This window comes from Phaseolus vulgaris, chromosome 10 (assembly GCF_051622355.1).
Source record: "Phaseolus vulgaris cultivar YP4 chromosome 10, ASM5162235v1, whole genome shotgun sequence".
In the NCBI taxonomy this organism is placed as follows: domain Eukaryota; kingdom Viridiplantae; phylum Streptophyta; class Magnoliopsida; order Fabales; family Fabaceae; genus Phaseolus; species Phaseolus vulgaris.
In genome coordinates, this window is record NC_143507.1 from 31654139 (window position 1) to 31726227 (window position 72089).

General features: G+C 33.1%; 5 protein-coding genes and 2 pseudogenes across 24 annotated transcripts; 4 read left to right on the plus strand and 3 right to left on the minus strand.

The window, feature by feature from the left end:
* The first annotated feature begins 8722 nt into the window (after positions 1-8722).
* Positions 8723-13029, plus strand: LOC137819410 (Plant invertase/pectin methylesterase inhibitor superfamily). Its single transcript, XM_068623257.1, has 3 exons — positions 8723-9579; positions 11513-11833; positions 12233-13029. The coding sequence occupies exons 1-3, from the start codon at positions 9132-9134 to the stop codon at positions 12922-12924; spliced, it is 1461 nt and encodes a 486-aa protein (XP_068479358.1). The 5' UTR covers positions 8723-9131; the 3' UTR covers positions 12925-13029.
* Positions 13030-14559: 1530 nt separating this feature from the next.
* On the plus strand, positions 14560-34344 carry LOC137818097 (methionine aminopeptidase 1A). 19 transcript variants are annotated; one of them, XM_068621317.2, is made up of 17 exons: positions 15314-15424; positions 15524-15652; positions 16068-16118; positions 17967-18137; positions 18364-18439; positions 18594-18641; positions 18717-18761; positions 19126-19225; positions 25920-25971; positions 26044-26085; positions 26265-26326; positions 26411-26509; positions 26998-27071; positions 27182-27251; positions 32058-32123; positions 33102-33190; positions 33649-34344. In XM_068621317.2, the coding sequence occupies exons 2-17, from the start codon at positions 15582-15584 to the stop codon at positions 33724-33726; spliced, it is 1194 nt and encodes a 397-aa protein (XP_068477418.1). In that variant the 5' UTR covers positions 15314-15424; positions 15524-15581; the 3' UTR covers positions 33727-34344. The 19 variants fall into 19 exon arrangements, 12 of the variants coding, with proteins under 12 accessions (XP_090152158.1, XP_068477425.1, XP_090152154.1 ...); XR_011082031.2 differs by having other exon boundaries at positions 15329-15424; positions 33080-33190; XM_090296032.1 differs by lacking the exons at positions 15314-15424; positions 15524-15652 and adding an exon at positions 14560-14652 and having other exon boundaries at positions 25920-25975.
* LOC150024724 (uncharacterized) lies at positions 27564-29995 on the minus strand (annotated as a pseudogene).
* Positions 34345-36930: 2586 nt separating the features above from the next.
* Positions 36931-38626, plus strand: LOC137819379 (uncharacterized). The gene is made up of 5 exons (XM_090296126.1): positions 36931-37179; positions 37409-37472; positions 37553-37710; positions 37804-38379; positions 38453-38626. The coding sequence occupies exons 1-5, from the start codon at positions 36931-36933 to the stop codon at positions 38624-38626; spliced, it is 1221 nt and encodes a 406-aa protein (XP_090152252.1).
* A 232-nt stretch (positions 38627-38858) lies between these two features.
* LOC137815176 (uncharacterized) lies at positions 38859-41254 on the minus strand (annotated as a pseudogene).
* Positions 41255-55163: 13909 nt separating this feature from the next.
* On the plus strand, positions 55164-62168 carry LOC137818098 (methionine aminopeptidase 1A). 2 transcript variants are annotated; one of them, XM_068621326.2, is made up of 16 exons: positions 55164-55306; positions 55711-55761; positions 56526-56696; positions 56910-56985; positions 57141-57188; positions 57299-57343; positions 57746-57845; positions 59419-59470; positions 59554-59595; positions 59812-59873; positions 59959-60057; positions 60535-60608; positions 60720-60789; positions 61130-61195; positions 61277-61365; positions 61897-62168. In XM_068621326.2, the coding sequence occupies exons 1-16, from the start codon at positions 55236-55238 to the stop codon at positions 61972-61974; spliced, it is 1194 nt and encodes a 397-aa protein (XP_068477427.1). In that variant the 5' UTR covers positions 55164-55235; the 3' UTR covers positions 61975-62168. The 2 variants fall into 2 exon arrangements, with proteins under 2 accessions (XP_068477427.1, XP_090152160.1); XM_090296034.1 differs by having other exon boundaries at positions 55182-55306; positions 59419-59474.
* A 2371-nt stretch (positions 62169-64539) lies between these two features.
* LOC137818848 (pectinesterase inhibitor 9) lies at positions 64540-65429 on the minus strand. Its single transcript, XM_068622477.2, has one exon. The coding sequence runs from the start codon at positions 65331-65333 to the stop codon at positions 64677-64679; it is 657 nt and encodes a 218-aa protein (XP_068478578.1). The 5' UTR covers positions 65334-65429; the 3' UTR covers positions 64540-64676.
* Between the last annotated feature and the right edge of the window lie 6660 nt (positions 65430-72089).

Genomic DNA, 72089 nt, shown 5'->3' on the forward strand with positions numbered 1-72089 from the left:
CGGTCATGCCACACTGTTATCCACCTCTAGTGATATTATGGCCAATACCTATATGTTCTCCCACGCATGTCTTCTTTGTGCATTCATCGAGGTTGCATGGGTCGTGTGGAACATGTTGTTGATACTCGAATTATCACATCATTCGATTTGCTTGGTGAAATTCAACAATTGCAAAACAAATTAAAGGTACGTACAATTGCCCGACTTACAACTGCCACATCAATTGTAATTAGACCACTTATTTGAGGTTGCTTATATGGAGTCCACAAAAATTGTCAACAACGGGAAATAACATTATTAATTTGTTGGATTACTCGGAAAGAATTTAGTTATTAGAGGATAAAAGGATAACCTGTTTTGGTTGCAGCTGATCTAGCATTTTCTGGATTTCACCCACACTTATTACACTCGTGTTTGATCGATGGAAATTCCAAATCTACCTACGATCAACTTTTGACATGTCATAATGAATATGAATTTTTCTACTATACAATATTAAAAAGGAAGAAAATAAATAGTAACTTCCTTGCAAGCAGAAATCTAACCCCGACATCGATGTCCTTAGCACTCAATGGGTCAATGATTGGTGAAAAACATGTCATTCGGTCCCACACCCAACATTGTAATAGCAACATGCACCATCTGATATTGTCTGGATTATAATTATTATCGTGATTCATTGCACGATACAAACACGCCAACAAAGTTGACCCTCAACTAAAATTTGATACATTATTCAAGCCAACCAGTAACAACTGATACATCAAATGAACCTGATTGCCTAATGTGTGGGGCATCAATAAACTTCCAATTAATGTTAGTATGTGCGCTCATGCGTGTTGTGTAATAATAATATTTGTTACATCGTATGGCAAGTCCTAAAAAAGAACTATTCAACTAAGATATGTTGATTGTGTTTCCTTGAACCACAATTTATGGTGCCACGGATCCCAACAATGTCTCACAGAGAGATACCAAGTCGCCACTATTAACACTCGTAACAGGTTCCCCATGAATTGGCAGTCCAAGTTGAAAAACAACATCTTCTAAGGTGATTGTCGTCTCTCTGAGTGGCAAATGAAAGGTGTGCATTTCAGTTCTCCACCTTTCGACTAATGTCATAAGTAGTAGATGATGATTTATGTCAATGTTATTCAAAGTCGGTATGTGTCCGAACCTAACATGTTAAATTAAATTTTGGACTCGGTGATCAAGTTGTTTGGAATGTTTGAGAACCTAAATGGAATATCGTCTAGGCCTTATCAGTCTTTCCTTCCCCTCCCATAAAGCTTTCGTCACATGTTTATGTTGCAGCCACAAAAGTGGCATATCAGATGGTAGTCTTGCATTGGCTGCCATTGGTATATAAAAGAATAAAAATTATGAAAGTTCTAAATTTATTAAATATCGAGACTTCTAAGTTGAAAAAATAAATTTAAGAGTTACTTGATGATATGGACGCCCATACAGTAGTATAAGGCACAAGCTAAACTTGATCTCTAGAATCACAAGGAGGAGACAACAATGAAGGAAATGGTGGTATGCTTCTATGAACTAACACATCAATTTATATGCATTTGAATGCAAACTAACACATTTAAGCATCACATTCATAGTGTCTGGCTTTCACGAGTGAATAGGAAATATTCTTGAGAATCTTTACCAAAGAACAAAATTTTCAAATGAAGCATGATGAAGTGTTGGACTCACCTATGATATGGAAAGATTTCTTGTAAATTCAGCCTTGAAGATTCCCACGTGAACCAACCTTGGAGATTCCATGTCGTGAAGGAAAGCATAATGAAGCAAAAAGCCAAAATTGGAGAAAGGGAACTCGTCCTCCACATTGGCAAGTTCAAGTGAAACATGTCCTCCACATTGGCGAGTTTAAGGTGAACTCGTGGTCCCCATTGGCGAGTTCAAGTTAATGGCACAAATGAGTTGGTGAAAGCACACTTCACTAAAAGCATAGATCAGTTGAGTGAAAGCATGGATAATAGGTTTTGTGCTTTGGTCAAGACTAAATGACTACACTATGTTAAGCAAATTGAATGTCACAGTAAAACTTATTGGGTTGGTTTTAATAATTTAAAAGTTAAAGTAACTATGATATATGCCGCAACCAATCAATGAAAGCAACTCTTCGTGAAACCACAAAATCATCAAACTTATTTCATAGTTTAGGAAAAAAATCTTAGTAGGAAGTTTTCGATTGGAGCATAACTTGTCTTATATATTCATATTCACAAGGTAAAACTTTAAAGTTTGTATTGAAATATTTTCTAAGTATTCACACTCATTGCATGCACTTTATGCACTTTATAATAACAATATTAATTACATGTTGCATATGGTAGATGAATCCCTTTTACATTAAAGACAGTTCTAATGGCCCCAAGAAGAACCCGTAATCAGAGATATTATTAATGATTTTAGTGAAGATGACGATGTTAATGATTTACCCGAAGATGGTGGTTTTGCAACGTATCACTCCATCAAAGTGATTCCAATAATCAATCCAACCAAATAGTTCAATATGACCTTTCTTAGCGAATGAGTTTTCCTAATATAGAGGCTACTTTGGTTGTCATCAAACAATATCACATAGTTGAAGGCTACAAATTTGTTGTCGTGAAGTCAAAGACGAATCGATATGTAGTTTGGTGCATTAACTACAATAATGGATGTCAATGGTAGCTTAGAGCATCCTTTAGTAAAATTTGTGATACATGGGAGATCAAAAATATTGAAGCGCCCCACACATGTTTGTCGACCACTCTTTCTAATGATCACGTAAATTTGGACTCTAACCAAATTGCAACTATAGTGGTCAATTCCATTAAAACAAACTCATTCATCCCTGTGAAAAGTTTAATTGCAAAAATTAAAATTCGTTATGGTTATTTTGTAACATATAAAAAAAAATATGGATGGCAAAACAAAAGGCGTTTTCCATGAAATTCGACAATTGGGAAAAATTCTATAATCATCTTCCAAGATGGTTGTAAGCGATTCTAGAAAGTGTTCATAGGACAATTGTTGAATATGTAACTCAACCTTTTGTTATAGAAGGTGTTCAAGACAACTTGTGTTACATCTTCGAACGTGTATTTTGGGCTTTCAAGTCTTGCATTGATGGCTTCAATTACGGCAAGCCAATAGTCCAAGTTGACGGAACATTTTTTGACCGAAAAATACACAAGACTTTGCTAACTGTAATTGGTTAAGATGAAAATAAGAACATATTCCCTTTAACTTTTGCCATAGTTGAAGGTGAAACAAAATAAGCATTGATCTAGTTCTTCTGCCTGTTGCAATCACATGTCATACCACAACAAAATATCTTCATGGTAACTGATAGAGGAAAGGACATTTTATCAGTATTAAAATCTCCAAAAGTTGTTTGAGAATGACATGGTCTCCTATCAGTATATTGCATATGTTGCATTGCATCTAACTTCAATAAGAAGTTCAAGAATGTCGAGGCAAAGAGACAATTGATAAACATGAGTATTTATCTTAATTTAATTGACTTATATTTATTATTCTTGTTGCAACCCAATGACTTTAAATGATTTCATTTTTTACATTCTCACAGATAATGAAATGAAACAACCAACTTTTTAGGCAAAGTTGTTAGGTCTAAGATCACAATTTCAGCAAACTTTTGCCAAGATAGATCAAGTACCTTTAGAGAAATGGACACAAGCATATGACAGAGGCAGGAGGTATGACCACATGACAACAAATTTAGTTGAGTGCATGTTACGAGTTGGACATCAATATCCAAAAGATATTACTGTCTTGTTATGTAAAATGAACAATAGTCTTGTTATGTAAAATGAACAATAGTTTGTTATGTGTCATGTCCAAAGCTACAATAGAAAAAATTCAGAGTTTGATGTTCAAGAGCTACCTACTACCCAACTACGACGCCTACCTATGTCATACACAGTAAGACTTAATGACTAGTGGTGTGATTGTGGGGAGTTTAAAGCTCTTCGGCTTCCTTGTGCTCATGTTATCGATGCTTGTTTGGCATGTCATTTGCAACTAACAACATTTGTTGATCCTATCTATAGTTTGTAGTATATTTTGAAGGCCTATGAAGTTGAATTTCATCCAGTTCAAAATCAAGATTATTGATTTACTTACATGGGATCGGATTTCACTTTGAACCACACATGTGCTTAAGGAATCAGGCAGACCAACACCTAATTATGTACATATGAATCACTTCCAAATAAGTCAAACAAATGTTTTCCCTGTAGGAATGAAGGTCACAATAGATCAAATTGTTCATATCGACAATAATAGAATGTAGACTCTTCTACTATTGTATGCTTTATGACAATTAAAATTTTCGGTGTTCTTCATTTTAACTTAAGTTTCTGATTTATTTTTAATATTTTAAATTTAGAGTTTTACCAACTTTATATTTTATTATGGATTAAATTTACTTCAATTATTTTTTTAAATAATTAACTTATATTGTTTTATATTATTAAAGTGTTATATAATTAATTTTATTAAGAATTTAAAATAATTTTAATGTATTTAATTTATATAATAAAAAATTATTTTCTAAAAATTCAACAATTCTTTAATTATATATAATAAAAAATATTTTATAAAATTTTATTTAATTAAAAAATAATTTTTTTAATTATATAAAATATTATAAATAATAAATTAAACTTATCTTATTTCCTATTATTTTTAATTTTAAATATTATAAAATATATATTAAAAAATTATAAATGTATATTTTATATAAATTTAAAGTAGAAATCGTATATGAAATATACGAATTCTAGATTTTGAAATTTAGTTTTTTTTTTAATTTTATATATTATATATTATAAAATTAGAAAATGTATATAGTTGAAATCGTGTATTATATATACATTTTTTTTTTAAATTATAAGTGTCGTCGACGATTTTAGTAATATCTCACATTGAAGATTTATTTATTTTTGGAAAAAAAAATTATCAATTTTAGAAAATTAAAAAAAAGGTTATACTACTTAAAGAAAAAAAACTTCAAAAGTTCCTATTATCTGACCCATATGAAAAAAAGGAAGTAAAAGGAGATATTAAACCATACAAAATAAAGAAAATTCAACTAGAATATAAATCTATTTTATTTTATTCCTCGTCACTTTTACTAGACATAATTTAATCGTAAAAATGATAAACAGTTTGACTGAAAAACTAGAGAGAAAAATGAATATTCTAAGTTTTAGAAAGAAAGTTATTTAATAAATGAAGATAAAATTGATTTTAAAATGGTTTATAATCCACTTTAAAAATAATTTTCATCATCATTTAATTTAAATTCTTTCTCATAAACCTAATAAAAGGGGGTCTTGGAGAGTATCTATAAACACATTTCTAAGCTTTCTCAAAAACTCTTTTTGTTCTCTTATATAATATACAGATTAAAACAATTTTTTATTGCCAATAAAAATAATTTCTCAAAACTTTAAAATCATCTAAAAGTTTTATTAAAAAAATATATATACTCCATAAATATGACATGTATTTAAGAAATAACATGCATAGATACACGATGTACCCCTTTTGCCAATTGTCAAATGTTGAACATTACTGCTTCTTCACTTTCAAACACGTTTCCTCATAAAGCCATTTTCAATGACTTCACCCACCGAATGCCTAATATATGCATTGCATCATCTTTTCATTTTAGCTTTCTAATAACTTATTTGTTTTCTATTTGCTAAACTTTTAAATTTCTTTCTTTAATTTTTATAAAATAGTAAGTGTTTAGGGTTTAGGGAGATGAGCTTTAAAGAACTATTGAGAAGCTTCTTTTTTCATCTTTAAAGAACTATTGAGAAGCTTCTTTTTTCATCTTATCGGGTGGTTGACCTACACTTTAACTTACTCCTTCAGTCTTCCTGCTACTCCTTTGAATATCGGTCGTTTGATCACTCAATCTTCTGGGGGATGCCGAATGAGAGTAGAAGGCACTCCGACACTCAAGTCAACAAAAGGTGTTTGACACTCGGTTATATAGTAATTAATGACGTATCTACTTCTTAGAATGTGCGTTATTTATATTATTTTAATGAATTTATCTTATTGGATCACTGAGGTAGGTCTTACTTAAAGGTGTATTATCTAATTTACAATGATAATTTAACTTTACTGACCTTAATTGAACGTTAATGGACCGATGATATCGATCATTCTGCACAGACATGCATCATTCTATTTGTCTGGCTATGGGAGTCGAGCCTTGTATTGAGACCAGTAAGTTTGGATTTTCTTCTACAATCAGATACACTGTATTTATTTCTTAGCATATATGTTAACATAGATAAAAAATTATTTATTTTTAAAATATTTTAAATATTAAGATTTCTCGCAGATTGAATTGTTTTTGGAAAAAAATTATCATTTAATTGAACACTGATCAATTTTCTCAATTCACTGTCTCAATTATTTTGGTTCAAAGTTAATCTGATTTAATTTAAAGAAGTTTAAATTTTTTATTTCATTTTTAATCTTACTTTTATTTTCTTATAAAATATTAAATAAATGATACCATAAATAATAAATAACTAAATCAAACATTTCGTTATATGTCATTATATAAATAATAAAAATATATTTTAAGTATGTATACTCTATCAAAAATAAATTTTACACAGCTTCATAATTATATCATACGTCTCAACTTAATAATAGTAAAGTTATTTTAATATATTTTTCATATATATTACGTCATAATTTGTCAAATACGTAAGAAAAAAAATATAAATACGACTGATATGATAAATTTATGTATTGAATGCGTACATATGTACAAAATCGGTTTGGATAGTATTTGCTTTTAAAATCGCATCCCAAATTCGATTCAATCCACACACACACACAAAAAGTTCTTAAAATTTATGATTGTCGATTCTTAGTCTTTAAATTTGTCAAATTCTCCTCCCCTTCATACATTAAATAACTTTTCATTCTCATATTTTTTTTCAACTACAACACTTTCAATTTTTTTTGTTTAAGTATAATATTTGATAAAAATAATTCCATCATTTAGAAACAACTTATTTGTTCTTTCAGTTCTTGAGTTTTAACTCTCTTTAAGTCATTTTTGGCACAGCTGATTCATGTAGGCAGTGCAGAAGCATCCCATCCAGCTTTGGGTGATTTGGTTAATTTTTGAAAATATCCGTTAATTTAGTTTTTAAATTGATATCTAATTAGTTATTAAAGATTTTGTTATTAAATATATAATCTAAATAATTGGTGGTTAAAACTTTAGTAACTAATTAGATATCAATTTAAAAATTATTTATCAACAATAGAAATTAATTTAGAAATTAATAATTTTTTTAGTCTTTAAAATGATCTCTAATTTAGTTATTATATCAACTAATTATTTTTTGTCTCTAAAATTTGTTTTTATTTAATAATTTTTTTTGTAGTGTGTAAGTGGAAGGACTCATATTTTGTTATGAAGAGCTTATTGCATATCATCTTCTCTTTTCTATCACGAAGTCAAAGCTAATGCCTTTTTTATGAGGAAGTTTAAGTTTTTTTTATGTAAGTTAGAATGATACGTTTTTATTTTGTGTTTGTATAAAGGTTGTAATATCTTTGAAATGTTTTTTTAATTTAATTATTTTTTATTAATAAAAAATATATTGATCATTTAAGTATGGGTGAGCGAGAATTTCTTTTCATTTTACATTTTTTTGCATAAATATATATATTTTTTTAGTTTTATATTTATTTTGAAAAATCATCATCACTTAAAAATAAAAACTATATTCTCAATCAATATTATTAAAATAAAATAAAATGAGATGCAACTTAAAGATATGAGTTACAGAGAGAATTTCCCATAAATTTTTGGATCAGTTTTTTCAGTTCTTATTATTAGATCGATTTACTGACATTTCCAAAAAGCATGCATCTGTAATTGTCGCATGAACATAATCGGTTCATTTTGTATTAAATACATAAGCACTTAATACGTGTGCAATATTTTATAATATAGAAATAAAAAAACATTTAAAATTGATTAAAAATATATTTATTTTTTTCATAAAAATATATTTAGTTTAAAAAGAAATATCCTTATCCTTAGAATGCCATTTAAGCCTCTTGTCTGCATTGCACCGCACCGCGTGAGCACCCAACACACACGCATTTCTTTATTTACACTCAATATTAGCTATAACTTAGTACTTAATAAATTTTTAAAAAATGTTAGTGCAAAAGCTAAATTTTAAATTATTTAAAAGTTTAAATTTAATAAGATCTAACTTTATCTTCCCTGTCAGTATTATTCTGACTAAAAAAATAGTAACTTAATATATATAGATTAAAGGACTTGATTAAATAATAGGTACATAATGATAATAACATTTTCAAAATTAACCTTAAACTGTGAAATAAACCTATATATAATTAAGTTTTGAATTAAATCACTAGCTTTTAAATTAGACTTGCATAAAACAAACCTTCAATTTGATAAAATAAATAACATAAAATAGTGAAGTTTAATGAATTGTTTGGCACTTTGTTTGCATGAATCGAGGAAGTGGATTTGAAGCGGTGGTGAATGATGTTACAGATGGAAATATAATGGATAAGATTTGTTAACACTATAGTTTGTGCCCTCCAACTCATGCATGAGATAGCCATGGACAATGTTTATAAGAACTTCAAATTATGAAACTATAATTTAAGGTTTGAAAATTTCTATACAAAAGAAATGAGTGAGAATCTTTACCATTAGGGATTGAAAAGTTCTATAACTGCATAATGCTGTGTTAAACTATTTCATGTTTATGTGCACAACTTTTTTTGGTATTTCATGTTCATAGCATTTTTCAGAATACACTTTGCTGTTAAGTTAAGGATAATGTAGTTCGTGAGACTTGAATTGCACCCACCCACATGTAAAATCTTACTCTTAAATTTAAGAAAAAAATAGTATAAACTATGAAAAAATTTGCATCCACAAAGTCCCAGTGCCACGTGGCTAGCATCCATGTGTGTGCTTCCTTAAGGTGGCTATAAATTATCATCCCACAACACCAACTCATGCAACTCATCACAATAGTCATTGCTCTCTCTAGTAAAAAAACATGGCCACTTATGCCACCACCACCACCACCACCTTGTTCCTCCTCCTTGGCATGGCCACCACCACCCTTTGCCTCCAAGAAAAGGGTGTCCTCCAAATGGCCCAAAATCATGTTTCTCTAGCCAAGAACTGGGTGGCAAACGCTTTGAGATTGCATGGCTTTGAAAGCCTAAGCCTTTCTGACAAAACAAGTGTTGTAGCCCTTAGAGACTGTGCGAAGCTGTACGAGGAGAGCGAGTGTAGGCTCTCTCACATGATGTCCCAAAACAGCAGTTACACCAAAGAAGATGCACTCACATGGATAAGTGCTTTGATGACAAATCACAGGACCTGTTTGGATGGTCTGCAAGAAAAAGGGTATGTTCAAGCTCAGATTCTGGATACAAACTTGACCATGTCGCTTAAGCAAGCTCTTATTTTGTATTCAAAGAATAAAGGCATAGCCAAAGGTAAATATAATGTTACTTAGTATATATATATATATATATATATATATATATATGAAAATTTCCCTTTATATATATGAAGATTCCTTACACATACTGATACATATGACATGTATTATATATATTATATATATGTGTGTATGCATGTAACTGAGTATGTATTCAACTCTGACATAAACTAAGGATTATTCATATTCTGGCAATTGCACTAAATTACATAAATGAGAATGGTGGTGGCCTCCATGCACACCATTAAACCTATTTTAAAATATGAGTTAACACTGCCTTTCAACAACTATCATACACGTGCACGTATCTTTTGTATATATAATTTTTATGTTATATATATATATAGAGAGAGAGAGAGAGATTTAATGTCAGATAAAAATTTATCAGGACAGTCAAAATTAATCATATGTATTGGGAAAAAAATTAACAGAATCACATTTCGGACTGACAGAGACATTTAGAAATTAAGGTGGGATTTTGTACTTGTGACATCAATTTGACACAAAAACATTGATAAAAACAAAAATCCATAAAATGTTTTTCTTAGTAGAATTTTCTTAGTCTTTTCATGTTTTTAGGCATAAATTTCATCTGATTTTTGCAGTTTTATAGAAACTACATGTGTGTGAGCTTATCTCCACCTATATTTCCTAAAGGATATATACAATTTGAATCTTTGGGGCAAAAGAACATAGAAGAATGTGTTTGTTACGGAAGGTCAGAATATTGTCCTTTAGTAGATGAAACAAACAAAAGAATTCAAAGAACGGTGACTGGGATATGCAATAAACTCATTCATTTACTCTCCCTAAGTAGATGTAAACAAAAGTCATTATTAACTGTTACCTAAGATGTTTTGTTCCATTGTCACTAACTATTTGCTTTCTTCTCCCTTTAAGATAAAAAGCTAATATTCTCTGTCATCTCATACACCAACCACCCATTTGACCATGCACTTATGTAATAAATACCATTTCACACTATTTAAACAATATAATTAACATTTTAAATTTAATACCAAATATTTTATATTTTTATTATCAAGAAAATCATAAAATAAAAATTAAGTTTAGAGACTAGAAATAATTAATTGTTATAGTGACTAAATTAGAGATCATTTTATAAAAAAAAATAATTTTAAATTAGTTTCTATTATTATTAAATAATTTCTAAATTGATATCTAATTTTGGTTTTTCTACCAAATTTAGAATTTAAATAAATAATTGGTAGTTAAAACATTGATAGGTAATTAGATACAAATCAATAAATTATTTAATAATAATAAAAACTAATTTAAAAGTCATTTTTTTTATAAAATAGTCTTTAATTTAGTCATTATATCAATTAATTATTTTTTTTCTAAAATTAGTTTCTATTATTTTATATTATATATTAAATTTCTGAAATATTGATCAAGGTAATTTAAAAAAAAGTAGTTTACTTTAGATTCTTAAGGTTTATACACCCATATTTATTAGTATTAATGAATGTCTGAGTGCTTCAGATTCTAATCATATAAATTAATAAATTGTGTTGGAAGAGAAATATTGATAAGGAATAAACAATATCATTTATTTATGAAATAAATTGTTTACGGAACAAATAATGTATTTATGAAATAAATTATATATTGAAAGAGAAATATAAAATGTTGGTTCAATAAAATAAATGTTAAAAAATAAGTATCTTTTGTGTCAGTGGTTTTGGAATAAATTATTAATTTATTTTTAGCATTACAAAATATCTTGAATATTGAGTAAGGGTAGTTCTAGAAAACATATTAAAAAAGAATCATTGGTTTTTAAAATGAAACAATACTCTTAAAGAAGAAGATGATAGATATCATTCTATAGTAGAATGGAGAGAGTAATTAATACTAGTATCTTACTTCTTTTGTTTTACTGATATTTGAATTGTTTGTTTCAGGACCACCACCACAGGGAACAATATCCAAAGCTTCTGGCATTTTAGAATCATGGAGTGAAGCAAGCTATGAGCCAGACTTCACAGTGGCACAGGATGGTTCAGGAACCCACAGAACAATCCAAGCAGCAGTGAATGCAATTGGACATGATCGTCCTGCAAGAGTAATCATACATGTAAAATCAGGGATCTATACTGAGAAGGTGCAAATTGGACAGAAACTGCATAATGTAATGCTTGTAGGAGATGGCATAGACAAAACTATTGTTACTGCCAACAGAAATGTTGCTCAAGGTTCTACCACTATGAACTCAGCCACGTTTGGTAAGACTCAAAATCTTTGCTAAATAGAACAGTTGTATGAGTACAATGTCTATATACTGACACCAAAAATAAAAAACTGAAGATAATGTTAAAGGGGTTACTATTTTAATATATCTTAAGCTTTTAATTGATTGTACTTGTACAATAATAACTTGTTAATTGGAATCTGCTTAAAGTTATTAGAATGCATTGGAGGTGTTTTACACAGCAATTATAGATCCCACACCAAATTCCAATACCATGAAACTAAGACTATATTATCATATGGAGTAAATTATCCGTACACTGAATCATGTGATGATCGTGATGGTATAAGAAGTCTCTCTTAATGCATGAAAACTAAACTGTGGTGAAATAAGTATGAAACATTTTGCTAACTGAGTTTGGTACATGAAGCAGATGTATCAGGTGATGGATTTTGGGCAAGAGACATGACATTTGAGAACAGTGCAGGCCCAGAAAAGCACCAAGCAGTGGCACTAAAGGTTAGTTCAGACTTATCAGTGTTCTATAGGTGCAGCTTCAAAGGCTATCAAGACACTCTTTACGTTCATTCAAATCGCCAATTCTACCGTGACTGTCACATATATGGCACCATAGATTTCATATTCGGGGATGCTGCAGTGGTGCTACAGAACTGTGACATCTTAGTGAGGAAGCCAATGAGCCAGCAAGCCAACTTCATCACAGCACAAGGAAGAGATGACCCTAACGAGAACACTGGGATTGCAATCCAGAGTTGCAGGGTTAGAGCAGCATCAGAGTTTGTGGCCCTGAAGGACTCCTACAAGACATTCCTTGGAAGGCCCTGGAAGAGGTACTCAAGGACTCTGTTCCTCAAGAGTGAGTTGGATGGACTAATTGATCCAAAAGGGTGGGGTGAATGGAGTGGAAACTTTGCAGTCTCAACTTTGTTCTATGGAGAGTATATGAACACAGGAAGTGGTGCCTCTACAGAAAATAGGGTGACTTGGCCTGGTTTTCATGTGCTGAGAAGTGCTAGTGAGGCCTCACCCTTCACAGTGAACCAGTTTCTGCAAGGAGAAAGGTGGATTCCTGCTACAGGGGTGCCATTCTCTTCTGGAATATGACTACATACATCATCTCTCATATGTGCCTAGCTTCACCTTTGCCACAGTTTGCAATGTATATCATCATATATGCAATAAAATTATCCATGGATTGGTCTCACCGTATACTACTGTTGTTATAAATTCTGTATAAATATTTTTAAGAAAAATATAAAGAAATGAAATTTTGAACTTATTTATGAATTAATTTTAAAACTTAATATGATTTTTTAACTTAATCATAAGTTTTACTTCAATCATCGAGTAGGAGTTTAATTTCTTATGAAAAGTTTATTACTCAAAGTAAAACTAAGTTTTTTTTTCTTTGTAAAGACTTTTACTCTAGGAAAAATAATTAAGGAATAACTTATCTTCCAATATTGATTATATTACTTAAGTTAGTATAGGATCTATAAACTTTTACATTATGAAACATAAAATTGTTAGATTTATTTTTGGAGTTATTGTCCTAATTAAAGTATTATTTATTATATCTAATACGTTATAGCTCAATATAACCAAAGCACATGAATGTGACGCTTCAGTGTATGAGTGAATGTTAAAATCCTGAAACCAACACCCATTTCAAGCTCAATTAATACAAAACCTATATAAGTTGGTATGAGAAAAGCCATGTTACTCGATTTCGATTATTGATCGATCAATAAATTAAAATAATAATAATTGTGAAAACTACGAATTATGATTATATCTTACTAAATCTAAATAATATTATAAAAAATAAGTTAATATTGATTTAGTGAAATATAATATTCTCTAAATATACTAATATACCAACGTACCAATATACTAATATATCTTCCTTATACTAATATATCTTCCTATAAAGGTTCTAAAGGTAGTGGGAGCTGGTCTCATGAACCTTATGCAGGTGCAGGTTTCGGGGGTTTTTAGGTGTGTGATATAACTCACATGGAAAACACGTTGGGCTGACTAAAATCTATGGTTCTAGGAGAAGGATCTATTGCATCTCCGAAATCCAAATGATGAGCTTATCATGCCTATATGAGATTTCAGTTGATGGGAGTCCTGGACATAGGATTGGTTTAATGTGTAGAATAGGAGAGATGCTTGTGGAATATGGATCTTGCTCTTAAATTTTGGGTTGGTAGGCTGCTGCCATAATATCAATCTGTTCTGCATCTGTTTTTTTGAGATTCGAGAGATCAGAATATCAATCTCTCTGGTTTTACATATGTGGGTTTGGTATGCTGGTTTTTGCTGGATGTGGGTTTAGTGTGTTGGAAAGGGCATTTTTCATCTTAGTAGCTTTTTAGGTTATGCTCATGCTTTGATCAGTAGGTCTTGGGTGCTCTGAAAGTGCTAGCCGGTATTTAAGATTTATCTTAGTTAGGAGTACCTATCTTATGTATACGGGTTGTGACACCTCTGAAGTGTCCCATTTTAATTTTATTCATTCTTTGCTGTTAAAAAAGAAAAAAATCTTCCTATAAATAGGAGATCAATAAATCAGTTAACAACTGATATTTGATTGATTCGGTCCATGACAATTAGGGCCCATGACTAAACACTATAAATAAATCTTTTACGTAGGTGTAAGATATGCTTTAATCAGCTTTCATTATACGCTCTTAACACAAATTACTTACTTAAACGTCAAAGTACATTTTTCAGGTCAACTCCAACAGAACACCAACAATTAAAGAAGGATTGAAGTGAAGAGCGAAAAGACAACCGACATATAAGTAATTATACAACCAATTTCAGGTATTATTTAAACCTATTTTATGTAAAAATGTTTTGTTTTAAAATAAATAGTTAATATAGATTAGGTCAACACTGAAAATAATAGTGTGCGCTGGATTGCCGCTTAAGGAGACGAATTAAAAAGAAAAAAAGGTAACGTATGATAAGTCCACAATTAAGAAGAAGCTAAAAATAAAAATGACACATTGCATATATGTGCGTTAGATAGACGAATTAAAAAGAAAAATGAAAAAGTAACGTGTGACCATGCTATAAAAAATTGGAAGGATTTATCAAGTTCTAGTGTTCTCACCTTCTGATTAACCTGTCCAACATAATCTAAATCCTATACTAATCATTCTAAATTCATTCAACTGCTATTCCAGTCAGATATTGAAATCTTTTGCAATGATAAAATACGTCTGAAATGAGTACCAAAAATCATCGGAAAACATCGTGAATCACCACACACAAGTGCAAATAATCAATCAAAGTGAGTCCAAAAAACAGACAAAACAGAAGAAAATGAGAATCTCAACCACAAGAAGAGTACACAGAAATGGAGAAGAAAAAAAGCCAAAACCTACTTAAAATTTTAAAACCCATAAGGATAATTTCGTCTTTTTCCTTATAGTGATTGGATGCAAGTTCCAATTCGTATGGTACAAGAAGCCATAGCCCCAAGATTTATAATTTCGTCTTTTCCTTATAGTGGGGTGCAAGTCCCAATTCGTATGTTGCAAGAAGCCATAGCCCCAATGTTTTCAGAAAGTTTGAAATGTCTTTGAGACAGGTGTTGTTATTTGAAAAATTTGTTCCATGACCTTAACGTAAGATTCCTTGACCAACACGAAGTTATAAAATGTCTCCTCACTCTCTCTCTCTCCCGCAGGTTGGTCTAACTTGTTTTCCTTTGTTTGCCACTCCCTAATTTTACCTTTTTGCAATCAATGGCGGGTGAATCTGATGTGTCCGAAAACAACATCTCTTGTGCTAACTGTGCCAAACCCGCCAATCTTCAGTACTCTTTCTTCTCTCTCTGTGTTCTATAGATGCTCACAACAAGTCACAATCACTGTGATTCCACTTTTTTTTTTTAATTTATTTTGTTTGGGGGTTGCAAGTTTCTGTTTTTTGTTTTGATATGTGGTAAGGACTAAGCTATTGCTTTGGTAAAATGGGGTTGTCATGGTTTCAGCTCAAGTAGATTTTGCTGCTGCTTGCAAGTTGCAATTTTGATGTTTTCAATTTTACGGTACACAAAATGTGTTGCATTTAAATGCTGGTGGTTTTGGTCAACTGGGTGCTGAAAGTTTGAATTTACAAGTTTGTTATGATGGTCTTGCAATTGGGTGATTGTGGTTTGGTACGTATGATAATGTTGTAGAAACAATCCATTGATAAGTTTAATTTACTTTTCCTCCTTTTTTCTTCAGGTGCCCAAAGTGCATGGAACTGAAGCTTCCTCGTGCAGGTTCTGCCTTCTGGTTTGTGACTATTCCTATTTGTCTGTTATTTGCATTGTGAGACCTTTTTTTTCTGTTAGTTATATTAGCCTATAACTCAATATTGTGACATTTCTATGAGTTATATTGGTTTATAACTCAATATTGTGACATTTCTACAAGTTTTTGCCTAGTGGTAAGCGCTCAATTCAATAATTGGTACTAGAGCCAAGGTCATGAGTCTAGTGAGACAATTGTTCAGGGAAAGATTGTTGCAGTTGCACGATTATCTTGTGATGTAAGCTAGGTGGGCTAACTCATAATCGAAAAGTTCAATTTCTAGTACAACAATTACTAAGGAAGAGTTTGTTATAGGTTACATCAACCCTCCTAACATAGGGTAGGTGAGTCAAGTCAAAATCGAATATTGGCGCTTCAGTTGTACTTGACTATCAATTATTCCTTCTCATATTTGGATTCCCGGATCTCCTCTAAAAGATTTTGATCCTTGCTGTCTCTAGCCACATATCCATTGTGAATTGGCAGCTTCATTAAGACGAATACCAAATAAAGTCAAATACAAGTTTGTAGATGGGAATTATCAATCATCATAATCTTCTAAATCCAAGCCGTCTTCATCATTTTCATCACTACTGAGCTGTAGATTTCATTTTTAGAAATTGAAATCCCAAGAGTTTACCCCCAGAGAGCCCTAACCTATCTGTTCAAAGGATGTCTTTGGAATCAATGACTTGCTTCTACTGTAGTTGCTATTCGGCCAACCATTTGGTCTACTACATCTGCTATGCTAAACAAACCGCAATGCTGAAGTGTGTAAGGAAATAACGGATTTCCTATTAATGGGTTATATATATAATATACAATTATATTTCCTATTTACCTTATTAATGTGGATTAAATGAGTAGATACCAATATTGCTTAATTAAGGGGATTATGAGAACCCTAATTAGCAATATAAATATAGGCTATTGGTTATGGTCCCCAACACACCAAATAAAAACAAACGTTATTCTTCCCATTAAGAAGAGAGACTAAGGTCCCATAGAGGAATTAGGTTATTTGGTTGAGGAAGACCACAAACCTCCTGTTCTTGATTGTCGTAGAGATTCCGCAACAATCGGCGATCATCACCATGGATCCAGCTATTTTAATTCATATTCTTGATAATTAGCATGAAAGATCTTGACTATTTTCGAATTATAGAATTCAAATGGCAATATTGAGAGATATAAACCCTCCCTTGTTATAATTTCTAATTATATAATCCGAAAATAGCCAAGATCTTTCATGCCAATTATATGAATTAAAATACTTGGATCCATGGTGATAATCGCCGATTGTTGCGGAATCTCTACGGCAATAAAGAACAGGAGGTTTGTGGTCTTCCTCAACCTAATTCCTCCCCTATGGGACCTTAGTCTCTCTTCTTGATGGGGAGAAGAAAGTGTGTTTTTATTTGGTGTGTTGGGGACCATAACCAATAGCCTATATTTATATTGCTAATTAGGATTCCCTTAATTAGGCAATATTGGTATCTACTCAATTAATCCACATTAAGGTAAATAGGAAATATAATGGTATATTATATATATAACCCATTAATAGGAAATCTGTTATTTCCTTACAAAGTGAACACTAAAGTTGCTAGGGCCCGCTACACTACTATATCGTGCTATCTAAAATCCTGAATGCTACTATTAATATATCGGTGCAACATAATGTATGAATTAGTGCTGACTAGTAATACTTATCGACCATTATAATAAAAAAAAGAGTAAGTTCTGATTGATCTAATTTAATACCCATAGCAGACAAATTTACTTCTTCATATCCTTCATACTTGAGCCAATTTTGATATCTTTTGACAGCTCTCAGGAATGTTTCAAATCTTCATGGAGCTCTCACAAATCAGTGCATCTGAAGGCAAAACTATCCTCACCAGACACCCAAAATTCAGGCTCAGTCAGTGAAGGTTGGTTATATTGTTTAAAGAGCGGGCAGGCTCGAACACCAAAGCTTCCTTACTTTGACTGGACTGGGTAGGGCTTTGCATATCTTCATACTCTAACCTTTCAAATCCCCACAATTTACTTATTACAAGATGTTGTGTTCATTATTAGTAAAGCTATTTCACGATTTTTCATTTTAATGGCCTTTTGTGATTGTTCATTGTTCTCCTTCTTTTCATTGATTCTTCTTTTTCGAGTTTACTTCTAATTACTTGTTCATTTGTTGAAACCAAAATTTAATTTTTGCTCTTGCAAGATCACTGCGACCATATCCCATTTCCAGTAAACGGGTTGTCCCAGATCAAATTGATAAGCCTGATTGGGCTGATGATGTAAGTTATCCGAGTTCTTCCTGTTTAAATGCTTTGTGTCTTCTCTGATTTAGCGTATTTTGCTTAAATACCATCGGATGTTACTTTTTGATTACTTAGAGGAGGGTCCATTGGTTGCTGACTTGTTTTTATTTCTTCTGTGTTTAACTTCCAGGGAATTCCAAAAATTGAGCCCAGTAGTGGTCTGCAGTATACTGTTGAGGTGGGTAATTTTAAGATACATGAGTAGGTCCAAAAATTGTCTTTATTCTACTTCCTAACTTATACTAATCTGTAGGTCAAAACTCCAGATCAAATCCAGAGAATGAGGGAAACTTGTCATGTAAGTTCCTTGCCACTCTGTCTCTGTAGTTTCCCTTGTTTATAAGAAGAGGATCTTATTCCTCTGCCATCTCAATCATAGTTATGAATCCAGGATAATGGTGCAGAGCTGCTGGCCCAAAAATTGGGATAGCAGGATAGTGGATATATACTTTAAATAACTAATAGTATGCATACATAAATGCTAAAAATAGAAAAATTACTTAAAATCATGAGTTTTGAATTGAATGACAAATTCAGAAACTGTTCAATGTGAGTAAACTTTTAGTTCTGATCTGAAAGGTCTTTTAAATAGTTGTTTCTTTTCTATTTTGTGTTGGTGTATTTAGCCTCTAATTATGGGTGAATTGATTTATACTTTGTAGATTGCAAGGGAGGTGTTGGATGCAGCTGCTAGGATTATTCAGCCTGGTGTGATGACTGATGAGATTGATAGAGTTGTTCATGAGGCAACTATTGCTGCAGGTACTAAATTTTTATTGTGTTTCCTTTTGAAACACTTCAAGTCTTAACAATTTTAAATTTATTGAGTTTTAGTAATTTTATCAATCAATGTAACTCGGATACTTCAACTTAGTAGCCTTCTCTGTGATGTACTCATTTTTTATGTTAAACTCTTCACAATCAAATATTCCTATTGCTATTTTACATTTTATTTTTAAAACCTTTATACAAATAGGTATATCATGATACCTATAATAAATAAAAAGTTTGAGATGGATTATTTTTGGGAAAATAATATTTTTCTTTTTCAAAAACTATTATTTGTCCAAAATATAGTGTTGATTTTTCTCGGCAAATGTACCGAATCAACTGTAATATAGTACTCTTTAAAGTACGAATGTCGAACCCACAGGGAACAATTCTAATTAAGATGTTCTGTTATAAAACTCATTAAGTATAGGAAATAATGTTCAGAACTTTGTTCATAACCAAATTAAAGATTTCACAAATAACTCGGAGAGTTAGGGTTTGATTCAACCAAAACCAAAACTAACTTATCAAATATAAAGAAAGATACTTGGGATTGAATTGCGTCTATCTCAATCATCTGTATTTTGAATAATACAATATATAATACTCAAAACTACTTATTCTTGATGCTTAATTTAAAATCATTCACCTTGATTCCTCACTGATGAAATTCATAGGATAATTTCTCAAACACTGATTCCTCAGATATTTAACAAATCATCCAGCTTTAGGAACAGAATTATAATGCAATCAATAACCTGAAATCTATTCCTAGCATTACAAGTTATCAAGTATTTTCGTCTATTTCAGATCCTTAAAGGTACTTTCCAGTTAAATTTAAGGATCAAAATCAAGCAATAAGCATAAAACGAAAATACCAAGAACAAGTAGAAAAGAGAATATTATATATATAGTGGAAAGAAATAGATGAAATATATTTATGAGATATCTTACAAATGTGATTACAGTCTCTATTTATAGACTGTTTTACAACCTAATTAAAGAAAGAAATAATAGGCAATGAAAGCCAGAAATAATGAGTGTTTAAAGTTGTACAAATCAAATAAAATCAAATCACTAACAAATCTGTCCTAATAAATATAAAATAGAATCTGCACTTAATTATAACATAATTCTCCTGATTATGCAACACTCCTCCTCAAGTTGGTGAATGTATATCTATCATTCCCAACTTGCAAGTAAGATCTTCGAATTGTTTTGTGGGAAGTCCCTTAGTAAACATATCTGCCAATTGGAGTCTTCAAGGGATGTACTCAGTGGCTATAAGACCATCATCCAACTTCTCTTTAATAAAGTGTCGGTCTATCTCTACGTGCTTTGTTCGATCATGTTGAACCGGATTGTGTGCAATACTGATAGCGGACTTATTATGACATGCCAAACCCATAGGAGCTTCATATTTTATTTTTAGGTCATCAAGTATGATCTTCATCCATAATAGTTCACACACCCCTTGAGCCATGGCTCTAAATTCTGCCTCTGCACTTGATCTTGCAACTACATTTTGCTTCTTGCTTCTCCATGTCACCAGATTTCCACCCAAGAACATGCAGTAGCCTGTGGTGGATCTCCTATCAACAATCGATCCTGCATAGTCAACATCAGTATATACTTTCATGGATAAGTTTTCCCCCTTTTTGAATAGCAATCCTTTTCCTGGAGAGGCTTTTAAGTACTGAATAATTTTATCTACTGCCTGCAAGTGTCTTTCTCTTGGATCATGCATAAATTGACTAACCACACTAACTGCATAGGCTATATCTGGCCTAGTGTGTGAAAGATAAATGAGTTTTCCCACAAGTTTTTGATATTGTGTCTTCTCCACTTTTGGGTTTTTCTCATCATTCCCAATCCTATGATTTTGCTCTATTAGCACTCCAGTGGGCTTACAACCCAACTTACCAATCTCTTTGAGAAGATCAAGGATGTATTTCCTTTGAGAAATAAAGATGCCCTGTCTCGAGTAAGCAACCTCTATCCCAAGGAAGTACTTCAGCTTCCCAAGATCCTTCATTTCAAATTGAGCAGCTAGTCTCTCCCTCAAATTTTGTTTTTCAATCTCATCATCACCTGTAATAATCATATCATCTACATAGACCAAAAGTAGAGTGAGTTTACCATTCTGAGAATGTTTTATAAACAGAGTATGGTCACCTTGGCTTTGTCGGTACCCCAAAGATACCATAGCTTGAGTAAACCTTCCAAACCAAGCACGAGGTGATTGTTTAAGACCACATAGGGCCTTCTTAAGTCTGCACGCCTTATTCCCTTCATTAACAATACCATAACCAGGTGGAATCTCCATGTATACTTCTTCCTCCAAGCTTCCATGAAAGAAGGCATTTTTAACATCAAATTGATGCATTGCCCAACCAAAGTGTGCTGCCAGGGAGAGAATAATCCTGACGGTATTCATTTTTGCCACTGGAGCAAAAGTCTCCTCATAATCGATCCCATAGGTTTGAGTGTACCCTTTTGCAACCAACCTTGCTTTATACCGATCCAGTGTGCCATCAGACTTATACTTAACTGTGTATATCCACCTACAACCCACTGCTTTCTTATCTTTTGGTCTCTCTACAATCTCCCAAGTGTCATTCCTTTCTAACGCGCTCATTTCTTCATTCATGGCTCGAATCCAGTTCTCATCTTTTAAGGCTTCTTGTACCGATGTAGGGATTTTGATAAAATCAATAGCTGAAAGAAAACTCTGATGCTGCATAGAAAGTTTTTCTGTAGACACAAATTGGGATATAGGATATTTGGCACAAGATCTTTTTTCTTTTCTCAAGGAAATAGGTAAATCATTTAGGTTAGGTTCAAAACCAGTATTTAAGGTGTCCTCAAGAGTCTCACTGGTATGAGTTCTTACCTCCGGTTCAGACAATTGAAGTTGTTGTTCAACCAGGACGGGTTCTTGTTGCCTTCGCTGATATTGTTTTTCAAAATATTTGTCTTCATTATTCTTCTCTGGTAATGATGTTGGTGCAGGGTCTTTGTCATCCTCCCTAAGAACGAAATCCTGCAACAAAGGAAAAAGTGGCAACTCAAGGTCCTCAGCTTCTTGAATACTCTCCCCCTGAAGCTGAGAACTAGGAAAGAAAGACTCTGTTTCATGGAAGGTGACATCTTTGGAAATATAAACTTTACGACTTTGAGGATGATAACATTTGTACCCCTTTTTGTTGGGGGCATAACCGATGAAGACACATTTGATGGCACGAGGATCTAACTTACCCCGATAAGGACTATGAACATGGACAAAAGCAGGACAACCAAAGATACGATTTTGAAGACTATTCAACATGGGAATAGAAGGATAGAATGTGGTCATAACCTGAATAGGAGTAACACCCTCTAGAACCCGAGAGGGTAATCTATTAATCAAATAAGTGGCAGTCAGGATTGCTTCCCCCAGTAAGATCTAGGAACAGATGTTTGGAAAAGTAAAGCTCGAGTAACCTCAAGGAGATGACGATTTTTCCTTTCAGCAACCCCATTTTGTTGAGGAGTGTCCACACAGGTTAATTCATGAACAACTCCATTTTCCTCAAGGAACTTGGAAAGGTTTTGGTTCACATATTCTCTTCCATTATCATAACGCAATCTCTTAATTGGACTTTCAAATTGTGTTTGAATCATTTTGTAAAACTTTACAAACAAGTGAAAAACTTCAGACTTATCTTTCATGAGGAATATCCAAGTAACCCGAGTACAATCATCAATAAATGAAACAAACCATTTTGCACCCGAGATATTAGGAATAGGTGAAGGTCCCCATACATCTGAATGAATAAGATCAAAAGGTTTAGAACTTTTATTACCATTGGGAGGAAAAGTTGTCCGATGGTGTTTAGCAAACTGACAAACATCACAATGAAATGACTCAGCAGACACTTTTGTAAATAAAACAGGAAATAAGGACTTTAGGGTACTAAATGGAGGATGACCAAGACGTCTGTGTTGAAGCCATATCTGAGAGGATGACAAAGATTCACGACCTTGCTGAAGATTAGAAGTGTGTGCCTGTAGTCTAGCACCCTTTTTACTTTCTTCATGCTGTAAATAATATAACCCACCCTGCTCTTTAGCAATTCCAATAGTCTTCCCCGTGGCAAGATCCTGAAAAACACAATGGGAAGGGAAAAATACCACTGCACAATTTAAATCTTGGGTAATCTTTTGAATAGACAAGAGGTTATTGGATAGTTTGGGAACATGAAGCACATTTTTTAAAGGAAATGAAGGTTGAAGGTGAATGTTACCACGACCATTAATGGGGATAGTGGAACCGTTAGCAACAGTAATATATGGCTTACCGGATAAAGTAGTGTAGGATGAAAAAGAAGAGGAATGAGGTGTCATATGATCAGTAGCACCAGAATCTATAATCCAGATATTTTCAGTACTAGAAGCATTAAAGGATAAAAAACTAGAACTCTTACCACTCATAGTAAAGGAACAATAGCTAGATGGCTTACTAAGGGAGTCCGTGAGAGTTCAAAACCAACTGAGTTTTTCAGATTGGCAAAATTTGATCCTGTTCACACAAAAAAAAAAAAAAATCCGTCGGAATAATTTTCCGGTGGCAGTTTCCGGCGGCGATTTCCGGCGAGCAGTGGCAGTTTCCGGCGAGCGACGACAGTGGTGGTCGGTGGTGGTGGTCGGCGGTGGTCAATGGCGGTGGCAGTAACGGTCAATGGTGCAAGGTGGTGGTGAATGGAGAAAGGATAAGGAAAATAGAAAGTTGCAGCAATGAAGGCTGTCCAAAAAAAAAAAAAAATTGCAGCAATGAAGGCTGTCAAGGAAAATGATTACAGCAATGAAGGCTAAAAAAAAAATTGCGGAAGCATAGTCTCCTAGATCAGGAGCTCTGAGCTCTGATACCAAGTGGAAAGAAATAGATGAAATATATTTCTGAGATATCTTACAAATGTGATTACAGTCTCTATTTATAGACTGTTTTACAACCTAATTAAAGAAAGAAATAATAGGCAATGAAAGCCAGAAATAATGAGTGTTTAAAGCTGTACAAATCAAATAAAATCAAATCACTAACAAATCTGTCCTAATAAATATAAAATAGAATCTGCACTTAATTATAACATAATTCTCCTGATTATGCAACATATATATATATATATATATATATATATATATATATATATATCACCAAGAATACATTTGATCAAGGTAAATTACATTCAATCCCAAGTTAGAAAGCACTTAGCCACTCATGACAGCTCCTTCAATCTTCATTCTTGATCTGGATTGCATAAGAAGGGCTGATCTGAGCAAGTTCTTCTCCTAAGAACAGAGGTTTCTTCTCTTTCTCTCACTAGTCTCTCTCTATAAAAACCCAATCTTTTTCCACCGCTGGTTTTGAGTTGTGTTTCAAAATTTATATAATCAACTTTAGCTCAAGCTAGCCCGTTTTAGCTTAAGCTAGATCTTTCGGTGCATTTTTAGCTTGAGCTAGCGATTCTAGCCTGAGCTAGAATTGTACTGCACCTTTAATCAACTTTGGACAGTTTTAGCTTGAGCTAAATCCTCTAGCCTGAGCTAAATCTTCTTGTGACCCAATTAAGTTTTTACTTTCTTTCTTTCAATGCCAGCTTGAATAATTCTTTCAATGCTTCATATTCATCTGCAATTTACACAAAAATTGAGATTAAATTTCTTCATTTGTTTCTTGGTTCAAAATATATAATCAGATTCAATAATTCTCATATTAGGATAATTTTCTTACATTAAGCAACAATTAAGTTCCAAAGTGTTCAATTTTATCAATCATAAAAACTACACATTGGCACTTATCATATAGACTTCTCGAAAGCTATTATACAAGCTTGTGACATTTAATTGTGTCTACATTAGGGTTTTAAATAGCGTGGCACAGTCATGTAGTGGTGCAGAGCTTACAGGGCAACTTTCCTGGATCCAATAGCTGGCTGAATTGTGGCACTTTGTTGATTCCAAAAAAATACCTTACAACAAAGTCATTCAGATTATTATTAGTTTTGGGATTTTAATTTCCAAAATTGAAATCTATTGATATTATTTTTTTTAATCAGCGATATCTATAGATGTTATGATTTTGAAAATGATAAAGAAGGTTTGGATTTAGAAGATGACTAATAATTCCAATCTCGGGAATTGGTATTTGGCTTTTGTTGGTGTTTACTTGTATGTTCTGTTTAAGACACTAAGACTTTTTATTTTTAATTATAGATGTTATAAATATAGAGAATTTTATATAAACAAAAAAATAGTTCACAGTAGAAGTTGTTTTGTTATACCCAAAAATTGGATATAGCCGGACAACTTCTATTATGTATATTTTTATGGGTTCCTGTTAAGTGTTGGCAATACTGCAGCTCGTGACTCTTGAGCATGCATCCTCTATTGTTTAGTGTTATAATTGTGGAGATATATGGTGAAGAGACAAAAGTAATCTCTCTCTCTCTCTCTGTCTATTCCACTAGAGGAGCATGTATATATTTATATGTCTATGTCTCAAATACAAAGAAGATACAAAGTAATGGCCCAACCTTCTCATAACTTTGTTTCCAAATGGTTGCTTGAGTTTCTTAATGTGAGTGTCATTTGGTTATTTCAGATAGTTATTGATGATGATATTTTTTTTTATTTTTAACCTTTGCAGGAGGATATCCATCACCTCTCAATTACAATTTCTTCCCTAAATCTTGCTGCACGTAGGTACTTTTCTTCTGTAATGTCATATTGTCTAGGTATATTTTAAGAATGAATTTTGCTCTGTCTAACAGGTCAGTTAATGAAGTAATCTGCCATGGAATTCCTGACGCGAGGTAGACTGTTTTGTTCCTTTTGTGATATATTCGTACAATGGTTTTTTGTTGATGCTAGTTCTCAATTTTATTGGTGGCTGTAATTGTTATAAACTAACTTCCTCCACTGATGCTTCCAGTGACTCACTGAGGCATGATAAGACTATTGCAACTTGAGTTATAATATGGTCATTGTACAGGAAGCTTGAGGATGGTGACATTGTAAATGTTGATGTCTCTGTGTACTATAAAGGTGTTCATGGTAAGTTGATTAGCATTTATATGCTTCACAGTTTCCCTTGAAGTTCATAAATCGACAACTGGTTAATTGTGGGTTGTTGTGCAGCTGATCTCAATGAAACATACTTTGTGGGAAACATTGATGAAGAGTCTTGCCAATTGGTAAAATGCACATATGAGTGCCTGGAGAAGGCAATATCCATTGGTATATATCCATTTTTATTTCAATTCTGAAATTTCTGTCTCTTGTTTAAGTTTCAAATATAATTGAATTGAAACATTATAGCAGTCATAGATCTCTTGTTTGTCTTTTGTTTGATGTGTACCTTAAAGGTTCAATATGAATTCTTAAATCAAACTACAAATTTGTCTTTAAATTGTTGATTTGGTCCTATCTCCTAAATCTCATATTTTAAGGTAATAAATAATTTAAACATTAAAATATAAGTTAAGGACAGAAGGACATGTTGAATAACTAACGTGAATTATATCATATTAGCTACTTATTATGTTGTAAATATGCATGGAAATATTGATAATTGATGTTTACAGATTGCCATACTATACAAGTATGCAATTGGCATTTGTAGATTATGTTTTAGTTGTTTAAAATACTTCATACAATTAAAATGTATATAACATTTTAAGAAACTGAAATATTGATCCTAATTCTTCATCTTTAATCAAACTCAGTTAAACCTGGGATACGGTTTCGCGAAATTGGTGAAGTTATTAGTCGTCATGCTTCAGTGTCTGGCTTCTCAGTGGTAATTTTTTACTTATTGGTTCTTTAGTTTTTGTAATCTGTTTATCATTATTCCTTCACTATAATTGTTGCTTATCATTTGTTCCTTATTTTTTCCCTTGGACCCCATAGGCAAGATCATATTGTGGTCATGGAATTGGAGAGCTCTTCCATTGTGCACCAAACATTCCTCATTATGCTAGTATCCTTCCTTAGTTTTTAAGCACTGCAAGGTATTGTAAAAAGCATGGTTATAGAATCAAGATTCCAATCGTGAATTGCTTTTTTTAATCTTGAATCTAATCTTATTATGAATTGTAAGACACATAATAAATAAAATGATATAATTTTAAATAAGAATAAGTGACATGAAAAAAACAATAGAAATATCATATATGAAAATGAAGTCAAAATGTTCAATCCACAAAATCAAAACATAATGAAATGTAAAAAACATAATAAAATATAAAATACTATTTTCTATATTTAAATCTTACATCCTAATCTTATGCTTTCACTCATCCTCTTCGAGATCGACGTCACTTAGATCATCTTCTTCCTCTTATATAACATTATCTTGTAGCTCATTTTCATCCTCTTCCTCAACATCTTCAATCATATCTTCAATTTCATTATCATTTACGATTATGGTAGATTTTCCCTTTCTGTCAACCTTAGTAATTAAATTTCTTTGACCTTAAAGAAACAAAAAACTTATTACAAGTATTATAACATTTATGATTAATTTAATCATATAGGTTTTATAATTTAAACAAATATCTCTTTTCCTTTTGTTGCTTGGAGCCCCCTCTTCAATTGTAAAAGATTCATGTATATCCATCCATGAAACATCATTTGGTAGGTAAGGATCCTTCGACCAGGTAAACATATAGGATCATAAGTATCCCTTTCTCCTCTCTAACCTTTTGCCTCATCTCAAGTTGAAGGTTATACTTAACAAAGACAAGAGCATTTAATCTTTGTTGTTCTAAACGATTCTTTTTTTTAGTATGCACTTGATCAAATATGCTCCAATTTCTTTTGCATCCAGTAGCACTACAAGTGAGACTCAAAACTCTTATTGCTAGATTTTGTTGCTCTTTACCCACTCCACCATAGCTTTCCCACCAAAGAGCTGCAATTTCGAACAAAAAGCTAACATTAATTTGTGTGATCTAAACTATTATGATTTTTATGAAACTATTAAGATTAATTAAATCTCCTTGTGTTTTTTGTTTTAATCTGTCAAGTTGTTGAAGGTCTTAATTATTGAAATTTGTGGCTATTTGTTTTTTTAGCTTTATCCATAGCTTCATATATATATGACATAACAGGTTTTGTGTCTCTATCTACAAGTCTTAATACTTTCACAAGTGGAGTTACACACTTCAAACAATATTGGATGGATTTCCAGAATCTATCATCACTTAAAACAATGTTCACCACTTGTTTATCTTCATTTTTACTACCATGATTACTTGTTGTCCATTATTGTGAAACAAACATGGCTCGAAGATCATTTTTCTGTTGCTTTGCAGGGTAAGAAAAGTAGTTGCAAATCTCGTGACTGTTGGTCATGCTAATTTTTTTCCTTTGGAATACTTTCTATACGAATTTAGAACCCATGTGTGCCTATAGATGAAAGTTGTGATCTTTTTGGCATTTGCAATGGTATTAGAAAATACTGGGAGCTGACCAATGTCTTCAATAACTAAATCAAGACAATGAACTGTACAAGGAGACCAAAATAATTTTGTTTTTTTCTCCTCTAACATTTTTCCTGCTGCCACAAAATTAGAAGCATCATCTGTCACAACTTGCACAACATTATCCCCCAATTTCTTCTACAACAAAATCTAATAGTTCAAATATTTGTTTGGTATCATTGATCACATTACTAGTATCAATGGATTTTAAGAAAATTGTTCCACTTGGACTGTTCACCAAAAAATTGGTAAGAGACCTTCCTTTTCCATATGTCCAACTATTACACATCAAAGTAGACCCAAATTTCTCCCATTCAACCTTATATTTCTCAAAACTAGCTTGGATATTGTCTATTATCTTTTTCAAATAAGACATCCTAACTTCATGATAAGTAGGAGGCTTTAGACCCTTTCCATATTCAACAACAACAGATTTTAACATTTGAACAAATAATTAATTTCTTACCAAATTAAATGGTAAAGCATTACCATATATGCATTTGCAAATGTGTGTAATCACTAATTCTCTATCCTTAAACATTTCATTCATGCTTTTTATTTCCTCTTCCTGGGAAATGACTCCAATATCCCCTTTTTATTACTATCTTGGATATCCACTTCTTTTAAAACAATTTTGACGATTTGCTTCTTTGATTTTTTCTTTATCTTCTAATAACTTCATAAACATGTATTTGATATAATCTGAAACAGATGTACATGTAATGACATCTTTCTTTATACCAGCAAGATGATGTTTCATTCTTGCAACACCCCCCAACAAGTATGTGAACAATACTTACACTTGAGTAGAAGTCTATGGGAACACTCTCACAATGATTCCATGCAATATTTGTTTATTTCTTTCGCTTTGTTTGACTTATTGCCTCTACCAACAAAAGTCAAACAAATAACAATTGTTTTTTTTCTAAAATAATAATAAAATATTCTTGAAAAACTCACTTTTGTGGAAAAAAAATAACCAAAAAATATTAAAACAAATAATACAAGAACAACTATATATAAAAAATAAAAACTTTTATATAAACATATGCTAAACAATCTTATATAATTAGTTGTTATTTGTTTGACTTTGTTGGTAGAGGCAATGAGTCGGACAAAGCGAAAGAAAACAAGAAATATTACATGAGTCATTGTGGGAGTGTTCTCCCTCATAGACTTAGTCAAGTGTAAGTATTGTTCATATACTTGTTGGGGTGGTGTTGCAACAATGAAACATCATCTTGATGGTACAAATGAAGATGTCATTGCATGTACATATGTTCCAGATGATATCAAAAACATGTTTATGAAGTTATTAGAAGATAAAGAAAAAAATTAAAGAAGCAAATCGTCAAGATTGTTATGAAGAACTCGATATCCATGATAGAAATAAAAAGGGGACATCGAAGTCATTTTAGAGGAATTGGAAACAAACCATAAATGAAATGTTTAAAGATATAAAATTTGTGCATTTAATTTAGTAATAAGTTCCTTATTTGTTAAAATTTGTTGTTGAATACTTATCATGAAGTTAGAGGTGTTTTATTTTAGAAAGACAATTGACAATATCCAAGCTAGTTTGGAGAAATCTAAGGTAGAATGAGAAAAATGTGGGTATACTTTGATGTCTGATGGTTGGACAGATGGAAAAAAAAGGTCTTTTACCAACTTTTTGGTGAATAGTTCAAGTGAAACAGTTCTCTTAAAATCTATTGATATTAGTAATGTGATCAAGCATGTCAAACAAATGTTTGAACTATTGGATTCCGTGGTAGAAGAAATTGGGGAGGATGGTGTTTGCAAGTTGTGACTGAAGGTGTTTCTAATTTTTTGGCAGCAAGAAAAAAGTTAGAGGAGAAGAGAACAAAATTATTTTGGTCTCCTTGTGCGGCTCATTGCCTTGATTTAATTCTTGAAGACATTGGTCAGCTCCCGATATTTTATAATACCATTGCAAATGTAAAAAAGATCACAACTTTCATTTATAGGCACACATGGATCCTAAACTTGTATAGAAAGTATTCCAAAGGAAAAAAATTAGCTTGACCAACAGTCACGAGATTTGCAACTTTGTTTTTCTTATCCTACAATACATAGGATAACAGAAAAATGTTCTTCGAGCTATGTTTGTTTCACAAGAATTGACAACGAGTAATCATGCTAGTAAAAATGAAGGTGAACATTGTTTTAAGTGACGATAGATTATGGAAATCCACCCAATATAGTTTGAAGTGTGTAAATTCACTTGTGAAAGTATTAAGGCTTGTAGATGGAGACGCAAAACTTGTTATGCCATAAATATATGAAGCTATGGATAGAGCTAAAGAACAAATTTCAAGACTCTCGATACAAAAAGGTGTGGAAAATAATTGATACTCAGTTGATTTTGCAATTACATAGTCTTCTTCATGTTGTTGCTTATTACCGTAATTATTATTACCTCAATCATGATTGCAAATCAGTAATGATTTTTATTTCGATAAATTTTTTTCATTTTATTATGACAATTTTTAATGCGGATAGTAAAGTTGGAATTTTATGAGACAAAAGGTTAGAGAGGAGATACTTATGGTCCTATATATTTATCTGACATTGAATCAGATGATGAGTGAATTACTGAAAAGGAGGATTCTTGTCTACCAAATGATGTTTCATGGATGAATATAATGAATCTTTTATTCTTGAATAGGGGCTCCAAGCATCAAAAGGAAGAGAGGTATTTGTTTAAATTGTGAAACACATACAATTAAATTAATCATAAATGTTATAATACATATGTTCAAGAAATTTAACTACTAAGATTGATAGAAAGGGAAAATCTACCATAACCGCAAATGAAAATGAAGATGTGGAGGAAGAGGATGAAAATGAGCTGCAAGAGAATGTTATATTAGGAAGCAGATGATCTAAGTAACGTTGATCTCATAAATGATGAATGAAAACATAAGATTAGGATTTAAATATAGAAAATTATATTTTGATTATGTGAACATTTTGACTTCATTTTCATGTCACTTATTCTTATTTTAAAATATATCATATTTTATTTATTATGTATCTTACAATTCATAATAAAATTCATGATTCGAATCTCAATTCTATAACTATGTTGTTAGGCACAAAATGGCTTGCAAAACTAGAAATCATTCTATGGATGTTAGTCATTCACTTTCTTGTTATAAATACCATTACTTCCTAAGAGCCGATGTGCATCTCTTGCTTTTCTATCACTGCCAACAAAGATTGCTAGAAAATAGAAAGAAAACTTGTGGAATGTATATATACTCCTTAACCACTGTCAGGAAATAAAGCAGTTGGTGTGATGAAGGCTGGACAAACCTTTACAATTGAACCAATGATCAATGCTGGTATGCTTATAGTTGAAAAAAATAGATGAAATGTATTTCTGAGATATCTTTACCAATGTGATTACAGTCTCAATTTGTAGGCGGTTTACAATATAATTAATGAAAGAAATAATAGGTAATTAAAGTTATACAAATCAAATCACTAAAATATATCAAATTTGTCCTAATAAATAGAGAATGAAATATGCACTTAATTACAAAATAATTATCTCCTAATTATTCAACATTCCCCCTCAAGTTGGTGAATGTATATTTATCATTCTCAACTTGCAAGTAAGATCTTTGAAGTGTTTTGTGGGAAGTCCTTTAGTAAACATATTTGCCAATTGGAGTTTTGTCGGTCTATCTCTACGTGCTTTGCTCGGTCATGTTAAACTGGATTTATCACACACCAAACCCATAGGAGCTTCATATTTTATTTGGAGGTCATCGAGTATGATCTTCATCCATAATAGTTCACAAACCCCTTGAGCCATGACTCTAAATTCTAAATTCTACTTCTGCACTTGATCTTGCAACTACATTTTGTTTCTTGCTCCTCCATGTCACCACCAGATTTCCACCCAGAAACATGTAATAGCTTGTGGTGGATCTCCTATCAACAATTGATACTGCATAGTCAGCATTAGTATATATTTTCATGGATAAGTGTTTTCTCCTTTTTTGAATAACAATCATTTCCCTAGAGAGGCTTTTAAGTTCACCAACTTGAGGGGAGTGTTGAATAATTAGGAGATAATTATTTTGTAATTAAGTGCATATTTCATTCTCTATTTATTATGACAGATTTGATATCTTTTAGTGATTTGATTTGTATAGTTTTAATTACCTATTATCTCTTACTTCTTTTACTTATTATTTATTTCCTTAATTAGGTTGTAAACAGTCTATAAATTGATACTGTAATCACATTTGTAAAGATAACTTTGATGTGATGAATACATGTGATGTGGCAGCTCCAATATTATTTTTCAATAGGTGTCTGGCGTGATCGAATGTGGCCTGATGGATGGACTGATGTTACAGCCGATGGTAAACGAAGTGCTCAATTTGAGCATACTCTTCTGGTTAGTCCTTCTGCTTTCTCCACACTAAATTCTGGTTATTTTCTGCATCATGTCCTGCCAAGTAGAAAGAAATGAGAGAAAATGATCATAGTTGTAATTTTCGTGAGGTTAACCATTAGCCATTTACTTCCTCACTCACCTCTATATAATTAATACTAATGATTTTGGTGTGAAACAAGTGTAACTTCAATCATATGTTTTGGACCTATAATCTCACAGAGTGAACCTATAATCTCATGCATACTATCCAAATCCTTCACCACTCACTAACCTAATCATATGTTTCTATCACATAGTGCTACAAAGCTGTGGCCACTTTGTTTATATTTGTTTTGGTCAGTGATTTAGTAATTTGAAATTTACTTATATTTGGTCTCTGAAGTATAGATTAGTAGATGATGACTATTTTTAGATGATTGTAGCTATCTAATATAGTTCATGGTGTTCATGATAATTAGGTGACAGATACTGGTGTTGAAGTTTTAACAGGGAGGTTGCAGACATCACCAAGTGTTTTTCCTTGGCTAAATTCATAATTGGATGAATCAATATGGAGACAGATGCTGGGCAATTTCTTCCTGCACCTCCATAGAAAACGTGAATGACAACTTTACCCTTTTTTCATTGACACCTCTCTTCCCTTTCTTTCATACTCTAAAATTTCATACTCTAAAATTCCGAACTTTAGAATTTAGAATATTATTTTGTATTCCAAATTTTAGAGTTTGGAATATATTTTGAACCCAGAATACCTTTTTAATTTGGAAAACAAAATTGTATTCCAAAGTTTAGAGTTTGGAATGTGTTTTTTGGATTCGAAAATACCTTCAAAACTCTAAAACTCAAAATACATCGCAAGGTCTACGGATTATACAAGTCGGAAATGAAAAAAAAAAATAAAAACTCTGCACATTTTGCCGAAGGATAGTGTTGGAATAAAGATATTTATGGAGGTGTAGGCAGAAACTATGGAGGCGGAGGAAGAAATTGTCCAGATGCTAACATTGTCTAAGAATACCATAAATTAACTGAGCAACATTTAGGCATATCACTGCACCCAATTCTAGTGGAAAAGACGAAAATGTCCTTCATGTATTATTTTTTGTATTGCGGATTTTCTTATCTAGAATGAGCTTTTGATTTTTGTTTCTGAATTTTTATTTTCGGAACACAAAAGCTTTTTTCGATTTACTTTTTTTTCGAATGTATTATTTTCAATTTTGATTTTTTATTTCTAAAATAAAGGGTATTTTTGGAATTTTTTTTTGAATGTATTATTTTCAATTTTGATTTTTTATTTCTAAAATAAAGGGTATTTTTGGAATTTTAAAATTGTGTTGGGTGCGGGTTCAAAAATATTGGGTGTAGGAAGAATTTGTCCAACATTTATTTGCTCGATTTCTCTGGTTGCCTCTTTTGGGTATCATGTTTGTAAGCTATACAAAAGAAGAAGAAAAAGACTCAATTTAATATAAGTGGCCAAATAAAGTTTTTTAAGTTCAAGCATCAAATTTCAAGAGATTAAGAAGGTAATTAAGCTAAACAAAATTTTATCAATGAGTGTACGTGTATTTAAAAAATAAAGAGAATAATAAAAACGAATTATAAGAATAAAGATATAAAGGTAAAAGATAAAGACATTAAACTTTTAAATTTAAAGTTTTACAAAACCATCTAATATAAATTAGTTAAATATAAACGTATCTTCATAAATACCAATCATACTATCAAATTCATTTAATTATTAAAATCTTAATTCTTTAGACAAATAAACTTGCGTTGGTTTATTATAATCTCACTCCCTTGCAAATTATAATCCATGTATCGACATTGTAGAACAAGAGTTTTTAAATGTGTTTAATTAAAACCAATTTATTCCTATCATTAGTTTTAAGTAGGTGTTTTTCACAACATTCTAGGTTTACAAATATTTTTCAATGTCAATTAATAATAGGTTGGTTGATGGAGAGGAAGAATCCAATCCATAAAAGACTCTTGGAATGACGAAAGCTTTGATGCTTTAGAGTGAATGATGGATGAAGAAAATTGGTGGAGAGTGTATTCTAGGGAGAAGGTTTGTCCAAACTTACTAGGAAAATGTTTTTTGACTAGCCAGAATTAGGAAAGAATTTCTAAGTTGACTTAAGAACAAGTCAGATGAAATTTTAGCATAATAAATCTACTCATTCATAAGTGAATTCTAGAATGCATGAAAGGTTTTATTTATGAGTGTGTCATATTTGGAAAGAAAAAAAGAGAGGGAAATTCAAATTGAATTTCTCCTTATGCTCCCTTAGAAAGCTTAGCACAAAGTGGATCAAGTGTGACTTGTATAAGTTTGCTTAAGAGATGGGAACAAACATTTTTTCCTCACTAGCACATAAAAGCAAAATATTTTCGCAAGTGGAGTTGTGCATGCACACATTATTTCTATAACTAGACTATCAATTCCTAAGGGGTTGAATTTTGGGGGTGATTTTTATTTTAGTTGTTGGTGTAGAACGGATGAGGGTAGTTCAGTGGTTGATCAAAATTCAATCATTGGAGAGCTAAATTACGACCTGCATTTTTTTTATTTTTGCGTCTAAAACTTCACTAAAAATCAACTGCGTGGTGGTCCATTCTGAGAAGGGGTTTTGTTTATTTTTTATTTTTGCTTTGTAGGGAGTGAACGAAAAAAAAGAAAGAAAAACTAAATTCAATTCAATTAAATTTAAAAAACCTTTTGTAGGTAAAAAGTTGTATAATGTTTTTCAATAATTAACAATAATTTTCAACTATTAAACATAACAAAATCTAAAAACAATTCACAAAGCATGTTATACAAACAACATAACTATCTATTTTCAAACAAAGTGTGAAAAATAAATACATAAAATTGCGCATGTCTCCATAATATATTCTTTGGAGTGCTTCTTCCTGCACCTCCATCCCTTCTTCAGCCACCCTCATAGTAAACGTGATTTTACTATTATGCCCCTCAGTAAAATAATATTAAAAATGTAAAACTAAACCTAATTTTACCCACCCACTTTACTATCTCTTTGCTTCCTTTTACAGCAGCAGCAGAAGGTGCGGCGGCACCCACCCCTCCCATTCACCTTCTTTTTCTTCAAATGCCCAGCAGCCTCCATTCTCGCCCAGCTGCTCCATCTTCGTCACCATTCACTTCCATTGTAACTCCAAGCATTAAGCCTCTTCATCCAAGGTTAGTTCTGGATTTTTTTTAAAGGAATTGTTTTAAAGCATGCACTGTTTTGTTCCGCATCACAGAGATCTCTAAAATCCGGTAGTGTGTAGTTAGGTTCCGTATTCAATAATCCGGCAGTGTTTTTCAATAGTCCCAAATCGGTAGTCTTTTTTGAATAGTTCCGGATTACATAGGTTTCAGATTAAATAATCCGGTAGTCTTTTTGAATAGTTCCGGATTACATAGGTTTTCGGATTAAATAATCCGGTAGTGATTAATTAGTTATATAATCCGGTATGTGTTTTTTAATTGTTGGTTCCGGATTAGATAATCCGGTATGTGTTTTTTAATTGTTGGTTCCGGATTAGATAATCCGGTATGTGTTTTTTAATTGTTGGTTTCAGATTAGATAATCTGGTAGTATTAATTTTAGGCTAATCCGGTAATGACTTTTTTTGGAGTTTCACTTATGCAATCTTGTTTAGTTTATTTTGTTTCCAGTTGAAAAACTTTTTTTTAGATTATGTGCCATGGTTCACCTATGACAGATATGGCTAAAACAAGAGGTGGTGGATCTCAAGGTCATGATCGAACAAGACCAACGGCATCCGTCCGTAGAAGAGATCGAGGTGTTGTGGAGGAAAGAATTGGTGATGTTAATATTGATAATGACAATCAACAAGAATTACATGATGATAGGCAAATGGACCAGGGAGAAGGGTTTCTTGGAGGACCTTCTGATATGTCTTTGCTGGTAAATTTTGCTGACCATGTTGCTGTTAAGCTTTGGGATGGTGAGGTAAGAACAAAAAAACATTCAATTAAATTGTTTTTGTTAATTATTGTTTAAATTGATTTAATTATATTAAATATATACAAATTTTGTATTAGGATCGGGGAGAACTTAAATTGGTATCCCACGGTAGGAAATTATGTAAATTTGGGATGCCTCATGCTGAAATTGAAGTTCTTATACAAAATTCTGGATTATTTAGTCTGTGCAATATAAGTTATAAGGTGGGGGACAGGGGTTGATTTCAGCCTTTGTTGAAAGGTCGCATGCTGAGACAAACTCCTTCCACCTTCCCATAGGTGAGATGACCATCACACTGATGTGTCATCTCTTTTACACCTCCCCATTTTGGGTCAATTCCCTACGTATGTGCCCTTAGAGTACAACGGAGCTGCAACTATTTTAACTGAGTTATTAGGGGTGGAGGAGGCTCGTGGGAAGGCTGAGATGAGGCAATGTCGAGGCGTCCACGTACGATTGAAGGATGCCTCCTACTTTAACACAAAGCAGTTGGGCAGTTATGTGACACTTGTTCAGGTATGAAACCATACAAATAATTAGCAATCACATGTTACATTCCATAATTTTTTGTATTAAATATTTTATAATTAATATAATGGAATTACGCAGGCATGGATTTATGAGCACTTCTCGGGCATGGGAAGAAGGGATATTAATCCCTCATATGACGAGGTACATCCGCGGGCAGCACGATACATTGTTGCCCATCGGATTTGTGCGGTTGGTGATGTGCGGGTGCAGTTGGATGGGCTCACACACGATGACGTCATCTGGACTCCATATGAGTACCACAGATTGAGCAGGCCATTTGAGACCATTTATTTATTCTCGGGTCACCTACGATTGGGCAGCTTATCACAGAGACATATGCCCGAGCGTGTGTTGCGCCAATTTGGCTACGAGCAGAGCATTCCACCATCACCGATGCCGACTGAGAGTCCTGGTGCACATGTCATTGATCAAAGGTGGTTGCAATTTGATCACTACTTGGTGACAGGTTTGACAGCTGCTTCTAGTCCATCTGCATGTGTTCCTGAGTACATGTCTTGGTTCAGGATGGTGTCACACCCATACATTCGCAGAGGTGAGCTTGGAGATCGACCCAGTGTTGTACCACGTCGTCGCCTTCGTAGTCCAAATGCTGAGCAGGCAGGTCTCTCGTCTCAAGATGAGCGTGTACATTCGGTAAGTTTTTTTTTATTGTTATGTGATTAGACAATATATTTGAGAAGTTTAATTTATTTTGAAGTTGGTGCAGGGTATATTTAGGCGCATTGTTAGTATTCTCCAACGCATGATAGATTGTCGTCAGGTCACTGAAGGCACTGACGCATATGAGAGTACAGAGGCAACACTGCATTTAGCCCGAAGCGTGACAGATGATGGGGCGGTGTACACTAGACGATCACGTAATGTTCGTGGACGTCGTTGATATTTTGTTTTATGACATGATTGTAATAATAATAACTTTGTATGTGTACAATATGGTTGTAGTGTTTGCTATGTTGTAATAATAATAACTTTATGTTGTAGTGTTTGCTATTTTATTTTTATCTGACATAAACATGAATTCATTATGAATCGGAAATGAAGTAATAAATTATGAATCAAAAGTTAAGTAATAAATTATGAATAAGAACCCCACATTATAAATTATGTCTACATCAATCGTCTCCAAGGTTCACATATTTCGGACTAATACTAATTAATTGGGTAAAAGATTGCATCCTACCAACGTAATATGATGACCATAACCTTGCCTCTGGGTAACAATGTGTACACCATAAAATGTCAGCGGTAGGTATGGGACAATCATCAACCATTTTTACCTGCACAAAGTGTGAATCATATACATGACCAATACATAGTAATCGGTGTAGACCAACATCGGTAGGGGGTGCAGTACGTAATGGGAAAATAGTAATATTTTGTTTCAAAGACAAACAAACTAAGATAATATTGTATCTGCTTGCTATTAAGTATCCCATATCCGGTATTGTCATCCATTTGTCAACACTAGCCTGCAAAATACAATAATGAAAGTAGATAGCATACAAGTTCAATTAATCAATGCACATGACTCTTATGAATATACACTTACCACTGACAACTCATCCACTAGTAGGGATCTCTTGATATGTTCTACCTGTTGATGACCACCTAATAATGTTGCATATTCTTCACGCCACTGAGATATTTCTTTGAATAAATCCATTCTGGTAAGTGGCCATGACTCTTCACCCATCCCCAACAAGGAGGCAATAGCACGAAACCCACAATGTCCATCTGCTTTAACATCTATTACATCCAAAATATAAGGGTGACATTTCGGATGAAATTGATTAAGCATGGGAATTGCATTGGTGTTGGCCGTCACCTTAACCTTTCCCTTAGGAGTCTTCAAAGATGATGAGCTATCATTTACAATATGGATGCGATCTACATGCTCAAAATATGAAGGGATGCGTTTTGTAGACCTCTGAAATTTATTTGTTTGACTCTTTTGGGGATCCTTTTGTCTTGACTACATTAAGTGGTGCACATAATGTTGTCATGTCTGGGTAGGCAATTTCACGCAACTTGTTTTTAATTGTCACTTTGCCACACATGTCAACCTGTTGGAACCGGGATAGAATGGCATCCCATTCTTGTTGAATTGACAACTCAGATGATGAATCACATTCAGATAAATCTGAAAAGCTTAGTCTCGTCCACATAACATGAACTTCACTAAGAGGAATGACACCCATAGCATATCTGGCTAATTGACAAGCACATGGTAATCCGTGAGTCCGTCTAAGTACACATCCACAACATTCACTATCAAACCCCACATCATTGACCGATCAAACTCTTCAGCAATGAGAATCAAAGCATGTTTAGATACAAAGCCAACCAACATCTTGTACAACTGCACATTGAATGTGTGTCCTATCACATGTAGACTCATTTCAAAGGATGCCTTGATTTCATTATGTTGAAGTATAATAACATGCTTGATAGCATCCCAACATGAGCACAAGTCTCCCATGCTATTTTGTAATATTCGTTTCAAAGACCAATGAGCTGATTCAACCCTGTATAAGTATAAAACATAAAACAATTAGACGTTATAATGAATTAAACAAAGTAAAGGCATTGATATACCTGTTTGATGTTGTATTTCCCAAATGCATTAATGAATTTGTCCAACACTTTACAAATTTTTCTTTGTGCGGAATAATCCATGTGTTCTTCACATATTCAATAAGTAATGGCCACGGTGAACAAATAGTTTCAAAACTTTTAACAAACTCATCAAATTGAGCAATATCTGTACAATCAATGATAGTCCTCCATGAATCCATCACAACTTCCCAAGCCTCGACAGAATCAACCAACATTTTACACTTTGCTTTAACATTCTTATTGATATGAAACCGACAAAGAAGGTTTCTTGCTTTAGGAAACACAATATTGATAGCATTCATCAAAGCAAGATCTCTATCACAAACAATGACTTCAGGCCCCACATGCGATGTCAAAAGTGACCCTCTAAATTTTTGTAGTGCCCATATGAAGTTCTTTTCCTTCTCGCTAGATAAGAATGCAAAACCAGCAGAAAAGGACAAACCTGTACAAGTCACACCAACAATCTCAAGCAAAGGCAGTCGATACTTGTTTGTTTTGTAAGTCGTATCCATCAAGAATACAATGTTAAATGCATTCAAAAGTTTCACAGCATCAGGATGAGTCCAAAAAATATCACTAACAATATTGGAAGACTCATGACACGTACTCCAGTGAAGATAGTTGTCACGGTCTAACAACATCATTAATTGTTGTAATTCAGTTCGTGGTCCTCTAACTGATCTCTTGTATGAGTATCTTGCATGTATACTTGCTTTATTGTTGTCATATTATCCTCATTATTCTCCTTCAAAGTACGTAGTATGCTACTCGGTTTAACCATACTTTTAGTCATATCAACAAGCATGGAATGTTCATTCGCTTTTAATCTGCCCGCATATGGATGACCAACTAATGTATCATACAAATCATGATTATGAGTACCACACATTACCTTAAGTACCCAACCTTTGACCCTTTCCAATAGGTTTACCTCGCAATTTAAAGGGACATTGACATTTTCGAGTACCAGTTACAGTAACCTCCAAACCATCCTTATACTTTCTGTAACTACCCCCCCTTTCACAACCTAACAAGACATATGTTTTTCTCCCTTGCTTCCCATTTGCTATGTCAGACCTAATAATGACAATAACAAAACCAAGTCTATAAGCAACCCTACGGACCCATTCAAGTAAGTCTTCTCGCGAAGGAAAAACCTACACAAAGTTATTCCAACAATATTACAAAAACACTTCTTCAAATTATAAAGCAATAAACATAAATAGAATGAAATTTTATTCACCTCATCTGTTGTAAAATGAGTACCATAATCCTCTTCAACTTATTCATGTTGATGCACAAAATTCCTTAATTCTTCCATATATATCATTTCTACTTCATCCGATCTTTTTGTAATCAATCCAACCTCCATGTCCATACTTACACCTTCATTCATAAAACATAAATTTCTATTTTATTCTAATTTTCATAAATTCAAACAAGTATGCAAAATAAAAACAACATTCAATTACCCTTCCGGATAGTGTAATCCATAAGTAAAATAGTACCTTCCAGATTAGATAATCCGTAATGCATTTCACAACTTCAAAGTGACTTCCGGATTGTTTAATCCATAAGTCAAATTAAAACAGCAAATTGCATTCCGGATTACATAATCCGTAAGTCATATTTAAAGTTCTAAAATGACTTCCGGATTACGTAATCCATAGTTCATTTTAATGTACCGGATTACACAATCCGGAAAAGTGAATATCTTTGTTCCGGATTCGGTTTACCCCAGCTTTAACTAATCCGGAACACTTTAATGTTGTCTTACGGACTGTGAAAACATTTCGGATTATAGGGGTGGATTCATTGCACGGATTATACAATCTGGTGATCTAGCGGATTAACCCAATCCGAAGAAATGTGTTTAAAGCACGAAGACTTACCTACGAACGGACGAGCGCGAAGACCACCCACCACAGCAACAGCACCACCTCCACGGTTACCACCACAAGCACCACCACTATCACCACCGGCAAGCACCAAGCACCAAACACCAAGACCAAACACCTTCGTTCTTCGTTTTCACTATGAGTAGAAAGTAAAACAAATTTTCTAATTTTATCTTTTTTTACTGAAGGGCAAATTTGGAATTTTAAAAGTATATGGGGGTGGCTGAAGAAGGGATGGAGGTGCAGGAAGAAGCACTCTATTCTTTGTTGGGCCACACTAGTCAATATTGTGCACCACTACATCAATCCCCATATTGATTTTTTGTGACCCCACTCACCACAATAATGTTCATATCCATAATTTTTTTTCTCATTGTGTTTGGTCACATCACTCCTCCATAGTTTTTTTTCCTCATGCCACACAACACAATAATGTGCATTGTCATATCACTCCTTCATAATTATTTTTCCTCACACCACTCAACATAATAATGTGCATCATCACGTCACTCCTCCATAAATTTTTTTCTCACGCTACACCCCTCAAAAATATATTCCACATGTCAGGATTCCCAACAGAACCAATGTACTAACATTATTGCATGCATGATAACACTTGTAATAAATTTTTTTACCTAATACACATGTCATAAATAACCATGTTTATTTGTATCTCAATCATTCTCTTGCTATAAATTCAAGCTTCCAGCTCCACACCACTTTCAATTAGCACATATATACAAATTTTTCCTTATTTCCAAAACTTTTGCTTTCATCTTCAAATGAGCTATCTTTGCATAATAGACACTGAGAATTTTTACAATTCTGATCTTCTTGTTGTCTTTGCAAATGGTTGAATAACAAAATATGATAAATGTGTCCACTTTGAATGCTCATCTCCTAATTTTTTTTACATCCTTCAGAACTGTACATTCTCCCAATTAAAGGAGAAAATTTGTGGTGCTTTGGGCAGACAACATTGACGAAGTTGTACTAGTGCCAACCTCAACTAACCACACAAGCGCAAATTAGGTAAGATGTTGTTCGAATAATAATTGATGAAAATGTTTTTTAATTCTTAACTTGGAAGTCTAAATTTCCATTCCTACAATGTTTGAATTATATGTCAAGTTAACAAGATTTATAGAGAAAATTTTTGCATATTCTAAACGCAACCACTACATCCAACTCTTCTACAAATTAATACCCAATTAATTCAAGGCAATAATCTACTTTGAAGGACTGTCCAACAGGCCACCATAATACACATGTGTTAATCCTAAAAGAATGTCAATCCCACATAAGTGCTCTTTTAATAAATTATTTCACAACATATTGGAAATACTCTAATATAGAGACCGAAAACAAGTTATAATACCAATGTCTAGCTAGAGTTGTCGATCAAAAACTTGTACATGACATAGTGTAAATACAAAATGTTGTTGACATCCAACAAATGATTAATTGTTGGAAAAATACTCAACTTTTAGTGTGTAACGTGAAGATTCAACTATAAATATTGATTTGTTTGTCCAAACAAAAAATTTACATAGTTAAACATATCAAGAATTGACTCAAGACACAGAGAATAATATTTGCATCAACCATCTCGACAAACAAGATTCACACTTTTCTAATTCAGTAGTGTTTTCTCTGTTGTTATATTTATGTTATATAAATTTCAAGTATTACTTTTCATCCACCTCAAGAATTTATCATTTGTTTTTCTCATTATAATTAATCAATACAAAATATCTATAAAATATTTCATTTCATTATCCTTTTATAATCCTTTCAAAATTTCAATTCAATCATTTTTATATTTTTTCATCATTTTAATGTTAAACCAACTAATAAATAACAACTTTATTTTCATATAAATTTAAAAAAAACAAATGATTTTTCCCCTTAGATAATTTTTTGTTTACATCCCTCTCTCGTAAAAATTAAAAATTGTTGGTTATTAATTCAAATTTTATTATTATTAATTATGATTTTATTACCTTTAAACTATTTTACCGTTATATTGCATTAATGGTTAGTTTACAGGCCTGTTAGTATTCCTATTTTATAGAGCTTTCAGTAATTGTAATTTTATTATATATATGATTGAGTAAATCAAAATGAATAAGATCAGTTTTGCAATTTTGTGCAATTACGTTCAATCAGTTGCTACAACCTTTTGTCTTCTCTTATTTCCTTCAATTAGTTCCTACAACTGGTATCAGAGTCAGTCTGTTATCATGAATTCTACTCAATTATCAGTCTTTATCCTTGATGGAAAAAATTACAATCAGTGGTGTGTGCAAATGAGAGTTTTGTTTGATTATCATGAGTTATGGGATGTCGTTGAGAGTGGAGTGTCTACATTAGCTGCTAATGCAACTTAGGCGCAACGAGTAACACATCATGATCAGAAGAAGAAGGACAATAAGGCTTTGTATCTCATCCATCAAGGGATGAATGACTAGACATTTGAGCAGATAGAAGGAGCAACAACTGCCAGTGAGGCTTGGACAATTTTGTCAACCAATTATAAAGGTGATGATAAGATCAAAAGGGTGCGTCTTCAAACCCTAAGACGCCAATATGAACTGCTGCAGATGGAAACCACAGAGACTATTGATGTCTATATAAATAAAGTTCTTGCCTTGACAAATCAGATGAAGACCAATGGTGAAACGCATTCGGAGCAGACAAAGGTGGAAAATATTTTGAGATCTTTAACTCCCAGATTTGAACATGTTGTTGCCGCAATTGAAGAGGCCAATGACATTTCAAAAATGACAGTAAGGTTATTGTCTGGTTCTCTACGAGCGCATGAGCAGTGGATGAATGACAATAAGATTGAAAAAACAATTGAACAGGCTTTAAAAGCACAAGCCTCAATTGGTAACTCCTATCATAAATATGGTAGCTATTTCAGCAAAGGTCGTGGTGGCCAGAATCATAGAGGCGCTTGGCGCGGGGAACGTGGTCGCGGAGGACGAGGAGACATTTATAATAAATCAAACGTTGAGTGTTATAATTGCCATAAACGTGGCCATTATGCAAATGAGTGCAGATCAAAAGGTGATAATCATGCTTCCAATTGTGCTCAAGAAGATAGTAATCACGAACAAGATGAAGAGGATCATGAAGTATTAATGACAACCACATCAAATGAAACTCCAAACAACCAGACTTGGTATTTAGATATAGGTTGCACGAATCATATGTGTGGTCAGAAGGAGGTGTTTGCAAATTTGGATGACTCATTTCGCACAAAAGTGAAATTCGGTGATGGTAGGTTCGTTCCGGTGATTGGAAAAGGGCGAATTCTTATTACATTGAAGAATGGTGATCACAGGTACATCTATGATGTTTTCTATGTACCTGACATGAAAAGTAATCTGTTGAGTGTGGGACAACTGGCCGAAAAGGGTTACGTGATGCAAATAGTTGAAAATAAATTCTCAATTTTTGATAAAAAAAGGTAATTTGATTCTTAAAACCTTTTTATCAAAAAACTCCATGTTTCCAGTAGATATTCATATGGGTGATTTCAAATGCTTGAATGCAATAGTGAATAATGAATCGTGGTTATGGCATTTACGCTTTGGGCACTTAAATTTTCAGAGTTTGGAAAATCTTTCCAAAAGAAAATTTAGTGAATGGTTTACCCCATATTCATCACCCTGATCAATTGTGCGAGGCTTGCATTTTTTGAAAGAATCACAGGATACCATTTGTTAAGGAGCCTTGGCGTGCAAAATTTCCTTTGGAGCTTGTTCATACAGATGTTTGTGGCCCGATGAACATATCATCAGTTCAAGGAAAACCTGGATTTATGTATTGAAAAGCAAGGATGAGGTATTCCACTGCTTTAAAATATTTAAAGCATTTGTTGAAAGAAAGAGTGGCAGGCAAATTAAGATGGTGCATAGTGATGGAGGAGGTGAGTACAAGTCTAATGAATTCAAGAGGCACTGTGAAGAACTTGGGTTGCAACATAACATAACTTGCCCCTACACACCTCAACACAACGGAGTTGCTGAGAGAAAAAATAGAACAATCATGGACATTGATGGAGGAGGGCCAAGCACAACCTCTCATGAGCGTCTAGACCCAAGCCAAGCGTCTAATGATCAAGCTAGGAGTGTCTAAGACAAGCTAGGAGCATCTAGGACAAGCTAGGAGCATCTAGGACAAGAAGACTTGGATCAAAGCTATGAATGGGAGAGTGGCATACTAGCACATATTCCGTGAAGGCCCATCAAGTGTAGTTTAGCTTTAATTGGGGTGTAAATAGCATAGCCATGTGGACAAATGTTTATTTTTCTGCACATTAGAATTAAGGAGGAGTTAACCTTAATTAGCTAAAGGTTTCTAGAAGCTTTCACTAATCAAGGGACGGTTTTGTGAAGCCACGTGCACCCATGTGCTCCATGTGCCCATGTGCCTCACATTTCCATTTCATGTGGCTTACATTTCATCTTCTCTTAGCTTAACATTTACGGCCTCCTTAGCCTATAAAAGGAGAAGCCTTTCACTTGTATTTGCAAGATTAAATTGAGTACTGTTATGCTGCCCATTTTGTGCCATACTTGCTCCTTACCTAGTTTCTAGGTTTTAATCTTCCTTCACCATCTATCAAAGGGCTGGTCGAACCTCCCTTCTTCCATACTCTTCATGCACCTTCAAGGTCACCACAACTCCTAGGAGGACCTTGCCCATTACATACATAAGCTTCTGCACCATTTTAACCATACATCCAAGAAGAGCTCCTTGAGAATGCCATCATTTGGTATCATGAGCATAGGTTCTTCAAAGATGAGTAGTTCTTGGTCATTTTCATTTTGAGTTCTTCTTTAATCCGTGTTGTTCTTTACATTCAATATTGTCTTGCTGTTTTTTAATTTTTGCTTTGAATTGGTGTGCTGTTTGGAAATTCCAATCGGTGCATCTTGTTCAATTGATCTTGAGCAATCCTTGTGCAATTTTTGGTAGGATTCCATACACTTTGTGTTGCTGTTTTTTATTTTAGGTATTTGAGTCCTTATTGCAATTTTATTTTGTTTCATTTTATGCTCTTTGAGTCTTTTAATTTCTGAATCTATATGTGTTTTGTCTAGTCATGTTTTTCCAAAATGTCATCAAATCATAGTAGTACTTTGTTTGGCTTATTTGTTTCTTGATTTTGGTCTAAATGTTTGTTTTGAATCTACTGTGTTTTTGATCCTTTGGTGCCTTTTATTTTTAGCTTGAGTTCATATTTGTGTTTAGATCTACACAAATTCCTTTTCACCAATTCCATTGTGTTTTTCTTTTGGTATCTTGCTGTTTTTTTTCCAGATTTTACAGAATCCCCTGTTTTGCATAACTCTGTGCTGGCTGTTTTGCTTAAGAAAATTATTTTACCACATAGGAAATTTCTGATCCTCTGGATTATGCAAGATTGAGGTGTTACAGAAAAGACAAAAAAAAAGAATCAGTTCAAAAGAGTCAATAGAAAAAAAAATGATAAATATTATAAAAACAGTGTGCAAATCTGGCGCTACAGTTGGCATAACTGAACACTGATTTTAGAAAATTTATTAAAAAAAATGGTTCATGCGTTTAGAGTGAAACCAATGCCAGAATTTAGTTAAGATCTTGAATTATTGGCATATAAATTTTCAGAAGTAAATCTTAAAAGGACAGCTCAGCATAAATCAGGGAAAATCACGCTCTCTGGCCCACAACAATTTTTCAGTGGTGCTGTTTTTTATTTTGAAATCAATTCTAGTGCTATTCTTAGGATCCATTTTGTGTGCCTACCTTTCTTTGAGTACCTTTATTTGCTTGTCTAATATTTCTTTGGAACTCTTTCTAGTTGTCACATTTTAATTCCATTTGTGTGGTACTATTTTTCCAATTAATTTGTTTCTTGCTTTAATTCTTTGGCCTCTAAATTTGGTGGTGGATTGATTCACAATTGGTGCTTAATTGAGTGGAAATTTGACTTGAGTGAGGTCTAGTTTGCTTGATAGGTGCTGGATTGGAGAATTAATTCCCTAATTGTAAGAGGAGCAAAGGCAAGGGCAGAAAACAAATGCCTACCAAAAACACCACAAACATTGGAAGGCCCAACAAAGAAAAGACAACCAAGGAAGTGCCAATAGCAAAAAAAAAGATCAACAAAGGGAGTTTTCTTTATTCTTTGCAACTTAATTTTTGTTAATTACTTCTTTAATTACGTGATTAGACGGTGAGGGTGTCTTCAAGGGCTCCAAGTGTCAAAGAAGCCTCACCTAGGGCCGACTAGTGTAGAACTATCTAGTTTAGCAATTGTTAATTGTTTTAATTGCATCTCTTTGCTTTAGATAGTTACGTTTTTAATTGTCTTGTTTTGCTTAAAGCTTTGTTAATTGTTGCTTGGTTAATTAGCTAGTTTGCATTGCTTTCTTGCATTAAAATTTTGATTTCTCCAACTTAATTGTGTTTTAAGTGATTTACTAAGAGAAAACTTTATGTGAAGACGTTAAGGGATAGTCTTTGGCTAAGGCAAGGCTTGGTATTTAAGTAGTCCACTGTGACTCACCTCCCTTACCTGGAAGACTACCTTCTTTGACTTCCCTAAATTTTCTCAAGGTAAAATACTTCTACACACAAAGCTCTAGTCATGTCTTCTTCTTCTCATTCTGCAAAGTCTATTGAAAGTGAAGTAAAATCTTTGAAAACTCTTTTGAAAGAAGTTTCACAAGCTGTGCAAATGATTTCATTTAGACAATTGGAGAATGAGACTAAAATCAATGAATTGACTAAAGCCAAGGAAGAGAAGTCTCAAAAATAAAAAATAAAACTCATACTCATACATCCCATTCTAAAAGTAATGAGTCTCTAGGGGAGGGAAGTCTTAGAATCAATTACTATTACCAACCACCCCCTAGAAGAAATAGGCAAAGGGAGGAAGAGAGCCCAAGGGAAGTAAGGGTAGACCTACCCCATTTCTATGTTAAGGAAGATGTAGAGGTATACCTAGATTGGGAGATGAAAGTAGAGCAACTCTTTGCTTGCCATAGGGTGAGTGAAGAAAGGAAGGTACCCTTAGCAACCCTTAGTTTCCAAAGCAATGCCATGTATTGGTGGACCTCTCTAGAGAGAGACCGACGTCTTCATAGGGAACCTCCCATAGAATATTGGAATGACCTTAGGGGAGCCCTAAGACGTCGCCACATACCTTCCTACTACCATAGGGAGTTAATGGACAAGCTCCAAAGACTCCAACAAAAGAACATGAGTGTGGAAGAGTATAGACAGAAAATGGAGCTCTACATGATGAGAGCATCCATTAGAGAGGAAGAAATCACCACCATATCTAGGTTTCTAAGTGGGCTCAACCTTGAGATAAGGGATAGAGTAGAACTTCTACCCTACCAAGACTTGAATGACTTGGTTCAACTTTGCATTAAAGTTGAACAACAAAATTTGCGCAAAACTTCAAGTCAAAGGGTGGGTTCTTACTCCAACTTTTATCCCAAGAAAGACTTTAAAAGGGAAGGTAGCACATCTAGAGACGAACCCAAAGAAACTACCAAACCTTTAGTGAAAGATGCCTCCACCCCATCCATCCGTGTTAGGGACACCAAGTGTTTTAAGTGTTTTGGAAGAGGGCATGTGCAAGCGCAATGTCCAAACCAAAGGGCTTTGTTCTTAAAAGGAAAAGATGAGTACACTAGTGGTGAGGATGAACCTAGTACACAAGAAAAGGGGGAAGGAGAGAGGATAAATCCTTTGGAGGGGGACTTATTGATGATTCAAAGAATCCTCCACAATCAACCTAGTGCATCCATCGAGACACAACGAGAGAACATCTTTCATACTAGATGCAATGTTTTAGGAAATATATGCTCTCTTATTGTGGATGGTGGGTCATGCTGCAATTGCTGTAGCACTAGATTGATTGAGAAACTAAATCTACAGGTAGTTCCTCATCCAAAACCTTACAATTTACAATGGATCAATGAGAATGGGGAACTACGTGTAGACAAACAAGTGGAAATCAAGTTTTCTATAGGTAACTACAAAGACAAAGTTTTATGTGATGTAGTACCTATGGAAGCTTGCCACATCTTATTAGGGAGACCATGACAATTTGACAAGAAAACCTTGCATGATGGTCTCACTAACGAGATTTCTTTCATCCACAAGCACAAAAAGTTTGTACTTAGCCCTTTACCACATTCCCAAGTGGTAAAAGACCAAATACAAATGAAACATAAGAGGGATGAAGAGAAAATAGAAAAAGAGAAAACTTTTGGGAAACAAAAGGCATGGGAGAAGAGTGTTCCTTCCCACAAGGTCATTCAACAAGACAAACACATTGAAAATACCCTTGAAAACATGCTTCTTGTTGAACAATCTAGCCTTACCTATTGTAAAGGAACACTTGCAAGCATGAGCAAAAAAGAAGAGTCTTTAAAAGAAGCTTGCATAGATAAAGACGATTTCTCAAATGTGCTAGGATATCCCCAAGAGAATGTCAAGTTATCTATAAGCATCTACAAAAACAAATTTTTGTGTGAAGTAGTGCCTATAGCAACTTGTCATGTCTTATTGAGACAACCATTGCAAAGTGTACAAATTTTCATAAACAATGGTTGTACCAACGAGACTCTCTTTACACATGAGAGAAAAAGTCTACATGAAGGAGAACTCATGGGCCAAATTAGAGTTGATAAAACTCTAGAGCTTTTAAAAGAAAAACTTTTGTCACCCATGAGAAAAGAGGTTCAAAGACATTACTTTAGGTACAATTCTTGTTTTCAAACTACACCTAAGGCAAAGTCTCAAGAACTCTTTACTCCTTCACCTTTTGTAAATGATCCTTGGGAAGACACACAATTCATATTAGAGCTTCCTAGGACAACAAAAGGTTTTGATTCCTTCTTCATGGATGTGGATAAACTCTTCCTAAGAAAAGTGACAAGCCTCCATGATTTATTTTCAAAAATAGTGATGGATAGAGCTCCAAAATTTGAAAACATAGCTCTTCCTTTTATGCTTCACGAAATCATGAGGGACACCCACAATTCTTGGGATAAGAATCCTTTTCCTTTTGAGCATGCATACAATTGAGTAGTCCACAAGATTACTCATATTTCTCCATTTGAAGTTGTATGTGAACATAGTCCTCTTGCCCTTTTAAAGTTGTTACCATCTCCTAAAGGAATTATGCCTAAGGGAAAAGTAACTACTATTGGAAATTTTATAAAACATAAGAGGATTAGAGGACACATACAACCATCAAAAGGGAGATATTGTGAGAAGTTGCCAAAAACAAAAGAAAAACAAAAATGGCAACTTCACATAATTAAATTTTATCCAAATGCTCACACCAACTCCTTTGCTTTGTTTCAAGATTTCCATAGATTGACATTTGATCCGGGAGGACACACCTTGACGAAGCAAGAGGCTGCTATCCGAGACCAAGTCTGAAAATCTGAGGATAGATCTTTTCAAGAAGGAGGAGATGATGGACATCATCGAGCCACAACCATCCCCTAAGAAGCAAAAGCATTGGATTTGAGGACAAATCCTTTTCAAGAGGGAGGGGATGATGGAGGAGGGCCAAGCACAACCTCTCATGAGCGTCTAGACCCAAGCCAAGCGTCTAAAGATCAAGCTAGGAGCGTCTAAGACAAGTTAGGAGCGTCTAGGACAAGAAGGCCAAGCTAGGAGCGTCTAGGACAAGCTAGGAGCGTCTAGGACAAGAAGACTTGGATCAAAGCTATGAATGGGAGAGTGGCATACTAGCACATATTCCGTGAAGGCCCATCAAGTGTAGTTTAGCTTTAATTGGGGTGTAAATAGCATAGCCATGTGGACAAATGTTTATTTTTCTGCACATTAGAATTAAGGAGGAGTTAACCTTGATTAGCTAAAGGTTTCTAGAAGCTTTCACTAATCAAGGGACGGTTTTGTGAAGCCATGTGCACCTATGTGCTCCATGTGCCCATGTGCCTCACATTTCCATTTCATTTGGCTTACATTTCATCTTCTCTTAGCTTAACATTTACGGTCTCCTTAGCCTATAAAAGAAGAAGCCTATCACTTGTATTTGCAAGATTAAATTGAGTAATGTTATGCTGCCCATTTTGTGCCATACTTGCTCCTTACCTAGTTTCTAGGTTTTAATCTTCCTTCACCATCTATCAAAGGGCTGGCCGAACCTCCCTTCTTCCATACTCTTCATGCACCTTCAAGGTCACCACAACTCCTAGGAGGACCTTGCCCATTACATACATAAGCTTCCGCACCATTTTAACCATACATCCAAGAAGAGCTCCTTGAGAATGCCATCAGACATGGCGAGGAGCATGCTTAAAGCGAAAGGTATGCCAAATTATTTTTGGGCTGAGGTTGTAACATGTGCGGTATATTTGATAAACAGATCACCCACTCAGAGTGTTCCGAACACAACTCCGATTGAGGCATGAAGTGGATTCAAACCCAATGTGCAACACTTGAAGGTATTTGGGTCAATTACTTATGCTCATGTCCCTAAGGCAGCAAGATCGAAGTTGGATGATAAGGCAGTGAAGACCATTTTCATTGGATATAAGCATGGGGGATACAAACTGTACAATCCAATGACAAAGAAAGTGATTATCAATCGTGATGTTACATTTGCCGAATATGAGGAATGACAATGGAACGCAACAACTGAAATGGATTAAAAAAAATGATATATTTATGTTTTGAACGATGATGTAGAAGATGAAGTCACTGTTGAAGCACCTGCAATTCAACGTGAAGCACCTGCAGTTCAACCTGAAGTTATAATTCAACCTGAAGTTGCAACTCCAATTGCAACGATGATGGAGCGACCAAGAAGGCAGCAACGACAACCTATACATCTTCAAGATTACGACCTGTCAATGCCATTCAACACCCCAAATGGCAAAAGGCTATGAATGAAGAATTGATGGCGATTGAGAAAAACAATATCATGACTCAAATTGGGAAGGTGGTTCCAAATCAGAATTAAGGGAGAATGTTGGTTATTAATTCAGATTTTATTATTATTAATTATGATTTTATTATCTTTAAACTATTTGACCGTTATATTGCATTAATGGTTGGTTTACATGCCTGTTAGTATTCCTATTTTATAGAGCTTTCAGTAATTGTAATTTTATTATATATATGATCGAGTAAATCAAAATGAATAAGATCAGTTTTGTAATTTTGTGCAATTACGTTCAATCATTGCTACAACCTTTTGTCTTCTCTTATTTCCTTCAATTAGTTCCTACAAAAATAACCCTCCCAAAATTTAATAAATTTGTTTACGCAAAACATTTTTCTTTTGCTTTTTCCTATTCAATATTTCCAACTGTATTTTTTTTTAAATCATTTCAAATTTCTAATTTATGGATAATAATAAACATCCACAAAAATTTAATATTTACTTTTTCAAATTTAAAAATATTTTAATTCTCTACACAACCAAATTATATATAACCTTTACTATTTTTTTCCTCTCACAAATCATTTAGAATTTATTCCCCATTTTTTATTAAATGTTTCAAAACATTTTGTACCTACAAAAAGTTTTTTAAATTTATTTTATTTTTTTATTTTTCCTTTCTTCTTCCCCTCTCACTCACCACTCCAAAGCAAAACAAAAAATAAAAAATAAAATCGTCCCAAGAATTTGACCTTTAGGAACCAAATTCTCTGTATATATCCTTTTAGTCATAGCATAGTTGTTGATCTATTAGCTTGAAGTCTTCCATCAATTAATCATAGTTAAACAAGTAAAAGGTTATCCAACTAATACAAATATTGAATATAAATATAAATATAATTAAAATAAACATTTAATAAATTTAAAGTCCAATAATTTATCCATCCTACAGTGACAAAGAGATGTATACTCTAAATAGCTTGACATAACTACCTTTAGGGAAATATTAAGTCATACTAAATTGAAGGTAATTGTCATAATATCTTCCTAAATTGTATTCTTTTAAATGAGAAAAATTTATACTTGAATAAAAGTTGTGTTGTTTAATCAAATCTTATTTTTAATCAAAATTTAACTTTTTTATCTTATATTTTCAACAAATAATCAAAATTGTTATTTTATTATTAAAGATACAAAACTCTAAAATAATTTGTTAACAAAAAAGGTTCAAAAATTGGTAAAAACATATATCTAAAATTGTGATGTTAGATATTTTTTTGAGTAGTTATTCTCTTAAGAATATCCAATTGTAAGATAAAGATATTACTAGTGTTTATCCGTTATCACTACCTATTATTTATTATAAGGCTAATAATTTCTATTAGAATAATTTATTTACCCTTCATACTGCTAATAATATTCATTTAACATGTTTTAAATATATTTTATTATTAATTGAAGTTTATTAAAAAAGTATAAAAAATTGTGGATTACATTTAATTGTTTTTATTTATTATTTTTATATTTTTCAATAATTTTGTAAGAAATAAAATGTTAGAAGGAGTGTATTGTAAATCCTCCTTGGAGAACAATTTAGATGAGAAAGTGCTTACAAAAACATGTAGTTCAATTTTGGTATATTATTAGTATAAAAATTTATAAGTTCATTAAAATTTACTGTGGATATAATTTTGAAAGTAAGCAATATAACATTCAACAGTGTTAATATCTGAATTTATGATTGTTTACATTTCCAATATTCTTAGGAAAGTAAATAAAAATATCAAACTAATGCACTTTCAAGAATCCAGATAATTTTATTATAAATTTCGAAATTTAAGGTGTATTTACCAAATTCAATTTCAAAATGAAGGAAAATTTTGGAATTTCAAAAGTTCATTGGGTGCAGGTTAGAATTGAGTGGGTGCAGGAAGCAAAAGCCCCAACACGAAGTTATAAAATGTTTCCTCTCTCCACCGTTAATTGTTTCATTCTCTGTTCCTTCCTCAGCAACCCTAAGTTTGAGCTCTTTGCAATCGATGGCTGGTGAATCTGATGTGCCCGTAAACACCCTCTCTTGCGCTAACTGTGGAAAACCCGCCAATCTTCAGTACTCTTTCCTCTCTCTCTCTCTCTGTTGTTTATAGCTGCTCACTAGTAGCATAACTGTGGCCACTTTTTTTTTTTAATTTAAATTGTTTTGGATTGTATGTTTTTGTAATTGATATGTGGCAAGGTCTTAGCTTTTGGCATTGATCAAAAGAGGGTTTCATGGTTTTAGCATAAGTTGTTGTTTTTGCTGCTGCTGGCAGCTTGTAAATTTGATGTTTTCCTTTACCCAAAAGTGTTGCATTGATATGCTGGTGGTTTTGATCAATAGAGATGGTGAAAAAGAAGCAATCTTCGGGTTGTTTATGGTGATCTTGCAATTGGGTGATTATGGTTTGGTGTGATGATGATAAAGAATACGTGAAGGGGATATTTTTAATTTAATTTTTCTCTTTTTTACCTCAGGTGCCCAAAATGCATGGAGTTGAAGCTTCCACGCGAAGGTTCGGCCTTCTGGTTTGTGACTCTTCCTACTTTGCCTGTTATATTTGCATTTCGAAATCCTTTGTTTTTCTGCTGTCATTGATGGACAGTGTGTTTGTACCGGTGTCTTTAATTTGTGAATTATTATATTTATGCTAAATCAAATATAATATGTGTTTGGACAACTGTTAAAAAGTGAAAAACCACGTGGAAGGTATGAATAACTACTAGCTTCCAGTAAACTTGAGAAACCACATCTAAATCATGGGACCAAACACACAAATAGACTCTGGCTTCACTTGGATCCTCTTTTTGGACATTTTAAACCCAACATGCATTGAGTCTCAGTGGACTGATATAATTTGATATAGCCACTTAATGCTAGTCTTTTAGAGTAAATTTACGGGAGTTGTGAAGGTGTTTTTTTCTGTTTAGTTTTTTAGAAAGTCATTCTACACAAGACTTCAGTTCTTTAAATATTTTGAAAGTGATAAATGGCCCTTCTGGTTCCTATAAGTGCTAATTGTCTTCATAATCTTCATGGAATATAATACCAGTATTCTATGTTTATCAAAGAATGCCATTAGTGTTTTACATACCAGATAGCAGCTAGTCCCAAAACCACTGTAGTGAAGGGGATGCCATTGTTGCCCCAGATGGCACCATGTAGAAATTGTGGTTGACCCTGGTTGCTAATGAGAGAACAGTGAATTTTTAGATACTTATTATTGCTGAAATTTACTTCTCACAGTCTTCATATCCTTTATACTTGATCCAATTTTGATATCTTTTGACAGCTCTCAGGAATGTTTCAAGTCTTCATGGAGCTCGCACAAATCAGTGCATCTGAAGGCAAAACTATCATCACCTGACACACAAAATTCAGGCTCACTTGGTGAAGGTTGGCTATATTGTTTGAAGAGAGGGCAGTCTCGAACACCAAAGCTTCCTTACTTTGATTGGACCGGGTAGGGCTTTGAATATCTTCATACTATAAACATTCAAATCCCCACAATTTAAATAATACTAGTTCTTGTGTTCGTTATCAGAAATGATATTTCTCGTTTTTCCATTTCAGAGGCCTTTTGTGATTGTTCATTGTTCCCCTTCTTTTCATTAATTCTTACTGCTAATTATTTGTTTAATTGTTGAAACCAAAATTTAACTTTTGCTCTTGCTAGATCACTGCGGCCATATCCCATTTCTATTAAACGGTTTGTCTCAGATCAAATAGATAAACCAGATTGGGCTGATGATGTAAGTTATCCGAATTCTTCCTATTTAAATGCTTAGTGTCTTCCCTGATTTAACTTATTTTGCTTAAATACCTTTGGAAGTTATCTTTTGATTACTTAGAGGAGGGTCCATTGGTTGCTGAATTGTTTTTATTTCTTTTGGTGTTTAACTTCTAGGGAATTCCCAAAATTGAGCCCAATAGTGGTCTGCAACATACTGTTGAGGTGGGTAATTTTACAATACACGAGTAGATGATTTATTATGAAATGAAAGATCGAATTGGACATTTTCTTTATTCTTTTTATTCTACATTCTAACTTGAATTAATGTGTAGGTTAAGTCTCCAGATCAAATTGAGAGAATGAGGGAAACTTGTCGGGTAAGTTCCTTGCTACTCTTTGTCTCTGTAGATTTTCTAATAGGATGATTTTTTACCTGTCTGCCTGCCATCTCTGTCATAGTTATAAATCATATAGTGGCGTAGAACAACAGACTATCATATCTTAAAATGCGATAGCAGGATACTGGGTAGTAGGATGACTGTTTTACTGATTTTTTTTTTTATATTAGTTAAATAACTAATACTATGTATTTATAAATGTCAGAAAATAGAAAAATTACTTAAAAAATCATGTTTTTGAATTCAGTGACAAATTGAGGAGCTGTTTAATATGAGTAAACTTTGGTGATGGAAGGTCTTTTACATAGTTGTTTATTTTCTATTTTGTGTTTGTGTAAACTTTAGGGTCTCATTAATTGTGAATTGATTTATACTTTGTAGATTGCGAGGGAGGTGTTGGATGCAGCTGCTCGTATTATTCAGCCCGGTGTGACGACTGATGAGATTGATAGAGTTGTTCATGAGGCAACTATTGCTGCAGGTGCTAATTTTAGTGATTTCATTTTAACACACTTCAAAATTTACCAGCTTTAGTTATTGAGTTTTAGTTAATTTATCAATCAATGAATGAAGCTAAGATGCTTCAAATTAGCAGTCTATTTTTCTATTTATAAATAAATATATAAACCCTAAATAAATACTCAGTATCTATTTATAATATCTTTTGCATTTTCTTTTTAAAACATGCATGCAAATAGTAATATTGCAATACCTAAATTAAATACAAGTTTGGGATGAATTACTTTTGGGAAAATAATCCTTTTCTTTTTCGAAACTCTCTTTAAGAAATTGGAAATCTGGAGTAGAAGGGTGCTGTGTCGGGTCTTCTAATCTTTATAATTTATCTCATTTCCCTGATGTATGTTGTGCATTTTATTTTCTTGTATAGAAAATGTTGGCATTACTCTATCTGGTTAGTGTTGAGTATGTATTTCCTGTTATTTAGGGATCTAATAATTTATTGTAGAATACAGAGAAATATCTCTGTAATGCTGTGTAAAACTTTGAAAGAATTGCATTCTTTCCCCCTTCCTCCTTTTGTTGTACTATTCATTCCAATAATCTATTATAGGAAAAAGAAATTTACTTTCATCGAAAATAGGGGGCCAATCTCTCTGCTTACCAGAAATGCATAGTCCTGGAAAAGTGATGAGCATTACACTGAGAGTAGGCCTTGTTGTAATTCTGTTTCCAAGATGGCTCCTTGCATGGTTGTAAGTATCGCAGGATACATGATTTGCGATACGATTTGCAGCCCCCACGATATATATAGTAGGAAAACTTGTTTGTGCCCCTAAATCAGTGATGTATCGTTCCCCACGATATATATAGTAGGAAAACTTGTTTGTGCCCCTAAATCAGTGATGTGTCGTTCGTATCACACTTGGAATCGCAATTCTAACAAGAAACTTAGCCTGAATCGTGGATTTGGGTCTCACTCCAAAATGGGTGGGGTTGCATGACCCGGTTTGAAAAAACCCTAACCTGATTAATTTTACTGTGAGCTAGAAGAGATACATACCAATTCTTGCTCTTCCTTGCTCCATTTGCCATGAAGGGTTTCTTTAGTGTGTAGAGGAGCCCATGCGAAAACAAAGAGGCAGCGGTAGCGACAACGCCCATGGAAAATGAAGAGGCAGCTGTGCATATGAGAGAAGACAACCCTAATGTTGTCTCTTTCTTTCTTATTCTCCTTGGGCCAAACATTTATCAGCCCAAATATTTTTTTTCCATTTAACAAAGGAGTTGGGCCATACACCCAGCCCAATCCAATCATTATAACATTAACCTAATATGCCGGGTTATACAATCACTCGTTAATGTGGTTGATATTATTAATTATATCTTTACATATTTATATGTTATATTGTTTAAATGTTTATGAATCTTACTATTCACCAAACGATTCCCGATTCAAAATATAAGCTCTCTGATACATAAATGTATCACGAATCAACTACCGTGGTTCCTTGAGTTTCTTGATGTCATTGTGTTTTGTTTATTACAGATAGTCATTGGTGATAATATTTTTTTTTTACTTTTTACCTTTGCAGGTGGATATCCATCGCCTCTCAATTACCATTTCTTTCCTAAATCTTGCTGCACGTAGGTACTTTTCTTCTGTAATGTCATATTTTTCTCATATTGTCTAGGTATATTTTAAGAGTGAAATTTGCACTATATAACAGGTCAGTTAATGAAGTAATATGCCATGGAATCCCTGATGCAAGGTAGAGTTTGCTGTGGCCTTTCAAATCTATTCATACTGTGGTTTTTCTTTGTTGTCAGTATTCAGTTTTTCTTGTGGCTGTAATTATTGTAAACTAACTTTCCTGACTGGTGCTTCCGTGGTACTTGAGACTTGATCAGTCTAAGTGCCACTGACTCACTGAGGCATGATAAGGTTAAACTTGAGATATTCTCTTTATAATATAGTCATTGTGCAGGAAGCTTGAGGATGGTGACATTGTAAATGTTGATGTCACTGTGTACTATAAAGGTGTTCATGGTAAGTTGCTTAGCATGTATATGCTTCACAGTTCCCTTTAAGTTTATAAATCGATTATTGGTTAATTTTGTTAATTGTTATGCAGGTGATCTCAATGAAACATACTTTGTTGGAAATGTTGATGAAGAGTCTCGCCAACTAGTTAAATGCACTTATGAGTGTTTGGAGAAGGCAATATCCATTGGTATATATCCCATTTGATTTCAATTCTGAAATTTCTGTGTCTTGTTTAAGTTTCAAATATAATTGAATTTTTTGAATCATTATAACAGTCATGGATCTCTTGTTTGTTTTTTTGTCTGATGTGTATCTTAAAATTTGTTATTCATAAACAAAATTACAAATTTGGTCTTAAAATTGTTGATTTGGTCCTATCTCCTAAATCCCAAATTTTAATGTAATAAACCATCTAACCATAGGACATCAGAACATGTTGAGTAAGTAGTGAATCATGTATTAGCTACTTGATATGTTGTAGATAAATATGCATTGAAAGTATTAATAATTGATGATTACGAATGACCATACAAGTATGCATTTTGCATTCTGATTCTATTGTGTTTTTTTTTTGGTTTAAAATACTTATATAATTAAAATGTATATAATATTTTAATAATTTAAACTATGGGATCCTGATTCTCCTTTTTTCGGCTAAATTCAGTTAAACCTGGGATACGATTCCGTGAAATTGGTGAAGTTATTAATCGTCATGCTTCAATGTCTGGCTTCTCAGTGGTAATTTTTTACTTTTTGATGCTTTATTTTCTTAATCTATTTATTTTTATTAGTTCACTATAGTGAATTCTTATCATCTGTTCCTTATCCATTTTTTCCTTGGCCCCTTAGGTAAAATCATATTGTGGTCATGGAATTGGGGAGCTCTTCCATTGTGCACCAAACATTCCTCATTATGCAAGTATCCTTCCTTAGTTTTTAAGCACTGCAGGGTATTGGAATGCATTTTTGGAAATTGTTTTTTGCATCCTCTGATGTTTGATCTTATCGTTCAGCACAGTATATAAATTTATTAATATAAAGTGAGCAATTGTTTTCGTAGTTATAAGGGCTTGCAAAACTAGAAATTGTTCTATTGATGTTAGACATTCACTTTCTATTGACAATCCTCTTGCACATACCATCACTTCCTAGAAACATTCAATATGCACCTCTAGCTTTCTATCCTTGCAATAAAGAACAAAGATGGCTAGAAAGTAGAAACAGAACATGTAGAATGTATACACCTTAACCACTTACAGGAAATAAAGCAGTTGGTGTGATGAAGGCTGGACAAACTTTTACAATTGAACCAATGATCAATGCTGGTATACCTACACTTTCTAAAATCACTTAAAACAGATAACTGATGAACACATGCAACAATTCTAATTTTATTTTTTTAATAGGTGTCTGGCGCGATCGCATGTGGCCTGACGGATGGACTGCTGTTACTGCTGATGGTAAACGAAGTGCTCAATTTGAGCACACTCTGCTGGTAAGTGCATTTTTGTTTTCTGAGTCCTATTACAGTAGTCTGGCCATTCTCTTCATTTTTTCCTGCCGATTTAAACAGAGTCTTGATGAGCTGAAAGGTGATAAATAATTAGAGAAAATCATCATAATTTTAAACTTTGGTTGGAATTTTCAGTAACCACTAGTTCTTTACTTTGTCACCTTTATATACAATGTTAATGATATTGATGTGATATAAGCATGTAACTTTTATAATGTGCAACTAAGCCTTTGCAAACTATTAGGATACCAAACAATGTCTTGGTACAATGTAGGTTTAATTTTTTTTGGTATAATAATGTAGGTTCAAACCAATAATCTTATGCAAAATATCTATGTTTTAATTACACTGCTATTTAAAACCATGGTGGCTTGTCTATCTTTGTTTTGGTCAGTGAATTAGTGATTTTAATTTAGACTTATATTTGGTCTCTGAAGTATAGATTAGTAGATGATGACTATTTTTAGATGATTGAAGCTATCTAATATAGTTCATGGTTTTCATGATAATTAGGTGACAGATACTGGTGTTGAAGTCTTAACAGGGAGGTTGCAGACATCACCAAATGTTTTTCCTTGGCTAAATTCATAATTGGGTGAATCAGTATTATGGGGACAGATGCTCAGTGTTAAAATATAGGAAGTATTTATCTGGTTTTGGTATCATCGTGATTGTAAGGTATACAAAAAAACAAGAAAAATTCAATTGAGTTTAGGTGAAAAGTATGATCAAGGATATTTTTATGTAATCGAAGAAAATTAATTCAACAATTTTGCCTTGTGTTATTTCTATGCTTTGGTAATTAAGACAATAATAATGTCTTAACCAAGTTTTGACCACCAGGTCTTAATTACCACATTTTTGGGTTAATGTTTTGTAGAAATTTAATTATTGTACTTCTATTTGTCTGTTCTTCGTTTCCATCATTAGAGGCATGTTTCCAAAGATCATATATTATATGCAATTGGGTAAAACATTGAAAAGTATGTCAATGCAACATGCTATTGTTTTTGCCTGTTCATTTAGTAGCACTTTGTATAATAGTTTTCTAAAATTTTTAAGTAACAAAAGTATTTAAGTATTGATATTTAAGTATTTCTAGAAGGGGATAATAAAAAAATGAAATAAAATTTCCCATCAGTTGAAAAATATAAAGTTAGAAATTATGGGTTGTTCTTAACTTGTAAAATTATTTATTTTATCTTTTTCTTTCTTGACCTTTTCAACTCATTTTTCTCTTTTCTGTAAATCATTGAGAAAAAATTTCTTTTTGTTTTTTAAAATTCTTTATAAAGAAGTGTGTGCAAATAGAAATTATATTCATGTTTGATATTTTGTAGTGTGCTTAAGAATATGATATTTTAGATAAAGACACTTTAAGAGTTTATACTTTTAAAAAGTTATTAAAATAATAGAGTTTATTTTCAAATTGAAATCTGAACCAATAATTGGATTTGGCCATGCTCATCCATGTATGTCTTTCTGTTTCTCCCACTATCGGTTCCTTATTATTTCTTGCTACATTTTATACACAAAATTAAATATAACTATAGTTTTCCGATATAATGTATAAGATTATAAATATACTTCCAACATAACCAGATTATGATTATATTATTATAAGTATATATGTAATGAAGTGCTTTTCAAAAAGAATTGTTATTGTATTAATTATTATTCTGAGTAAAGACCACCACTTCTAAGATGGTGTTGACCATGAATAATAGAAGAGTTTTCAAAACCTATTTTTATTAATAATTATTACTACAACAATATAATGAACTAATGCACTTGAGAACTAATGTCAACATGCTATTTATGTTCCCATTCCTACGTTAAGAATAACTCTCCTTTCATTGCAATGTTTTCTTTTGCTTAAATTTACTTTTGCCAGCTAATATAATATAGCATTAGTCAATTACTCCTAAAATATTTTTCTACCAATGGAAAAACTTAATTAAATTCTAATTCGTACCGTCTTATATATTAATATTTTTAATTTAATCTCTCTTAAAAACTTTCTTTTAGTTGAGTGTTTAATATATTTTTATTTTCGTATTAGTATTTTTCGTTGATTCTTATTAATAAAATGAGGTGATTGTTTTTATTCATGGATTAGTATTAGTATTAGTATGAGGTAATAAAATGAGGTGATTGTATTAGTATTAGTATCTCTTTCACCTTACTTCTTTCTTTTTTTGAAAACTCATTTCCTTTGGAAAGTAAATTGAGTGGCGAGTTCGAAGAAATTGAAGAGAAAATACACGAGTTAATGAACAAATTAGAAATAAAAAGATAAAAATAACAACGTCATCTCGTTGATAAAATCATACTAAAAATATATTTAGGTGAAAATAAAAATATTTTAAATATTCAAAAACCAAGAAGTTTTAATAGAAATTCCTTTCAAAATATTCAAATTGAGATTTTTAAAACTTAATTAAGCTTGATGAAAATAATAAAGATATATTTCATTCTTTAGCAAATAATTAATCACATCATTAATAAAAATTATAATTAATATCAAACTAGTTTTTCTTGTCAAATCAGAAACACTACAAGAAAATCATGAAATCAAAGCTAATTTTAGAGACAAAAAATAATTAGTTGTTATAGTGACTAAATTAAAAACTATTTTAGAGACTAAATAAATTTTTGGTTTCTAAATTAGTTTTTATTATTGTTATCTAAATTGATATCTAATTAGCAACTAAGGTTTTTGCTACCAAATTTAGAATATAAATAATTGGTAGTTAAAACCTTGGTAGCTAATTAGATACCAATTTAGAAATTATTTCACAATAATAGAAAATAATTTAGAAACTATTTTTTTTAGTTTATAAAATTGTTTCTAATTTAGTTATTATTGCAACTAATTATTTTGATCTCTAAACATGGGTTTCTATTAATTAGTGAAAATTCTATATAAACTTTCATGATATTATAAGTCATAAATGTTTTATTGGAGAAGTTGGTAGTGTTTTTTCTTAAATAAATATTAAATAAAAATGAAACTCATTTTTATATAAACACATAATTTGTCAAATAATATTCGAAGCCTTCAGGAAAACTCTCCCTTCATGTGCAGGCCTTGATCACTTGTCTAAACTTGACCCTGATAACCAATAACAAATTGCTAATAACACAAATAAACATAAACAATGATGAGATTAATTTTTTAATATCATGATTACACCAAAAATTAACAGGAATCATAACCTACCCAAAGAAAAAAAATGTGTATCATACACATGAACAAACAATGGGTGGTAAAAAGATAAAGCAAGTTAGGTTTAGGAATTATTGGTGGTCATTGTGGCTTTCTGGTAGGTAGATGCATATCTATGAAACAAGAAAAGAGCATTACTTGTAACTTGTGCAACATTCATGGCCTTAACCTTAATAGAAGCCATTCTCTTACTCATCCTATGCCCAGGAAATGAGTACACACAACTACTAGCATCTGTCAAAGCAGTGCTCACCCATGTTTCAACATTGCTTATGTGCCACAACATCTTATCATTCATGCTTGATCCATGCTGGTTGAACCTACGTAGTTCTTTCATGGCTTGGCTTATTTGTTCCACACTATCAGTGATTTGGTTCACACAATCTTGCACTGTTAGGTACTCTCTTTTGTTGCTCTTGATGGCTTGAAGTTCCTTTGCCACTTTCAAAAGGTACCCTTTTGTTTGGACTGCCCTAGAGAGGCTCACTGAGAGGGCATGTTGAGCCAAGTGTTGTGGGCCATTTAAGGAGGATTTGGCATATTGTGCTAGACAACGGATGCAGAGATTGGGATAGAGGGTGCCATTGCAAGAGGACTCTATGTAGGCCATTGTTTTAGGATTTCTGTGCCTTGTCAATGATGATGGCTCAACTGGGGCAGCAAGAAATGAGAATAAGAGAGAGAGGAAAACAACAAACAATGTGAGGTTGAGTTGTGCCATGTCAAAGTTGAGTCTCAAGTAAAGCTTTCGGTTAGCTGTGAGCCTAATGGCAGAGAGCTTTCAAAGGTATAAAGGAGATTTTGGTTGATGAAAATGGCAATGGGGTGTGATGCTTAAATAGAGTTCTTCACATCACATCACATGAATAGGATTGAAAATAAAATTATAAATGGAGTTGGGTCGGTCAAATGAAAAATCAAAGATGATAAAATATAGCATTGATTACATTATGTTGTTATCTTATGTGTGGATGCTAAGACATTCTTCTCATAAATGTTACCAAGAAAATACTTGTTTGGAGTAAAACCTAGTTTAAGAAACTTGTTTTTATTTTATTTGATTGAGGGCGGTGGTATGTGAAGTAAATATGTGGTTCAAACTTTAGTGATTACACGTTTAAAATTGAGGTTAGACTTTTTTGAATAAAGATTTTAAGGAATCCATGCAAGTGGCAAGTAAAAAGGGATATGGAATATATGATGCTTAATTAGTAAGGAAAAGTTAATACGAAACTTGAATGAGTAGGGATCGAGGGGCAACGTTAAACTTTTTAATGCTACACTTGCGGTTCTTTGTCCCTTGGAAAACAAGGGGATACTAGAAGACATGTGATTTAGAAGATTAAGTAGTAAGGCAAACCATAATTATGCTTACAATTTGATGACTAAAACTATGATGATGCTTCATTATATGAAATATTAGTTCTTAATTTTGGAAGGGACACATTCATGAATTATTGATTCTTAATTTTGCAAGTGAGTCATTTAAATAACTTGCAGGACACTTCAATTATCCCGTGATATAAGTAAGATGTGTCAAGTCACAATCGAATCGTGATATTTTAACTGATATGCATTTTAATAGAAAGAGTTATTACGCTAGTACAAAAAGGTATATTAACGACGATTAAAATCAACATTTAAAGACGGTTTCAGAACCGTCATTATTGGAGGTTTTTCACGATAGTTGAAGAGCCGTCGTCAAAAAGTGGGGGTTTTTCACAACGGTTGATGTAACCGCCGTTATAAATGGTTTCGAATTTTCTTTAAAATTTTTTTGAGGGACTTTTAAACCGTCGTTGTAAGTAGGTTCTTTAAAGACGGTTCCAGGGGAACTGTCGTAATATGTATGAATTGAAAAAAAAAATTGTTTTTAAAAAAAATCTCAAACCTGCATAAAATTTTCAAAAACAGAAAATCAAAACATTTAAAATCATAATTTAAATATAAAAATTACATACAACAAATTATAGTATTATACAAAAAAGTTTAGCTAATATATGAAAAAGTTTGTCATTCTAATGATTTATCTATCCTAAAGTGTTATACATGGTTACAAAATACTTTGACCATGTTGTTCTCACATACTCCAATGCTTCCGAATCTAACGGGTGTTGATCGTTGAAGAACTGTGACATTTGAAATTTTTTGAAATTAGTGCATGAATAATAAACCCCAAATTTTAAAGTGTTTATTGTATTGAGGTATTATACCTGATCCCAACCTTTATTAATTCTAACTTGCAAAATAGTCAACATCCACTGCATAACATAATAACCACACTCATAATTTCCAAATTGCCTGTTGCACTACATGTGAAAATAAATGTATTAAATGAGTGAGTGAAACACATTAAATTGAGTGAACAAATATACTTTAAATACCTTAAGGTACATCCAAGTGAGTTTTGGTGCGTTTGAACTTCTCCTTCCACACAACATATTATATCCAGAATAAGCACTAATATAATAAGATTTCATGTTAAAATACATAACATTATATAATGTATAAGTAATAATAAATGTTAAATGAAACTTTCGTACCTATCTATAATGTTTTTAAAATAGGTAGGGGTTTTTTTATGCAAGGAGCAAAACCATCCAGCGGTATGATGTTGAACAAATATGATCAATATTTGCCATTGATGCCTATATAACAAATCAATTAATTAGTTTATCTTATTTCAATAATTTATTATCACTTATTTAATAAATAAGGACTTACTCATGGATGTACGGAGCAAAATAAATTTGTTTTCCACCATTCTTTAAGGTAGTGGTGATGTATGTTTATGTTTCCGACTTCTTGTTTCCAATTAATTGAATGACTTGAGGGTTTAAAAACCCATATATATTGTGTTTCCCCTCATCCAAGCATAATCCAAAAAGATACCTAAATTTCAATAAGTTAGTACTAATATATTTAATAAATAAAGTATAAAGATTTTAATATTTGAACTTACATCATCCATAATTGCAGAACTGTTATGTTAATCTCTTGATCTCCGGATGCAAGGTCCAACAAATCTGACATGTGAACGTACAACGGTAGATTACTATGCCTTCCAAAAACATTGGCATCCCATGGAATCTCTAAGACGGTTGTATCTAAAGCTGTAGCAACTTCCACCAATGCCGCCAGAGGATCATCAATGGAGAATATTTTCTTCTTTCCTAGAGGCAGTTTTGTCTTAGGTTCCTGCTACTCATCAACAAACAAACAAATACTTAAATTAATTAGAATGTAATATATCTGATATATAATTTATTAGTATTAGTGCAAAGATATACCGTAGAGTCTATAGGTTTGACGAGATGTCTAGGCCAGGCAACGAAAGTATGTAATGCCTCTGCTACAATTGTGACTTCTGATGTCGGCACAGGAACTGCAAGATCACCATAAAGGACCTTCTCCACTGTGACCTTCATGAAATTAGAAGGAAGAGGCACATTGTGTAACATTGTGACCCCTTCATAACACTTACCCAAGGCAACGAATCGGGTCAAAGAATTACACTCAGCATATAACTCGCATTGGCTAGCCAAAGTCATCTCCCGATAGATCAACCGCCGAACAACTCCCTTTAGTGCTGACTTTCTTAATAGGAAGCGGAGGTGGTTCATCTTCTACCATAGTAGGAGGTTGCTGAGAGATTCCTAAACCCTCCAATCGCTTTTTGAACTCCCTTTCCATTCGCACATTAAACTCCTCCATGAAGCTTTTTCTAAGCTCTTGAGTTACCTCAGCTTGCCCCCCCCCCCCCCCCCCGTCTTACCGCGGCTGCTGGCACGGAGTTAGCCGGGGCTTCTTCCTCGAGTCCTGTCATGATCGCGCACTCGACGAAAGAGCTTTACAAGCGGCATTGCCCTTCTTCACTCACGCGATATTGCTGGATCGGGCTTTCGCCCATTGTCCAAGATTCCCCACTGCTTTAACTGCTCACGTAAGTAAATACTCTTGGCTAGGTTGATTGGAGGATTGTTCCTTGCTATGTGATGAATGTCCAAAGTATGATTGAATCCCAACCCCATATCCAGCTACACGAACACATCCAGGGTGCTCAGGTCATCCGAGAGCAACATTAAGAATATCATTGCGACCACATGGATTAAAAGTCCCCTGTGTTGATTGCTCAGCAAGAGAATCCTAAAACAAATGAAAAGAAATTGTCAAAGTTGAACACATTGAATTTAAAATAACACATAGAAAAGATATTTCTTACAATTTGTTCAACTGTTTGTTCTGTAGACTTAGAACTCCATGTCCCTGATGGGTTTATACGGGCACCCTTCCACATCTCATGTCGGGGTGGTGGGGATGGAGGCCTCAAAGAATCTACACTATTCATTTCCTCAATGGAAGTAGAACGTGCTTTAATCTTTTCTTCAAGCATTTTCTGCTCTAACAACTTATAAATACCACGGGACAATAAGTGTGGGGTATCATTATGTCTCTGACTGACTTTTGCTTTGTTTCGAACCTCCTATCATAACATTCAAAATTTAATAATACATTATATAAACTATATTCAAATATAAAAGTGATATTAACCTGCCATTTTCAGTTTGTCGAATCTGCACAAACTGCTGCCAAGTTTCTTCATCAAGGGATGCATATTTTGTACAAGGATTTTCTTCTTTCCTTACACCATATATAAAATCTGTTGTCAATTTTGATTTGAACTGACGAAACTTGACACCCACATCAGAAAAAACCTTCGCTTTCAAGGTTTCCACATTCGGGATCTTGTAATGCGTCTACATTATTTGAAAGAATTAGTTCACAAACAAGAACAAAGTATAAAAGAACTTTAGATTGAACAAAGTAAAAACAATTACATACCAGAATATCTTGCCAAATCATGTTTTTCTCGTGGTCAGTCACGTGATCCCAGGACTCAGTTAAGATATAGATCCTTTCACGAGACAGTACTCCGAGATAACTCCTATATTTCTTTGCATATTGCCCAGTGGCCACACCAGTGTGGATATCAATAGACAAAGGTATTTTGTCATCTTTATTTATCTTTTTAAACATATTCTTTAATCTGGTAGGTCCTCTACCAGTTTTTGAACGAGAAACTTTATCATCTGCCATGTTCCTGTTATCAAGAATATGATAAGCATTAAGAATATGAAATATAATTAAAATTATATATTGTAAAACTAAACATGAATCACATGCACATACAAATATATATTCCTTTGTCATGATCATTTCGAGTTGCATGTACAACATCAACAACATCCTCATACTCTTTATTGATGGTCGTTCTTGCAAGTGATTCAATCTCACAAATGTCATTGTTTGTATCTTCTGGGTCATTATGTTGTTTTTTTCCATGTAGCACAACAAACTAGTGGTCAGACGTAGGATCTTGGATATAGAAAATTTGGGAAGCTTGATGTGCCATTATGAATGGTTCGTCATGATAACCTATCTTTCGAAAGTCAACCAAAGTCATTCCTGATTCATCAACTTTGACACCAGTCTTATTGTCAACCCACTTGCATTTGAAAAAAGGTACAATAAACTTGGTATAATTAACTTCCCAAATGTCTACTATGACACCATAATAAGGCATTGATCCCACAACAGGATTTTGATCCTTTGCAGTTGAAAACTGCATAGACTCTGCCTCCAAGGTGACTCTGCTATTTTGCACTGTACTCCTATCATCTCGAGACTTTGTGTAAAAAAAACAACCATTTACTTCATAGCCAGAACAACATAAAACATCAAATTTGAGACCGTTTGCATGCCATGTTAATGTTTCAGATGCTGATGGATCATTCATTATTTGTTGCTTAAACCATGACATGAATGTTTTGTTATGCTCAATTAACACCCATTTTTCTGATTGTCTTGGATTTTTATATTTGACAATGTCTTTGTGTGTATCTAAGTATGGTAACACCTCATTAGTGTTATTCAAGATATACAAGTGTGCTTGCAGAACCTCTTCTCTAGATTTGCTTATGACATGTACACCTTTTGAAGATTTACTTATGAATCTACGAGAGTGCCAACCTTTTTCAGGAACTCCTATACATTTGGCTTTTGACATGTACTCGGAACAAAACTCAATAGATTGTTCTGAAATGTATCTTTCAATAATGGAAGCTTCTGGACGACATTGATTCTTCACATATCCCTTCAAAATCTTCATGTATCGCTCAACTGGATACATCCATCGCATATAAACTGGCCCACACAATTTGATTTCTCTTACAAGATGAACAACCAAGTGTACCATAATATCAAAAAAAGATGGAGGAAAAAACATCTCGAGTTGACATAAGATAACAATTATTTCTTCTTCAAGTTCATCCAACTTCTGAGAGTCAATCTCTTTACTACATATGGAATTGAAAAATGAACATAGTCGAGTGATTGTATGCCTAACATTTTTTGGTAAGATTCCACGAAGAGCCACCGGTAGTAATTGCTGCATTAGAACGTGACAATCATGTGACTTTAAGCCAATTAGTTTTAAATCATTCATAGATACAAGACTTTTCACATTTGAAGAGTAGCCTTGTGGTACCTTAACACCTTTCAGACATTCACAAAAACTTGTTTTCTCTTTCTTTGACAAAGTGTAACACGCTGCAGGCAAGTATGTACGTTTACCAACTTCTCTTGGTGCCAATTCCTCTCGTATATTCATCTCAATCAAATCCAGACGTGCATTCACACCATCCTTTGTTTTGCCTTTAATGTTCAGAAGTGTTCCTATTAGACTGTCACACACATTCTTTTCTACGTGCATTACACCTAGACAGTGTCTGACATCTAACTTACACCAATACGGAAGATCAAAAAATATTGATCTCTTCTTATATATTTCACTCACAGTTTGCTTCTTCTTCATTTTTCCAAAAGTCACATTAACATTTTTTATTTTTTCATAAATTTCAACACCACTTAAGGGAGTGGGACAAATGTCACGTTCTTGGTATCCGTTAAAAGCTTTTTTCAATCTACGATATAGATGATATTTCTTTAGAAATCTACGATGCCCAAGATACACGGTTTTTCTTCCATGTTTCAACTGCTCATATGATGTGATATGATTCCACTAGCAAGATAGAGATGATTCTTTGACATTCTATGGAATCAACTTGAGTTGGAGATAGCTTAGGCACTTTTAATAGAATTGGATCAATGTTCTATGTTTCAAGAACTCACCAAAACTTGCACCAAACACCAAACTCATATGGAAGATCCATCTATTGCCAATTGAACCGATTAAAATGTGTATAAAAGCAAAAGCACCGTTTAAAAAGCTCAAGAACAGAATTGAACCGAACAAAACAACTAGAAATGAAGAAGAAACAAATGGAAACAGCCAAGGAGAAGATGAACCGAAGCAAATTCAGAAACAAACTAAAATACCGAATGAAAATGCTAGAAAAGTAAACTAAGACATGTTTTATATTCAAATGAGCTAGGAGATGAAAGAAAGAGGAACTTA

Excerpts from the sequence above, each read along its gene's own strand:
- LOC137819410 (XM_068623257.1), top strand. The coding sequence starts at position 9,132 with ATGGCCACTTATGCCACCACCACCACCACCACCTTGTTCCTCCTCCTT. Across the intron at positions 9,580-11,512 it reads GAATAAAGGCATAGCCAAAG|GACCACCACCACAGGGAACA; the intron begins GTAAATATAATG and ends TGTTTGTTTCAG. Across the intron at positions 11,834-12,232 it reads TATGAACTCAGCCACGTTTG|ATGTATCAGGTGATGGATTT; the intron begins GTAAGACTCAAA and ends TACATGAAGCAG.
- LOC137818097 (XM_090296028.1), top strand. The coding sequence starts at position 15,582 with ATGGCGGGTGAATCTGATGTGTCCGAAAACAACATCTCTTGTGCTAAC. Across the intron at positions 15,653-16,067 it reads GCCAAACCCGCCAATCTTCA|GTGCCCAAAGTGCATGGAAC; the intron begins GTACTCTTTCTT and ends TTTTTTCTTCAG. Across the intron at positions 27,072-27,181 it reads CAGTGTCTGGCTTCTCAGTG|GCAAGATCATATTGTGGTCA; the intron begins GTAATTTTTTAC and ends TGGACCCCATAG.
- LOC137819379 (XM_090296126.1), top strand. The coding sequence starts at position 36,931 with ATGGCTAAAACAAGAGGTGGTGGATCTCAAGGTCATGATCGAACAAGA. Across the intron at positions 37,473-37,552 it reads CTCCTTCCACCTTCCCATAG|AGTACAACGGAGCTGCAACT; the intron begins GTGAGATGACCA and ends ATGTGCCCTTAG. Across the intron at positions 38,380-38,452 it reads AAGATGAGCGTGTACATTCG|GGTATATTTAGGCGCATTGT; the intron begins GTAAGTTTTTTT and ends AAGTTGGTGCAG.
- LOC137818098 (XM_068621326.2), top strand. The coding sequence starts at position 55,236 with ATGGCTGGTGAATCTGATGTGCCCGTAAACACCCTCTCTTGCGCTAAC. Across the intron at positions 57,846-59,418 it reads TGAGGCAACTATTGCTGCAG|GTGGATATCCATCGCCTCTC; the intron begins GTGCTAATTTTA and ends TTACCTTTGCAG. Across the intron at positions 60,609-60,719 it reads CAATGTCTGGCTTCTCAGTG|GTAAAATCATATTGTGGTCA; the intron begins GTAATTTTTTAC and ends TTGGCCCCTTAG.
- LOC137818848 (XM_068622477.2), bottom strand. The coding sequence starts at position 65,333 with ATGGCACAACTCAACCTCACATTGTTTGTTGTTTTCCTCTCTCTCTTA.